Source organism: Felis catus, chromosome X (genome assembly GCF_018350175.1).
Source record: "Felis catus isolate Fca126 chromosome X, F.catus_Fca126_mat1.0, whole genome shotgun sequence".
NCBI lineage: Eukaryota > Metazoa > Chordata > Mammalia > Carnivora > Felidae > Felis > Felis catus.
The window spans coordinates 98740264-98812352 of NC_058386.1; the positions used below are offsets into that span (position 1 = coordinate 98740264).

Here is a 72089-nt window from a genome sequence, read left to right on the forward strand (position 1 = left end):
ATTCTTTGTACAGCAGATAAAAAAACAGATAAGCCAAAACAAGGAAGCAAAAATCACACGTCTTGCTCATATAAATTTTAAGACCATAAGCCCATAGAAAAATGAGCAAAGGACATGGATGGATAAATCATGGATACATATGGTTTTTATACATATGGACAAATGACTTTTGAGCATATGAACATATGCTCAAACTCAATGCAAATTAATATATTGAAGTAATGGTAATCATTTATTAAGTGCTCATTATAGGTTGGGCACTGTTTTAAGCACTTGCATAGATTATCTTAATTCCTTCTTGCAATAAACCTATGATGTGACTACTATTATTATCCATATTTTGCAAATTAGGAAACCAAAACATACAGAGGTTTAGCAACTTCCCCAAGGATGCACAGCCAGTAATGTGCAGAGCTTGAATTAAGAAAATAAAAATCAGGGGCACCTGGGTGGCTCAGTCAGTTGAGTGTCTGACTCTTGATTTTAGCTCAGGTCATGATCACACAGTGGTGAAATCGAGTCCCACATTGGACTCCATGCTGAGCTTGGAGCCTGCTTGGGATTCTCTCTCTCCCTCTCTCTTTACCTCTCCCCTGCTTGTGCTCTGTCTCAAAATACATAAATAAACATTAAAAAAAAAAGAAAAGAAAAATCACCCTTAATTCCTTACTCAGAAATAATCACTCTGCTATTTTGTATATAGCTCAGTTTCATTTTTTCAGGTTGGTAAGAAACTATAATTCTTTTTTTAAATGTTTATTTTTGAGAGGGGGGGACAGGATCTGAAGCAGGGTCTGTGCTGACAGCAGAGAGCCCAATGTGGGGCTCAAACTCACTAACTGTGAGATCATGACCCGAGCTGAAGTCAGACACTTAGCCAACTGAGCAACCTAGGTGCTCATATAATTCTTTTTAAGTTTATTTATTTATATTGAGAGAGAGAGAGAGAAAGGGATAGTGTGCATGTGCATGCCCCAGCAGGGCAAGGGCAGAGAGAGAGAGGGAGAGAGAGACTCCCAAGCAGGCTCTGCTCCATCGCAGAGCCCTCTCGGGGCTCAATCTCACGAACCATGACACCATGACCTGAGCAGAAATCAAGATTAGGATGCTTAACTGACTGAGCCACCCAGGCACCGCAGAAACTATAATTCTTAACTCTCCTCTTTGACTAGAGATTTCCACTCCCATACCCTTAAATAGAAAGTTGGCTATTGATTGCTGATAGATATTCTTTATCATGTTAAGAAAGTTTCCTGTTCCTCTATCATTAACAGTTTGTGGCTTAGGGTAAATTGTCTCTCTGGTCTTGAGTTTCATTTCTTGAAGGTGATAGTTACCATCCCACAGGGTTTTTGTGAATGTTCAATGTAATAATATACAATGAACATTATCAGAATTAAGGGTTATTAGTAAGATTTGTCAGGATTTCCTCACTTTCTAAGTATGCATTTATTTCAGAGGAAGTAGAATTCTAATTTTAGTCCTCTGGTCCACCTTAAACCAGTAAAAGCTTGCTGTATGTATAGAAGAAAGTACTAGAAATAAATGCCTATGGATCCCACCTCCTCCATTTTTATGATCTTAGTCATTTTCATGGGAATTTCCCTCCCAGGTTATCCCATGGCTGCCTTCTACCAAGGATCCTTCCTGATCACCCTAACTAAAGCTATCTCCACTCCCTTCCCATTGTCTCTCATATCCATACCCCAGTCTAGTTTTTTCATAGCTTAGAACTTTTCCCATTTAACCAATTTTTATCTTTGTTGTTATAATCTCTATCGCCATTAACCCCCATCACACCACCTCCCCACCACAAAGGCAGGGCTTGTGGTCTGTTTTCTTCACTATGTCCCCCAAATACCTAGAACAACACCTGGAGCATAGTAAATACTCAAACATTTATTAAATGACTACATTAGTCCCTACTTGTCCACGGTTTCAGCTACCCATGGTCAACTGCAATCCCAAAGCAGGTTGTCCTCCTCCTGGTATTGTCAGAAGGTCAATAGTAGCCTAATGCTATGTCACAATCCCTACATCGTTCACCTCACTTCATCTCATCAGGTAGGCATTATATCATCTCACATCATTACAAGAAGAAGGGTGAATACAGGATGTAAGATATTTTGAGAGAGACTACATTCACATAATTATTACTATATTGTTCTATTTTATTATTAGCTACTGTTAATCTCTTACTTTGCCTAATTTATACATTAAACTTTATCATAGGTATGTATAGGAAAAAACATAGTATATATAAAGTTTGGTACTATCTGTGGTTTCAGGCATCCACTTGGGGTCTTGGAATGTATCCTCCACAGATAAGGGGGGGACTATTGTATAAACAGCTTGTTTTCTCTACATTGGTTAATTGTACAAGGTACAAAACCAAATGTTACTAGGTTGTAGAATTACATTTATGAATTGGGTGAGCCCCCAATAGGTTAGTGAGATTAAAGTTGAGCCTGGCTGTCAAAAATAAATAAACGTTAAAAAAAATTTAAAAAAGGGGGGCACCTGGGTGGCTCAGTTGGTTGAGCATCCGATTTTGGCTCAGGTCGTGATCTCATGGTCTGTGAGTTCAAGCCCAGCGTCGGGCTCTGTGCTGACAGCTCAGAGCCTGGAGCCTGCTTGGGATTCTGTGTCTCCCTCTCTCTCTGCCCCTTCCCCACTCATGCTCTGTCTCTCTTTCTCTCTTTCTCTCTCTCTGTCAAAAATAAATAAACATTAAAAAAAATTTAAAGTTGAGCCTGGAATTTCTGTGAAGTGTTGGTAATTTCCCCAGATACCAGTATATCTCATATTGCTAGAGGGTATTACTATCCTTAAATTGAGGGGGCAGCTTTATAAGAAAAATGTCTTAATTTAACAGTTAAAAGTGTATATAAGATTGCAAGGGATTACATCAGTGTTAAAGTTTGTTCGCTTTAGGGGTGCCTGGGAGGCTCAGTCTGTTGGGCCTCTGACTCTCGATTTTGGCTTGGGTAATGATTGCATGGTCAAGAGATCAAGCCCCACGTCAGGCTCCATGCTGGGCATGAAGCCTGATTAGGATTCTATCTCTAAAAAATACAAATATATAAATAAATAAGTTTTGTTTGCTTTGTGGTCAGCTAACACTAAATTACAACTTGTGGAGGTTAGAGGTTACATGTAAGCCAACTTGCTGCCTCTTTATATAGTGTAAGTTAAAATCTTCCAAAACTTTCTTCCACTGCCTTGTCACAGGGTTTGAAATTCCCCATCTTGGCATCATTTCATAGGCCCTTTCAGAGATAAGTTCACTGTAAGTTAGAATGGTATCATAACCTATCTGAACCTATCATTAACCAAATATTATTCAAGGCAGGGTCTTGAAGAAATAGAACAGAAATTCTGAGAAGAGGCAAGGAGTAGAGGAATGAGGATGACATCTGGAGCATCAGGTGCGCCCAGAGAAGGGAGGTCTGTATGCAGAATGACAGTGGGTAATCCTGATTTTAGGTGCCTGGAGATAATGTTTGAGATGGAGAGGAGGACAGAGGTCACTGCCTGGAAATGAAGGGCATTTGAAAAAGAGACAAAGGAACTAGAGAAGCAACTGTCTCATTTTTATAGTTTTGCCTGAGGCTAACTTGTCTCTGGAGGTACTTGGTACTTTAAGACAGAAAATGAATAAGATGCTTTGAGGTTCCAACCAGTGAGGAGCTCACAATTTAGGAAGGCTCATGTAAAGCAGATTATGAAGTATGCTATTGTGACATATGGGAGAGGAAGTCATTAATGCCATCCAGATAAGGTAGCTAAGTAACCTTAACTGAATGTGGAAACAAGACCTTCTTGCCAAACTCATGGGCCACCTTTCTTTCTGTGATCAACTGCCCTTTCACCCACTTTAAAACTATAGCAATACTTGGGCACATGGGTCTCGGTTTTGAGCATCCGACTCTTGCTTTCCGCTCAGGTCATGATCCCACGGTTGTAGGATTGAGCCCTGCATTGAACCTTGCATTGAGCCCCGCACCGCGCTCTGCACTGAGCATGGAGCCTGCGTAGAATTCTCTCTCTCTCTCCCCCTCTGCCCCTCATCCCTACTCTCACGCTCTCTCTCTCTCTAAAGTAATTTAAAAAAAGCTATAGCCATACTAATATGAACTTCCGAAGGGCCCATGTAACCCCTCTCTGGCTTAAGAAATAAAGCAGTAGAAATGGAGTTGAAGCTCTGTGTATCTTTTTCTCAAGTAGTAACCAGTATTATGAATTTGGTGTTTCACTCCCATGTGCATTTTTCCTTTGTCTTCATTTTCTTGAATGAAACATGTGTTGTTAAATACACACTTTTATGCCAAAGTATGTAGTATTTTTTTTCATATTTTCAAACTTTACGTAAGTGGCATCACAGTATTTTTATTCTTCTGCAACTAGCTTTGTGCCTTAGTCCTTTCTGCACCACCACCACCTAATCATTACCTTCAGAGACGTATGTGGTTCAGGATCCAGTGATCTCTGGTCTCCTCCTCCCCAGCCCAGTCCTTGCTGATCTATTCAGTTTACCTACAACATTTTCAAGCCAGTGAATTAAAGTTGGTTTTACCTTAGGTGAGGGTCAGCTTCTCCTGTTGTTTTACGCCAAAATACAGACCTCGGCTCAGCTGAACCATATGGCATCCTGACAGTCCTAGATTATCACATTGGGAGCCACACTTTGAAAACCAGTGCTATAGAGCATCTTTTCCCCCTTGATATTTTAGCCTCCATTCAACAAAAAGCCTCTGATACAAACTTAGCAAAAGATGAAAGGATAGCATTCCTAGAAGGTAGAGTGGTGCAAAAACTGCTTTGTTAACAGTTTAAATGTACTTAATGACAAAGTATAAAATGAAAACAAGACTTTATTAACACCCTAGTGACTAATCATCTGACTATGACAAAGTTTCTTTTAATTTAACAGTCAATACAAAAATCCTCAAGCTAATAGTTATCGAATATGGTCTGACTGGACCCTTAACCACACACTTGGTCGGGTTAAAAGGGCGTCAACTAGTTAGTATAAGAGTCTACATTCTACTACACAGGTAGGAAGGCACAAGTATGCAAGCTGTCTTGGAAACTGCTTCAGTAGGTTTCTCAGGAGGGTTTTCTAAACCACTCTTGGTCTCTAAGTATTCTCATATTTTACAGCTGTAGTCTTACAGATATGACAAAAGTACTTCCCAAGAATCAAACGCTGCAAGTACATAGAGTACGGTGAATTCTTTATCTGTCACAAAAGTGGGGGACAAGTGAAATTCTAAGAAGAAAACACTAGTTTTAAAACCTTTATAAAGCTACTTATTTAGCTACCCAGAAAATGTTTTTAAATGAAGCTCTAAGCAATTCAGAGTATGTGTAAGCTATTCTTTAAATGATATATAACATACCTGGCTCACTGCTACTTGCAGTCTGCAAAGTTGAGTTTGCTTTAGGGTTCTCCTTCTACTTTTGGTTAATCTTTTTCTTCCTCTTCATTTTTTTCTTCTTCGTGCCTGGGTTCTTCTCCCGTGTCATAGTCATCATCATTCTGTGTCCTACGAAGTATCAGGCTGATCTTTGGACTGGATGCTCATGGAAAAAGAACCCCAACTGAAGGTCTTCAGGAATTTTAGCTGTAATAAACCTACTCAGCATTCCTAACTGGGCATTTCAGGACTCTAAAAGTAATTGAAGAATGAGTCTTTAGAAATTGTTTTGTACATGATCCTAGAAGCTCCTTTTTTTGTGCTATCCTGTTGTATAATGCATTCTGAGTGACATTCCTCTTCCTGCAAAGTATTTGTCATCCAATGCAGCCTGTAACCTATGGTCCATAAGAAAAGAAGGGATCAGAATTATCTGGGTATGACCTCATTATATATGTTTTAGTCAGCACCTCTTTTGAGAAATATTCACTGGACTCAGAGAAATTCTATGAAAGTCATAGGCTCACCAGCATTGAAGAGCTTGAGCAAAATATCTTTCAGGTGCTATAAAATAGGATCATTGGGTTTCTGACCACATTTCTGAGCAACTCTGCATTCTTCAAAACTTTCATGCCAAAATAAAGAATTTTTTAGGGTAGACTTTACCTTTAGACGTTTTCTAAAGTTTTGTCTTCTTTTTTAATTTCCTTAACTGTCTCCTTAACATCCAGTTCCGCTTATTTTCATCTTCTGTAGGCTCATAAGGTGATTTGTATCTCTTATCAAACAGAGGTTGATAGGGACAGGTATATTTTCTCTCAGTACCATGAATTGCTTTATGACATTTAGATTTTATTTTTGTCTGTTCTATCTGGAGTATTCTGAAAGCAGTAAGTCACTGCTTAATGACATTAAGCAAGTCTTAAAAGAAGTTTACACATGCTCAAACTGAATCTATCACATTTTTCTTGGGAAGCTACCTCAGCCTGAGGAATTTGCCTCCTCTCCACAGTTTTTTTCTTCCGTGCAGTCTTCAACAACAAGGTGGCCATCCACGTTTGTTGCACCTTGTGATGCCAGTGCCACAGCCTCCCTGGCAGAAAAGAGCCTCCTGAGCATAGCTTGAGGGTCTTTTGCTTGCCTGTGTCAATGCCTTTATCCTCCTCCTCATCGTCTGTGAGGCTCAAGTGTTCTCCATCCCCTAATTAAGACGGGAGGCTCAGGAGGGTGTCAGTGGGGAAAGATGATGGGCAGTCCCTCAGCACCATATTGTATCGTTCTGGTGTCATGTGGCCTACTCCTTCCTCTTGGGTTTATGAACTGTCTCCACAGCATGAGGGTTAATGTCGTCAGCATTCCCGGGACATCACCATTTTCCTCTCCTCCCCCTCTATCCCTCACAGCAGTCTCTCCTGGTTGGGCAAATGGAGCTGGTTTTATGTCGCTTTCATCAGACATGTTGGGGGGAGCCAGGTGCCTCCTCACTAGCTATGACTGGGAAGCAGGGACACAGGTGAGAACAAACGAGGATGTGGTGGTGGCAGTGCTTCTGGGGTGAGGACGATGGGCTGTGGTTGGCATGGTGGCCACCACTGCTGGAGAACCTTGCCTAGTGGATTCCCTGTCAGCCTTGAGCTGGTATTTAAATCTGACCAGTAATAGACACGTGAAAAGTTGCTCAACATCGTTCATCATCAGGGAAATACAAATCAAAACCACCGTGAGATACAACCTCACACCTGTCCGAATGGCTAAAATTAACAACTCAAGAAACAACAGATGTTGTCAAGGATGTGGAGAAAGGGGGAACCCTTTTGCACTGCTGATGGGAATGCAAACTGGTGCAGCCACTCTGGAAAACAGTATGGAATTTCCTGAAAAAATTAAAAATAGAACTACCCTGAAACCCAGCAATTGCACTACTAGGAATTTGTCCAAAGGATACAAAAATGCTGATTTGAAGGGGCACATGCACCCCAATGTTTATGGAAGCATTATCAACAATAGCCAAATTATGGAAAGGGCCCAAATGTCCATAAACTGATGAATAGATAAAGAAGATGTGATGTGTATACACAATGGAATATTATTTGGCAATCAAAAAGAATGAAATTTTGGGGGTGCCTAAGTGTCTCAGGGTGCTTGATTTCAGCTTGGGTGATGATCTCGAGGTTCATGTATTTGAGCCCCGTGTTGAGCTCTGCACTGGTCGTGCAGAGCCTGCTTGGGATTCTCTCTCTCCCTCTCTCTCTGCCCCTCTCGTGTTCTCTCCCTCTTTCTCTTTCAAAATAAATAAATAAACTTAAAAAAAAAGAATGAAATCATGCCATTTACAACAACCTGGATGGAAATAGAATGTGTTATATAGTAAGCGTAATAAATCAGTCAGAGAAAGACAAATGCCATATGATTCCACTCATATGTGGAATTTAAGAAACACAACAGATGAATATAGGGGAAGGGAAGGAAAAATAAGATAAAAACAGAGAGGGAAGCAAACCATAAGAGACTCTTAAATAAAGAGAACAAACTAAGGGTTGCTGGAGGGGAGGTGGTGGGGGGATGGGCTAAATGGGTGATGGGCATTAAGGAGGGCACTCGTTGGGATGAGCACTGGGTGTTATATGTAAGTGATGAATCACTAAATTCTACTCCTGAAATCATCATTACACTATATGTTAACTAACTTGGATTTCAATTAAAAAAATATATGGTCAAGGTCAGGGCAAGTTGAGGAAGAGCTCAGGAAAGGTCAAAGTGCTGTTCCCTCCAGCAAGTTTCTCCTGCTGACCCTGGAGGCCTCTAGGTCTAAACTCATTTTCTATGAAGTGGTAATTGACAGGTGGTCTCTTTGTCACCCCACCTGCCACATTGCCTTCAGTTTGCTTCTGTGAGGAGGGCTCATTGCTTCCCTCTCCATGCAGACCTCAGGAAGAAAGACTAGTTTACGATTACCAATATGTCATATGCAAATGATTTAAGATAAGTAGCTTTTTTAAAAATGCAATTAAAAACATTTAAATTCAAGTTAGTTAACATATAGTGTAATGATAAATTCTAGAATAGAATTTAGTGATTCATCACTTATGTGTAACACCCAGTGCTCATCCCAACAAGTGCCCTCCTTAATGCTCATCACCCATTTAGCCCATCCCCCCACCCAACACTCTTCCAGCAACCCTCAGTTTGTTCTCTGTATTTAAGAGTCTCTTATGGTTTGTCTCCCTCTCTGTTTTTATCTTATTTTTGTTTCCCTTCTCCTATGTTCATCTCTTTTGTTCTGTTAAGTCCATCCATTCCAGTGTGTCATTCATAGCCATGTTTCCTTCTTGACTTTCTGCTTATATGATCTGTCCCTTGCTGTAAGTGGAGTGTTGAAGTCCCCTACTATTATGGTATTATTATCAAAGAGTTTCTTTATATTTGTGATTGATTCATATATTTGGGTGTTTTATGTTGGGGGCATAAATATTTATAATTTTTAGGTCTTCTTGGTGGAAAGATCCCTTAATTATGATATAATGCCCTTCTTTATCTCTTTTTACAGTCTTTTAAAATCTAGTTTGTCTGATATAACTATGGCTAATCCAGCTTTCTTTTGACAACCATTGGCATGATAGATGTTTCTCCATATCTTTACTTTCAATATGCAGGTGTCTTTAGGTCTAAAATGAGTTTCTTGTGAACAGTCTATAGATGAGTCTTGTTTTCTTATCTATTCTGCTACCCTGTGTCTTTTGATTGTAGCATTTAGTCTGTTGACATTTAGAGTGAGTACTGAAAGATATGAATTTAGTGCCATTGCATTGCCTGTAGAGGTGGTGTTTCTGGTGATATTCTCTGGTCCTTTCTAGTCTTTCTTGCTTTTGGTCTTTTTTGTTTTGTTTTGCCTTTTCTCCAGTCAAAGAATCTGGCTTAAAATTTCTTTGTAGGGCTGGTTTAGTAGTCATGAACTCCTTTAGTTTTTGTTTATCTGGGAAAGTCTTTATCTCTCCTTGTATTTTGTATGACAACCTTGCTGGAAAAAGAATTCTTGACTGCGTATTTTTCTAATTCAGCACATTGAATATTTCCTGCCACTCCTTTCTGGCCTGCCAAGATTCTGTGGATAGGTCTGCTGTGAACCTGATCTGTTTTCCCTTATAGGTTAAAGACTTTTTTCCCTTGATACTTTCATAATTCTTTCCTTATCTGTGTATTTTGTGAATTGGACTATGATATGCCCTGATGATGGTTGAATCTAATGAGAGTTTCCTGGATTAGGAATGTTTTCTGCTATAATTTGCTTACATAAACCTTCTGCCCTTTTTTCTCCCTCTTCATATTCTGGGATTCCTATGATTGGGTTGTTACTCCTTTTTAATAAGTCACTGAGTTCTCTAAGTGTTGTATCATGCTCTTTTGCCTTTGTTTTCCTCTTTTTCTGCTTCGTTATTCTCTATAATTTTATCTTCTATATCACTGATTTGCTGCTCTGCTTCATCCATCTTTGCCATTGTGGCATTTATTTGAGATTGCATCTTGTTTATAGCATTTTTAATTTTGGCCTGACTAGATTTTCTTTTATTTCCATAGAAAGAGATTCTGTGGTGTCTTCTATGATTTTTTCAATCCCTGCTATTCTTTTTTTTTTCAATTTTTTAATGTTTATTTATTTTTGAGAGAAAGGGACAGAGTGTGAGTAAGAGAGGGCAGAGAAAGAGGGAGACACAGAATCTGAAGTAGGCTTTAGGCTCTGAGCCATCAGCACAGGGCCCGATGCAGGGCTCGAACTCATGAACCATGATATCATGACCTGAGCTGAAGTCGGATGCTCAACCGACTGAGCCACCCAGGTGCCCCATCCCCAGCTAGTATTCTTATCGTGGTTCTAAACTGTAGTTCAGATGTCTTACTTATATCTGTGTTGGTTAATTCCCTGGCTGTCATTTCTTCCTGTTCTTTCTTTTGGGGTGAGTTCCTTCTTTTTGTCATTTTGGAAGAAAAAAAATTATGAAATAAAAAATTAAAATTATTAGAATCACAACAAAAAATCAAATAAAGGAAGCTAGATCCTAGGTGTGTTTTGTTCTGCTTGTTGAAAGAACCTTGATAGAAAAGAGAAAAAAGGAAAGGAAAGAAAAGAAAAGTAAGAAAAAATTTAAAAATTAAAAAATATTTATATAATAGAATAGAACAAAATAAAATGAAATAGAATAAAAAATTTAAAAATAAAAAAGTAAGAAAATAAAAACAAAAATTTCTCTTTCTGCATCCAAGAAATAGAAACTAAGAAAAAAGAAATCAATTTAAGCAAAAACAGAAGCCAAGAAAATGAAAAATAAATGAACCAGCAAACAGAACGAACCTTAATGAAGTTAGATACAATTTCCCCTAGAACTGAAACTTTGATGCACACTATAGTCTATACACTAAGCGGGTGGACAGATTTGTGCTTGCTTTCTGAGGGATGTGCTTGGAGGGTACAGTTGGGCGGGGCTTGGTGTAATGACTCCATTCTCCACTAGGTGGCACTGCTTAGCTTAGTGGGGTGGATCAGTGTGTGTGTGTGCACATGTGCGTGTGTGGGAGATGTGGAAATGGCTTCACCCAGACCCCTTGTCTCTGGCGCAGGAACTTTGCACTCTCACCAACCTGTGACCAAGCACCCATCCTTTGTTTCAGTCCTCCATCCACTCCTCACCTCTACCCTGTCCATGTCCAACCTGTCTGCTTGTCAGGGGGCACCTCTCTCCAGAGTTTTATCTCAGATGGGGTTGTGTTTCAAAACCCCACAATTCAGGGGTGCCTGGGTGGCTCAGTCAGTTAAGTGTCCAACACTTGGTTTTGGCTCAGGTCATGATCTCGCAGTTCGTGAGTTCAAGCCTCTCACATTGGGCTCTTTGCTGACAGCGCAGAGCCTGCTTGGGACTGTCTCTCTCCCTCTCTTTCTGCCCCTCCCCCATGCTCTTTCTCTCCCTCTTTCAAAATAAGTAAATAAAATTTGAAAAACCCCCACACTTCAGAGACCCCCTGCCCCCACAGCTTGGATACATGCCAACTCTGTGGGGGGAGGGTCTCACTCATCAGTGGCTGGGTGCCAGCTTGCCCCAGAAAACATTTGTGTGATTGTGCAGTGGCAGAGGTTCAGAGATTATGACAAATCACAACACACAGCCAGTGCCAGGTTTCATCGCACTCTGGTGTCTTTGTCCCAATACCAGCAAATGTGACTGCTCTCCAGGGTCCACTGGGACCTTGCATGTGGGGAGGCCATATGGTCTCTACCAAATGTACTCCAAGCAGGGGAACTGCTTCTACCCTTGTAGCACATGGACCCTCAGACCATGCTGCCTGCTCCTGCGGATTTGCCCTGACTCCTTACCAGAGAACTGCCAGGTATTGAGCTCCAAAACTTCAGACTCTGTGCTCCATTGCTTATAGAATCCTGGTAGTATTGAAACTCTCTCTTTTCTCCCCATCAGTGCTTTTGGGGAACGGATTTCTTGTTCAGTCCCCTGTGAGTGTTTTTACTCTTTCTCTCCAGGTACTTTTGGGCAGAGTGCTCTCCTTACATGATCCTGGTGTGTCGCGCTCTCCCCCTTTCTCTTTCTGTCTCTGTGCTCTCGCTGCGAAAATGGCTTCCTACCCCCTGCAGCTTTTCTCTCCCCCACTTCACCTCTCCATACCATGTACCTGCCGAGTTCTGTGGCTCAAGTGATGCAGATTGTTGTGTCAATCCTCAGATCAATTTCCTAGGTGTTCAAAATGGTTTGATGCTGATCTAGCTTTGTTTTTGAGACAAGCTCAGGGTCTCCATGCTGCTCTGCTGTCTTAACTCCCAAGTCTCTAATGTACCCAAAGTTTAAGAACCAGGGTTGTAGATGCTTATGTTTGAACTCATTGTACTTCACAGATGAGTAAAATGAGGCTCAGAAGGATTAAGAAACTGAGCAGAGCTGCTGATTTTTAGTAGTGCTGTTTTTACTGTCCTAAGAGAGTCTGTCCAGCTAATCAGTCTGAGTAAATGAGGTCTGTGCAGCTGCAGTTTTATTTTAAAATGAACTCTTTTTGGGGTGCCTGGATGGCTCAGTCGGTTAAGCCTCTGACTCTTGATTTCAGTTCAGGTCATGATCTCATGGTTTGTGAGTTCTAGCCCCATGTCAGGCTCTGTGCTGACAGTGCCAAGCCTGCTTGGGATTCTCTCTCTCTCCCTCTCTCTCTGCCCCTCCTCCACGCTCTCTCTCTCTCTTTCAAAAATAAATGAACTTTAAAGCAAAATGGACTCTTTCTCCAGGGCACCTGGGTGGCTCAGTTGGTTAAGTGTCTTTCAGCTCAGGTCATGATCTCATAGTTCGTGGGTTGGAGCCCTACATCGGACTCTCTGCTGTCAGTACAGAGCCCACTTAGAATCCTCTGCATCCCTCTCTTTTTCTGCCCACTCCTGCCCATGCATGCTCGTTCTCTCTCTCAAAAACAAATAAACATTGGGGCACCAGGGTGGCTCAGTCAGTTAAGTGTCTCTTCGGCTCAGGTTATGTTCTCTCAGTTCTTGGGTTTGAGCCCTGTATCGGGCTCTGTGCTGACAGCTCAGAGCCTGGAGCCTGCTTCAGATTCTGTGTCTCCCTCCCTCTCTGCCATCTCCAGCTAGTGCTCTGTCTCTCTCTCAAGAATAAACATTAAAAAAATTAAAAAAAACATTAAAAAATCTATTAAATAAAATTAATAACATTAACTCTTTTCCCAATATGAGGCTCAAGCTCATGACCCCGAGATCAAGAGTCACATGCACTACCAACTGAGCCAGCCAGGCTCCCCAAATAAGATAGGTAGCTTTAACAAACACAATAGGTATAGATTCCACCAAGGGAAAGGAGTGTTTTCTCCCACTAACAAACTCCAATGATACTTCGTTTTTTTTTTTTAACCTTTTGGTTCCAGATCAGGAAGACTACATGGTTTTATGCAAAATGCCCTGGAGATTAATGCTCAAATATTAATGTAAATATTTTAGGTTGTAAGAGACCTTAGAAATCATGCAATCCAGTGGTTCTCCAAACTTGAGTGTGCATGGGAATCACCTGAAGGGCTTATTGGACCACAGATTGCTGGGCCCCACTGCCAAGGTCAGGCTTCCAGGGTCTGGGGTGACCTGAGAATTTGCATTTCTGATAAGTTCCCATGGGAGGCTGCTGATGCTGGCCAAAACATGCACTTTGAGAACCAGGGTTCTAACCAACTTCCTCATTTCACAGGTGGGTCAACTGAGGCAGAATCCCAGCTGGGTTCCAAAGTTGGTTTTAATACTTATCCGTTGTTATGACTTGGCAATCTCATTTAGCTTTTCTGTGCCTGTTTTCTCATCTACAAAATTAGGGTAACAACCCCTGTGATGCCTACCCCGTGGAGTTGTCTAATTTACAGGGTGGTTGCTGTTGGGTAGTTATTCAGGCATTTAGTTACAGCCCTCTAATTTGGTTGTGGAGCAGTCATGTGGTTATTAGGTCTATGAACTTAAACATATCCCCCCTAGCTACTAACAGTTTACACCCCTCCTTCCCTTTTGTCTAGGACTTAGAGAGGCAGATGCTGTCAAATTGAGGTTGGACATACCCCAATGTATTTTCTCATTTTGCATTTGCCTCTTATGCTTGTTAATATTTATAAGTATTTTAGTTTCCTTTTTTTTGTGTAGAAGGTTTCCAATATTTTCCTTTTGTATTTCTTCCATCTTTAAATTTATAAAATTCTGTACCATCTGATGACATGACCATTTAAGCAAACATTTTCTTCTCATTTTTGTGCTGCAAATTTTTTTTTACCATCTATACTTTTATCCATCTGAGTTATTTTGGCACATGATATGAAGTTTGGATCATGATTGGTTTGTTTTTTGTTTTTTTTTTTTGTCCCTAAGCAGCTAACCTCTGGCATCTTTTGTTGAGTAATCCCTTTCCTCTCCTTTGATGTGTGTCTGTGAATTCTTTAGTACTTTCTAGGAATGTAGAATAGGTGGGAGACAGATTTGTATCTAGGCCCATTTTTGTTATTTTTATTTTTTTAAGTTTTATTTATTTAAGTAATCTCTACACCCAATGTGGGGCTCGAACTCACAACCCCAAGATCATGCTCTTCCAACTGAGCCAGTCAGGTCCCTGAAGCCCATTTTTTTTAATGGGGAAGTTGAGGCACGATTTGTGTGTTTGAGTCCTGCTTCGAGCTCTGCACTGGTGGTGCAGAGCCTGCTTGGGAATCTCTCTCCCTCTCTGTCTCTCTCCCTTCCCCACTTGTGCGCTCTCTTCCTCTCTCTCTCAAAATAAATAGACTTTAAAAAATTGGGGAAGTTGAGGCCCAGAAAAGTTAACAGGTTTTCTTAATGTTGTGCTAGTTAATGGAGAAACCATGACTAAACCCAAGGTTGCTGAGATCTAATCTGAATTTGAGGTAGGTCTGCATTTTGTGTATCCAAATTTAGTGGTGGAAATTGACTAATAATGTTTTTTCATTTTCTGGCCCCTAGTTGGGCCAGGGGTGCCTAGGTGGCTCAATCAGTTAAGTGTCCAGCTCTTGGTTTTGGCTCAGGTCATGATCTCGCATGTTGTGGGATGGAGCCCTGAGTCAGACTCCATGCTGAATGGGATTCTCTCTCTCCCTCTCTCTCTGCCCCTCCCCTACTCACTTGCACGTGCTTTCTCTCTCTCAATAATTAATTAAAAAAATAAATTACTACTTGGGCCAAACACAATATGCTCTCAGCCCACATGTGACCATGGGTTGGTAAATTTTTAACTTTTTCAAAAAGTATTTTTAGCATTGGCATGGGACTTGTAGCCTGACTTCTGTTCTAACCATCCCAAACATAGATCATCTAGCTAGTATCAACAGAGAAGCATTTCCTTATTTTTTTCATTCCCTTTCTTCTTCCCCAAATAACCCAGCACAGCAATTTGTATTCCTGTTCTTGTAAGAGACCAGTTGAATTAGATTATCTGAATTCGTTTATGGCATTAATGACCATTTTTGGTAGTTTCCTGATTTTATTGACTTGAATTGTAATCTAGGGTTAGACTAATACATGGCAGGTTACCCTTCATTATGGTTCCTGGAGTGATGAAACTTCAAGGCCTGTAATCAATTTAACAAGATAAAAGAGATTCAAGTGTGCTGCATTTGAAGGGAAACCAGGGTAGTAATTGCATACTAGTGCCTCTTCCTTTCATTTACCTTTTACCTTAACTCACAAATCGCCCAGGGAGAGCTTGCAATCTTCATCCTTACCTGTAGCAGTTTTATAAAAAATATTTCCCATATTTTGACATCTTGCCTGAATTACTGTTGACTGACAAATGTGCTATTGATAATTTAGACACTGGGCCACTGATGCACTGTTTAATTAGGGAAGCGCTACCTGAGGGAGGACTGAGAAATTTTATAATGGGGAGAATTAAAAGATCATGCACTGAAGCAGCAGTGTGACTTGTTTTGGAAGATGAAGGTTATTGTAAAATTGTTTTCCCTGGTTATGCCACAGGGCCTTTCAGAAATGGTACACAATTTGGTGATGAGGTAGAGAAGAAAACCTTATCTTTTTCTCAACTCTACTACTTCCTCCTTAGTTCAAACTTTAACAATCTGTCACCTTGATTATTGAAATATCCTCATAACTGGTCTCCCCCGCTTCCATTATTGCTAGCTTTCAGTCTGTTCTTAATACAGCAGTCAGAGCAATCCTATTCATAAATCCAGTCATGTTCAAATCCCTCTTTCCAATACCTCCCATATCATGTTAGTTGAAACCCAGGTAATGCCTATAGCCTTATGGAGCCCTCTGTGATCCAAACTCTCATTACTTTGATGTTATATCCTCTCCCCAGTACTCTGTTCCAGCCACACTGGCTGTGCCTGTGACACACTGGGCATTGTCTTCCTTAGGACTTTAGCACTTGTTTCCTCTGCCTCCAGTCGTCTTCCCTCAGTGATCTGTATGCCTTGTTCCCTCACTTCATCTGGGGTGGGGGAGAGGGGAAAGTAGGTGATGGGCATTGAGGAGGGCACCTGTTGGGATGAGCACTGGGTGTTGTATGGAAACCAATCTGACAATAAATTATATTTAATATATAAAAAAGGTCATCTTCTTACCGGGGCCTTCCCTGATTCTTTGACTTTAACTTGAAACCCTCCTTCAGTACTCTTACATACTTTTCCTGCTCTTTTTTTTTCTTACCTGATCATATCACTTGCTAACCTACTCTATACTTTACTTATTTGTTTACGGTTTATAAAGGTGTCTCTGGGCAGGGCAGGAGCATCTTAGGCCCACAAGGTGAGATTCTCTTCATCAGATTAGGGAAAGTTTTCTTTGAGGTTTATTAAGTGCTTTTTCTACATGTATTAAGATAATAATTAGATTGTTCTTTTAATGTGGGAATTACATTGCTAGGGGTGTTTCAATTTTCTCTCTTCAAAGAACCAACGTCTGTCTTTGTTGATGTTTATATTTGATTTCTACTTCATTCCTGCTCTTCCTTATTTCCTTCCTTCTACATTCTTTGAGTTTAATTTTGTGTCCTTTTTCTAACTTCTTGAGATAGATACTAGATCTGCCTTGATTTATCAGCCTTTTATCTTTTCTAAGATATACACTTAAGGAGAAGGCCACTTTCATGGATTGTTACCTATGCAGTCACACAGGGTACCACACTCAGAAGCCCTCCCCACCCCCAACTTGGTTTATGCTGTTGCCATCTTAAAATTTTTTATTTTATCTTAGTACTGCTTCTAAAATGGAATCTTATGGGGCAATAGAGCATGCACATGAACTTGGTAATATGTGCCATACACATGTCTGAAATTCCTTGCTACCCTGTTTGTAGATGGTGTTTGTGATGCTCCATGTTTACAGGATTCTCACATGTAAATATGTCGTATGTTTATGCAGAACATAAAGATGAACAGTAAAAATTCATGCTAAGAGTTTAAAATTAAAAATTTTCTTTCTTAAAGATTCTTAAGATTATATTTAAATAGCAAATAGAAAATACCACAACAAGTTGAGAGCAAGAATGTGATGAAAAGGACAAAGCTTTATATAGTATCTTTAATGGGACTTCCCCTTACAGCCCAGCTTTTTGGACAAAGGGCCATGCAATTTCATTTTGCACTGGGCCTGGCAAATTATGTAGACAGCCCTGCTTAAATGTCTTTCCAAGCACAGCATCCCAAAAGTTTGACAGAGCATATTTTCACTATAATTCAGTTCAAAATATTTTTAAAATTTCACTGAGAGTTTTTTTCCTTTTATCCATGGAGTATTTACAAAATGAATTTCTTATCTCTCAAACATGTGGAGACTTTCTAGTTATTGTCTTATTATTTCTAGATTATCCTCAGTCTGTTGAGATCACATATTCTGTGATTTTATTCCTTTCAAACTTGTTGCTTTGGGGACGCCTGGGTGGCTCAGGCGTCCAGCTGTGGTTCGGTCAGGATCTCATGGTTCGTGAGTTCAGGCCCTCCATTGGGCTCTGCACAGTATGGAGCCTGCTTGGGATTCTCTCCCTCTCTCTCTCTGCCCCTCCCCTAATTGCTCTTTCTCTCTTTCTTTCAAAATAAATAAACTTAAAAAAACTTGTTGCTTTGTAATGCATGTAGTCAATTTTAGTAAATGTTCAATGATCACTTGAAATATATATATTCTGCAAAATTCAGTGCAGTGTTTTTTATATGTTAAGTCCAGTTTGTCAGTTGTGTTATTTATATCTTCTATAGCTTTATTGAATTTTTGTCTGGTAAGTTGTTGAGAGAAATATGTTGAAATCTCCCTGTGCTCTTATTGTATTTTCTATTTCTCCTTTTAGTCGTGTCAATTATTAAATAATTATTTTATAAATTTTGAGGTTTATTGTGTTTCCATTTTCATTTGTTTCAAGATATTCTTTGGTTTTTCTTTTGATTTCATCTTTGACCCATTGGTTTTTCAGGAGTCTCTTATTTAAAAAAATTTTTTTTAATGTTTATTTATTTTTGACAGAGAGAGAGAAAAACAGAGCATGAGTGGGGGAGGGGCAGAGAGAGAGGGAGACACAGAATCCTTAGCAAGCTCCAGGCTCTTGAGCTGTCAGCACAGAGCCCAATGCGGGGCTTGAACTCACAGACCGCGAGATCATGACCTGAGACAAAGTCGGTCCCTCAACCAACTGAGCCACCCAGGCACCCCTAAAAAATGTTTTTTAATGTTTATTTATTTTTGAAGGAGAGAGAGACAGAGTGTGAGTGGGGGAGGGGCAAAGAGAGAGGGAGACACAGAATCTGAAGCAGGCTCCAGGCTCTGAGCTGTCAGCATAGAGCCCGATGCGGTGCTCGAACTCACGAGTTACGAGATCATGACCTGAGCCAAAGTTGGACGCTCAACCAACTGAGCCACCCAGGTGCCTCTTCATAGAGAGAATCTTAAGCACGCTCCATGCTCAGCAGGGCTCGAACTCACAAACGGTGAGATCAGGACCTGAGCTGAAGTTGGATGCTCAACTGACTGAGCCACCCAGGTACCCCTAGAACATCAACTCTTGATCTCTAAGTTGGGAGTTTAAGCCCCATGTTGGGCATACAGCTTACTTTAAAAAAAATTCCATAGGCAGAAATGGTTGGATGAGGAATTCCAGAAAGAGCCATGACTAATAATAAAAGATAGTCAACATTGGAAGAGGTATGGTGTGCCCCTCTAGCAGTATAATGATGTTTGAGGGTATCACCTAGGTGCCCTCAAAACTCACTGATGCAGAAATGGAACTATGGTGAGACTTGAGGTCATATTTTTATCCCATGCTGGTGAAACAGACCATACTTGTTATCTAAGTGTAGTGTTTGGCGATATGAGCTTATTATATCATATCATGTTTCCTCACATTTTTACCTACAAGTGGCCCAAAGGAATATCCCCATATTCTAGAAAGGAATAATTCCAGAATAAAAATAATAAGCCATTGTCCTAACTGTTTTGTTATAGTGTAAAATGTTGCACGCATTTTTATCTGGACTTGAAACCAAAAATCGAGAAAAATGATGAGCATCAATTTGTGGAGAGACTAATTACTACCATATCATATTGTGTCCCATTCTTTTCCATGCCACATCCACCCATATGCCTATCTAGTCTGTTGGGAGGGATGAATACTGAAGTTAGAAGAAAACTCCAGTTCAGTTCTCCTTAGCGGCTCACAAAAGCCCAACTTCAGAGGATAGAAATAAATCAGTCTGTAGGTTCCCTGGATTTACTTTGTCTGAAGCAATTTATCCGAGTAAACTTTCCTCTTACTTCTGTAGTGCTTGATAATACTGTCAGAAAAGATGCTAAGTTTTAAGAAAATAATATTTTAAAGCTTCTAAGAAATAGGCTTAAGAAAATAAATTATGGTGTAATAATTTCTTGTTTAAACCCAAATCCAACTACTTTATCACCTAACATTATTACCACTTCATTTTTGTTGTTGTTGTTGTTGTGTGTGTATGTGTTTAAGTAGGCTTCACACCCAGCATGGAGCCCAACACAGGGCTTGAACTCATGACCTTGAGATCAAGACCTGATCTGAGTTCGAGTCGAATAACTCAACCAACTAAGCCATCCAGGTACTCCTATTTCCACATTTTTTTATGCTTTTAAATTAGTTGGTAAGTGAAGAGAGTGGGTCGCCACACATTTGGTGTAATGATATTGCTGGGAAGGTGTCATCTTGATGTACACAAAGCCTCCTTACTGATGCTGAAATGGAACTGTGATATGAGATTAGGGAAATTCCTACAGCTTGTATATATTCCTGCAGCATATTAAACATTTATGTCCAGATCTGAATTTGTTTCAAACCTCCTTTGTTGCTCTCTCTTTGGCTCTGCCAACTGAATGGGTAAGGGATTCAGCCTCCTGTGCTAGGGCTTTTCCTAAGGGAAAGAGCTGGTATACTTCATTTTTTATATAAACAGGCTGATTTCCTGTTTCTCTAAGACTCCATTTTGTGTACTGAAAGAAAAACAAAAGAAAGATGCAGCTGATTAAGTCCATTCCCCAAGGGTATTGTACTGGGCCAAAGATATACTGTATGTGATTGCTTTCGTTGATATTTGGTGTGCTTATAAAAAATAACAATTGCAAGCATTTATTAGGTTTTAATGTTGTAACAGTTGCAAGTACCTTACATTTCATTTTTAATCTTTCTGATAGCCTATGAAGAAGGTGTTATTATTTCCATTTTATAAAGATGAGGAAACTGAGCCTCAGAGAGTTGAAGTGGCTTGCCCAAGGCACACAGTCAGTCAGTGTTGGAGCTGGAATTTTAGCACAGGCAGGCAGACTATAGATTCCATGCTCTTAGCGAGGAATTGGCAAATTTTTCTGTAAGGCGATAGATAATAAATCTATTTAGGCTTCGTAGGCCATATAGTCTCTTTTGCAAGTACTCACCTCTGCTGTTGTAGAATAAAAGCAGTCATAAACAATATATAAATTAATGGAAAAGGCTGTGTCCAATAAAGCTTTATTTACAAAAACAAATGGAGGGATGTAGACTGTGGGCTATTCATTTGTTGAACTCTGCTCTTAACCACTATGAAATATTGTCACAATGTTAAGGATTAATGATTCATGAATAACCAAGGTGTTTTCCTTATTCTTCTATGGGAGATAGACAATGCTCTTAGTCTTATAGAATGAAAAGTCAAAAGGATACTTAATATTTGTAACCTTTTGTTTATAAAACATTTCCATATAGGTGGCCCAGTTAGTTAAGTGTGACTCGGTTTTGGCTCAGGTCATGATCTTGCAGTTCATGGGTTTGAGCCCCACATCAGCTCCGCACTGACAGTGCAGAGCTTACTTGGGATTCTCTCTCTCCCTCTCTCCCTGCCCCTCCCCTGCTTGCATTCTCTCTCTCAAAATAAATGAATAAACTTAAAAAAATTTAAAGTATTTCCATATTTATATCTACATATACATTTATTTATATAAATGTACATATTTAGATGTGCAGGTATACATGAACATAGACATGCAGGTACACACAGGGGTATGTGTGCATGTGTTTGGGATATATATACACACACCTCCCTATATTATATATATATGTATATATATATTATATATATTATATATGTATATATAATATATACATATATTATATATTATATATATAAATAATAATAAATAATAAATAATTAATAAATATATAATATATATAATATATATGTGTGTATATATATATACACATACATATTAAAATGTTCATTGTGGTTATTTCTTGAGTTAGGGAATATTTTGAATTTTCTTTTGTAAAAGTGATGACTTTTCTAATTTTTATGTAATGCATATTTATTACTGACTGGAATCAGAGCAAATTAAAATTATAAAAACATATTTATTGGGATATTTTCCACGTGGGAGGCACAGAAATGGAGAAAAGACATAGCATTGGGTAGAAGCTAAAACCAGGAAAAAGAGGCTGCTCAGGCACATACCAAGGTTTAACAGATCTGACAATATGAGTTTATTTTTCAGCTCCATAAGTATTCTTATTTTTTAATATTTATTTTTGAGAGAGAGAGCACGAGCAGGGGAGGGGCAGAGAGAGAGAGGGAGACACAGAATCTGAAGTAGGCTCCAGTCTCTGAGCTGTCAGCACAGAGCCTGATGTAGGGCTTGAACTCACAAGTGCGAGATCATGACCTGAGCCGAAGTCGGAGGCTTAACAGAGTGAACCATCCAGGTGCCCCCTGCCATAAGTATTCTTACTGACTGATCTGTGAAAATGAATCTGGACTTTTTAAATGGATTACCTTTTCTAGTTATGATATTAAAATTTGTCAGAAAGCATTAAAGATACATTAGAAGGAGAAAAAAATTGATTTCTAATTCCAATGTGCTTACACAATGAACTTATGCAGGACAAATGGCTTCCCCATTGTCTAACTCCTGTAGTATGGGTGGCTTCTCCAGGGCCTAGCTTCTATGGTACAAGGGATCCAGCAGCTCCCAGCTGCCCTAAGGTCTTCCTGGTAATGCTCTCTTAGGTGATTTTGCAGCGGAGTGCTTCTGTTAAAACACTTCCCATGAACTCCCATGACAATGAATTTCTGACAAGTTCCAAAGAACAAATTTCTGGCAAGTTTTACTGGTGTGGCATCACAGCAACCTCTTTGCCATCCAGTCAGCCATGGCTATGTCCTCTTCCCCAATGTTTATATCCCAGCCCTATTGGAGGAGGGTTGTGGGACTGAGGAGGAACTCTTCCTTGGGAATTCAATCTCTGCATTGGGGGTAGTGATTGCTCCTTATATATGTTATTTCTGTACAGTGAAACCTTGGATTGCAAGTAACTTGTTTTGCAAGTTTTTAGCAAGATGAACAACGATTTCTAATAAATTTTAACTTGATAAATGAGCAGTGTCTTGCAATATGAGTATTATATGATGCTGAATGTCATGGGATCACAACTGAGTCAATGGTATACAAGTACTTTGGATTACAAGCCTGTTTCTGGAATGAATTATGTTCACAGACCAAAGTTTTACTGTATTTATTATTTCTTTTGTTTCTTTTATTTTTTTTAATGTTTATTTTTGAAAGAGAGAGTCTGAGTGGGGGAGGGGCAGAGAGGGAGGGAGAATCTAAAGCAGGTTCTGCACTGTCAGTACAGAGCCTGATGTGGGGTTCAAACTCACAAGCCCTGAGATCATGACCTAAGCCAAAGTTGGACACTCAACTGACTGAGCCACCCATGCACCACTATTATTATTATTTTTAATGTTTATTTATTTTGAGAGCGAGCAAGAGCATGCATGTGTGCAAGCAGTGGAGGGGAAGAGAGAGGGAGAGAGAGAATCCCAAGCAGGCCCCACTCTGTCAGCACAGAGCTTGAACTTACGCACTGTGAGATGACCTGAGCTGAAATCAAGAATCAGATGCTTAACTGATTTGAACCACTCAGGTGCCCCTGCTATTTCTGTATTTAGAATGGTCTCTACTTCTTCCTAGCCAATCCCTTCTTACTATAATTTTCTGTTGTAACTAAATTTTTTTCTTTAATTTTAGAGAGAGAGAGTGTGTGCAAGGCTGGGGGAGGGACAGAGGGAGAGAGAATCTTAACCAGGCTCCGTGCTCAGTGCAGAACCCTGCACGGGGCTTGATCCTACAGTCCTGGGATCATGATCTAAACCAAAATCAAGAGTCAGATGTTCAACCGAGCCACCCAGGCACCCCATATAATTAGTAGTTTTTATATTAAACTTTCCCTGTTAAAATTACCATGTCATTTATTTCACCTGATTGGACCCAGACTGATACACCAGCACACTGAACCTGGCTGCTTAGGATATCTGAGGACCAAGCAGACAGAGTCTTCTTAATCAACCAAGAGGGAGCCAACTAAATTGGGAAAGTGAATATTGACCTTTCTGACAGTTACCGAAGGACTGAATCAGGAGCAGATTTATTATCTAAAACCAAATGCTGTTGCTCTTATTTTCTGAGTTGGATGAAACTGCTCTTGGTCTCTCTCAATTTTACATTGCCTAATTGGTATGGACTTTATGTCTTCAAGTTAGTTTCATGCATATGGTTAAATTATCTTTTTCTAGGATGGCGGTGTTCTGTAGTGGCAAGTATAGATTTGGAGCAAGGCAGATCTGTTTGAATCCTGACTTTATCACTGACTCGCTATATGAACTTATGTAAATAAATTAGTCTTTCTGAGTCAGTTCAGATTCCCCCTTTGTAAAATGGGGGAAATGGTACCTACCTAATGTGTTACTTATGGTTTCTCTATTTTTATTTTTTTCAAGTTCCAAAAAAACTTTATTACATACAGAGGGGAGGGGTTCAGTCCTTCTTGGATACCCTTTTCCTCATAGCTGCCAGGATGTTGCTTACCTCCTCTCTCTTCCTTTGGCACGGATGTGTGTCCCTACCCTTTTCTTGATGAAGTTGAGAGTGCACTTGTCCTTGGAGACCTTGGGCAGCTCCATGGCTCACTGCTGGTATGGGGTGAAGCCGCACACCTCTCTGATCATGTCCCACATGAACTTGGTGTGCCTTGTGAGGCACTTGCTCATGTTCTTGGTCACCTTGTGGCCCTTGTTGAGGCCCATGGCCACAAGGCAGCTCACAGCTGTGGCTGATTGTCCTCAATAGCTCCTGCCTGTTACTGGAGGTTTAATACCAATGAGTGTAGGGGCACCTGGGTGGCTCAGTTGGTTAAGTGTCCGACTCTTGATTTTGGCTCAGGTTATGATCTCACAGTTCATGGGCTCATTCCCCGCCTTGGGCTCTGTGCTGACAGCTTGGAGCCTGGAGCCTGCTTCAGATTCTGTGTCTCCCTCTCTCTCTGTCCCTCCCCTGTTCACGCTTGTCTCTCTCTCTCTGCTGCACACCCACTTGTGCTCTCTCTGTCTCAAAGATAAACATTAAAAAATTAAACCAATGAGTGTAAAGGCCATATGGTGCTTCATACATAGTAATTGCTAAATTTCAGCTAGTAATTTTTGCTATTATTAGTGTGTACAGGAAATTATTCTTCAAGTAGATGTAGAGGAAACAAGAGTTATGATCTTAAAGCTGGACCCACATGTATGTTAGGAGCAGATTGTAACATAAAGGTATGAAAGACTCTTTGTCTCCCTAGCCCCCTTTTCTTTCAGGAAGATGCATATCTATAGTCTATAAGTAGACAGTGAAGAACCAGGATGAAGTCCAGGAGCAGATGTTGGAAGCAACATTGGTCCCGTTAGGTCCTGACTGAGCTTAGCATGCTTAGGTGCGAGTGAGAGGGGCTGGCTCTCGCTTAAAGAATGGTGTCTCCAAATTAGGTAACAATCATATTATACCAATAGTTAGGACCCCTGCTGTAAGTAGGTTTTCTCTTGATTTAGCTTCCCATCATGCCTAAGGAATAAAGAGAAGGCTTATTTGATATGCACACCAGGATGTATGCATGTGTTGGGTGGTGCTGAGTGTCTTTTAGTGGGACTCCTACTGTGATTGACTCCTTACAAATAAAATGTGCATGTAGCTTGGTTCCCTTTTCATGTCTCTGTAAAACAAGACAGATTCCAGTTCTTCTAGCCTGAGACCATGTCCCGGATGAGCTTCTGGTGTGTCACATCTGCCTCTCTGTGTGTCTATTTGCCTCTGTACTTGTCAGTGACATTCATCAGTGGAGGGAAATAGCTTTTGCAGTTGCAGATCTGTTGTTGAGTTTGGCCAGGCCTGGCTAAGTAGGTTATGCCTGGCTCAGGCTGGTCTTCTATGGAAGTAGAGTAGGTGGTATTCTTTGGATTAAGTTATCAAGGACCCATGTTAACATTTATTGCCTACTTTGTGCAAGATTCTGTACTAAATGTTAATAAATTATCTCCTTCCCAACCTCAGAAGACTATGAAGTAGGTGCTATTATTATCTAATTTTATAGATGAGAAAACTGAGGCTTAAGTGATTTATCCAAAGTTACACAGCTAAAAAGTGGCGTTCATTCATTCAATGAGGATTTTTTTGAGCAACCTCTATGAATTGAGTACTGTTCTAAATGGTAGGGATATACCAGAAAACAAGAGAGACAAATACCCCTGACCTCATGGATCTTATATTTCTAATGGTAAAAAACAAAAATTGAAATATATGTTATATATTGATAAGTGCTAAGAAGATACCTAACACAGAGAAGGGTATAAGGAGTATGTATATAAGATTGCAGTTTATTATTTATTTATTAAAAACATTTTTTTTAATGTTTATTTATTTTTGAGAGAGAGAATGTGAGTGAGGCAGGAGCAGAGAGAGAGGGAGACACAGAATCTGAAGCAGGCTCAGGCTTTGAGCTGTCAGCACATAGCCCGATGCGGGGCTCAAACTCACGAACCGGGAGATCGTGACCCAAGCTGAAGTCGGATGCTTACCGACTGAGCCACCCAGGCGCCCCATGATTGCAGTTTAGAGAAAGTGGTCAGAAAAGATGTCACTGACAAGGTGACATTCGAGCAGAGCTGTGAGGGACGTGAGAGAGTGAGCCATGAGAATATCTGCAAGGAGGAGAATTCCAGGCAAAGGGAACAGAAGTGTCAAAGGCCTTGATGCAGGAATATTCCTGGCATGGTGTAGGAACAACAAAGAGGTTAATAGGACTGGAACACAGTGAGCAGAAGGGATAGTAGGAGATGAGATAAGAGAAGTAACAAGGATCCAGGTTGTATAGGACCTTATAGCCATTGTAAAGATTTGACTTTTACTCTGAGACTAGAGAGTTTGGGCACAAGAGTGATATATATATAGACTTTTCTTTTAATAGGATCCATCTATTATATTGAGAATAAACTGGGGTTAAACAGGTATAGCAAGGAGGAAGAATACATTAAGTGATTTGTCAAAAGATTAATCTTTTTTTAAATGAACACTTTTTATTTAAAAAATTTTAATGTTTATTTTTAAGAGAGAGCGCGAGTGAGCAGGGGAGAGGCAGAGAGAGAGGTAGACACAGAATCCAAAGTGGGCTCCAGGCTCTGAGCTGTCAGCACAGAGCCATATGTGGGGCTCAAACCCACAAACTGAGATCATAATCTGAACCAAAATCAAGAGTCAGATGCTTAACCAACTGAGTCACCTAGGCGCCCCACAAAAAATTAAATCTTTGAGTTCAACTCAATAAACACTGAATACAGGAGTGCCTGGGTAACTCAGTCAGAAGAGCATATGCCTCTTGATCTTGCAGTTGTGAGTTCAAGCCCCATGTTGGGTGTAGGTATTACTAAAAAAATTAAGGAGCATCTGCGTGGCTCAGTTGGTTAAGTGTCTGACTCTTGATTTCAGCTCAGGTCATGATCTCACGGTTTGTGAGATTGAGCCCCATGTCGAGTTCTGCACTGACAGTGCAGAGCATGATTGAGATTCTCTCTCTCCCTCTCTCTCTGCTCCTCCCTGACTCATGCATGCACAGGTGCACTCTTTCTCTCTACTTCAAAATAAATAAACTTTTGGTGCCTGGGTGGCTCAGTCGGTTAAGCGTCTGACTCTTGATTTCAGCTCAGGTCATGATCTCACAGTTTGTGAGATAGAGCCCCACATTAGGCTTTGTGCTGGCAGCACAAGGCTGCTTGGGATTCTCTCTCTAACCCTCCCTGCCCTACCCCCCACCCCCAAATAAGTTAAGAAACTTAAAAAAATAAATTTAAAAAAATTAAACACTGAATAAAGGGCTGGATCTAGTATTTGTGGAGTCTGAGACTTTATACAATTTGGGGGGCCATCTTAAAGAATTCAAAAATAGGTATATATGTGAGTTATTTATTTTTAAAATTAAATTAAAAATCTTTTTAGAGCGAGTGCATGAGCGAGTGAGAGGGGCAGAGGGAGAGAGAGAAATCTTAAGCAGGTTCCGTGCTCAGTGCGGAGCCTGATGTGGGGCTTGATCCCATGACCCTGGGATCATGACCTGAGCCGAAATCAAGAATTGGACACTCAACTGACTAAGCCACCCAGGCACTCCACATTTTTTAAATTAAAAAAAAGGAAGAGGGGCATCTGGGTGGCTCATTCGGTTGAGCATCTGACTCTTGATTTCAGCTCAGGTCTCTTGGTTTGTGAGATTGAGCCCTGAATTGGGCTCTGCATTGACAGTGACAGTGCAGAGCCTGCTTGGGATTCTCTTTCTCCCTCTCTCACTGCCCCTCCCCTGGTTGTACTCTCTCTATTTCAAAATAAAAATAAACATTAAAAAAAAGAAGGGACTGGGAAAGGGTCTATGCAAGTAAGGGACTCTAAAGCATTAAGCTTCATTAACTTCACAAGTATGTCTGCCTCTGAGTGAATTACTGTGTATCCGACTGTATGCTAGGCCCTGGGAGCAGAGGGATGGATAAATCACAGTGATTAAATTGAACACCTGGACTATTGGAAAGCCTTCTCTCTGACTTTCCATATCTCCTTTTCTTCAATCAACCCAGCATACAACTGGAGATTTATTTTCCTAAATCACTGCTGTATCACTATGGTACTCCTCTTCTAAAAGCCTCTCATTGACTTTCCATTGCTTGAAGCAGTTCTCATATTCTATCAGGCATCAGAATCACTTGATGAGGTCTGTGTGTGTGTGTGTGTGTGGCGGGGGGGGGGGGGATGCTTGTTCAAAATACAGGTTCCCTGGCCCCAGCCCTAAACCTGCTGAATCAGAGTCATTGGACTCCGGGCCTGTAATTCATTTTAAACACTCTCTCCAGGTGATTCTGATGTGGGTGGCTACACTTTAGTAGTAGCTAATGTGCTGAGGCCAAAGCTCCTTAATATGGGATATCATCCATAGTCTTGACCTACTTGTATCCTTCTTATTCTTCAACATAGACCATCCATTCTAGCCATTGTTTCTCAAGCATGCTTGACACATTTCTGACTCTTTAGAATCTTTGATCACTTTGCTCCACCTGGCTGAAATGCCCTTTCTTTCCTTACTGCCTCTCCAAATATTAGCCATTTCTTAAGTCCTAATTCAGGTTTAGTCTCTTTCTTGGTGCCTTCTCTGACCCAACAGCCCATAGCCTTCACACTCCCAGAATACTCACCAGCAACCTTGTCATGTTTATTGCATTATTATACTTCTTAGGTCTGTTAGCTCAACTAGGCCATAAATTCCCTCAATGTAGGGTCCATTCCTTTACCTTTTTGTATCTCCCAAGGGCCTTTCCCAGTACTGAGCAGGCAGAAAAACAAAAGGAGGAGGCAGGAAAGAGTGTTTATGCTCATAATGGAGCATATTTCTTGTCCTTTATATTCTCATTTAGTAGAGCATAACAAATTCCTAAACAACTACTTTTCAATGAACAACGCAGATTTGGTTCATAAATACAGGTTCCAAAAATACATTGAAGATAAAACCTCTTTGGCTCAGATTCTCCTGTTGCAGGAAGGTATTCAGTGATATACTACTGGATACTGGCTGCTATTTTAGTAAATATTTCAGGAATCAATTTATTCTGTGCTGTGATTTTTAAATTTTTATCCAAGGTTGTTGTATTTCATGTTTTGTTGCTCTTGAAGGAGTTTATCTGCATGCTGAAACTGTGTACTTCTAGGCTATTGGAAAAGAAACTCTATCACCAAAGTATATCTAGAGGTTGCATTGAGGTTTACTAATGATTATGACATTATACTTATCAAGGTTTAAGACAAGAGGATGGTTCCAGAGTCACTCTCCCATTAGCGTGTTCACACAAGAATGAGTATAATGTCTACATTTTTTAAAGGAGGGCAAACAGGCACAGGTTAATAAGACATGGTCAGATGGGGCATCTGGGTGGCTCAGTCAGTTAAGCCTCCGACTCTTGGTTTTGGTCATGATCTCATGGTTTGTGAGATTGAGTCCTGCATCAGGCTCTGTGCTACAGCATGGAGCCTGCATGGGATTCTCTCTCTCCCTCTCTCTCTGCCCCTTCCCCCCTCAAAATAAGTAAATAAACATTAAACAAAAGAAAAGAAAAGAAAAAGCCATGGTCAGGCAGTGAGATTGTAATCTTGCTGAAAATTGAGTTTATGGAGCCTTGTTTTTTCTATTTTTATTGTTTAGTATATTGAGTTTCAAACTGTTTTCCAGAGTCTTAGGGTTCTACAGAGTTACTCTGATGGCCACTGAGAGCTAGGGTCTGGTGGTTAGGGCTGATATTGTTGTAAGAAACAGAGAAGTATTCAAATTCCATTTGGCTTCTGCCTTCGTCCCAAAGGGTAGAACTCTGCATGGTAAGAATGAATCCAATGTCAAGATAAAAGTTGAGCTTGTGACCTCAAGTCTTTTGGCACAGTTTATATCCTAGGGGACTGATCACAGATGGGATTATAGCACTGCTGTTTAGGAATCTTTAAGGAATCATGAAAATGGACTTACTTCCCAGTAAGGAAACTGGGAGAGGAACAGATACTGTTCTGATTTTCAAAATGGAAGAAGGTAGAGTCTGTGAACTATATAGACTCATAAACTCAACTTTATTTTTTAATAAGTGAACTCAACACCTAACATGGGGCTTGAACTCACAACCCTGAGATCAAGAGTCACATGCTCTACCCACTGAGCCAGCCAGGTGCCCCAAGACTGATAAGCTCAACTTTTATTATTTCTGTTTTCAATGTCATAGACTTCCACTATTTATTTCCTTCCCTTTGCTTGCTTTGAGTTTGTTTTTAGTTTCTTTTTTTAATGTTTTATTATTTGTTTTTGAGAGAGAGTGTGTGAGCCGAGGAGGGGCAGAGAGAGAGAGAGAGAGGGAAATAAAGGATCTGAGGCGTGTTTTGTGCTGTCAGCAGAGAGCCCCATCCATGCTGGGCTCAAACTCACAAACTGTGAGATCATGACCTGGGCTGAAGTCGGACACTTAATTGACTGAGCCATCCAGGTGCCCCTGTTTTTAGTTTAAGTCAGGCCTTTAGGTTATTGAGACTTTTTCTCTTTTCTTTTTGTTTTTTTTTTTCTGAATTTTAATTTATTTATTATTATTTTTTAAATTTTTGACAGAGAGTGAGAACAAGAGAGCATGAGTAGGGGAAGGGCAGAGGGATAGAGACTGTTAAGCAGGCTCCATGCCCAGAGCAGAGCCCAGTCTCACGACTGACCCTGAGATCATGACCTGAGCCAAAATCAAGAGTCAGACAGCTTAACCCACTAAGCCACCCAGGTGTCCCTTCTCTTTTCTAATATAAGCATTTAATCCTATAAATTTCTTTTTAGCACTTCTTTAGCTATATCCTTCAACGTCTGATATGTTTATTTTTATTTTCAATCAATTCAGTGTATTATTTTAATTTCTTTAAGACTTATTCTTTGCCTTAAGGATTATTTAGATTTTGATTTGTTTCCAAGGGTTTGGAGATTTTCCTGTTATCTGTTATTGATTTTGTTTATTGGTATATGTTCCATGTGCATGTGAAAAGAATATGTATTCTGCTGTCGTTGACTGGTGTGTTCTATAAATGCCATTTAGACCCTGTCAGTTGATGGTGTTGTTGAATGCTATATGCTTGTTGATTTTCTGCCTAGTTCTGTCAGTTTTTGAAACAAGAGTTTTGAAGTCTTCAATTATAATTTTTTGTCTGTTTCTCCTTTCATTCTATCAGTATTTGCTTCATATATTGTGCAGCTCTGTTGTTCGGGGCATAAACAATGGGGATGTGTTATGTCATCTTAATAGACTGACACTTTCATTATATAATGTCCTCTCCCTCTTTATCTCTGATAATTTTCATTGCTCTGGTCTACTTTATTTGATATTAATATAGCCACACTTGCTTTTCTTTGTTTAATATATGAATAATATAACTTTTTCTAGCCTTTTACTTCCAACATGTGTATATTCTGATATTTGAAGTTTCTTTTATAAGCATATCATTGTGTCATATTTGGAAACTATTCTGCTACTTTGTCTTTTAATTTGTGTATTTAGACTGTATACATTTAATGTAATTATTTATATGTTAGGGCTTAAGTGTAACATTCTTTGTTTTTTGTTCTCTCTGTTCTTCACTTTTGTGTTTATTTTTCCTTCATTCTTTTGATTTCCTCATACCTTCTTTAGAATTCCATTTTGATTTATCTATATTTTTTTACAACTTTATTGAGACATAATTCACATACCAAACAATTTGGCCACTTAAAGTACACAATTCGATGGTTTTAATATATTGAATTGTGTAATCATCACCACAATCTTTATCACCCAAAAAGAAACCCTGCAACCCTCTAAGCAACCACAAATCTACCTTTCTCTCTCTCTCTCTCTCTCTCTCTCTCTCTCTCTCTCTCTCTCAATTTTGGACATTTTGTGAATGGAATATTATATTATGTGGTCTTTTGTGACTGCCTTTACTTAGCATGTTTTCAAGGGTCATCTGTGTTGTAACATGTATCGGTACTTCATTCTTCTTATGGTTGACTAACATTCCATCAGACAGAGATACAATATTTGTTTATCCCTTCGTCATTTGATGGACATTTGAGTAGATTCTGCCATTTGGCTATTACAAATAATGCTGCTATGAACTTTTGTGCACAAGTTTTTGTGTGGATGTGTTTTCACTTCTCTTGGGCATATATCTAGGAGGAGTAGAATTGCTTGGTCAAATGGTAACTTTATGCTTAACTTTTTGAGGAATTTCCCGATTGTTTTCCAAAGTGACTACACAGTTTGATATTCCCACCAGCAGTGTATAAGGGTTATGGCTTTATATCCTCACCAAACTAACTCTAATTATCCTTTTCCTTTTTGTATAACCATCCCGGTAGGTATGAAGTGGTATCTCATTGTGATTTTTATTTATATTTCCCTGATAATGAATGACATTGAACATTGCTTCATGTGTTTATTGTCCATATCTTTGGGGAAATGTCTGTTTAGATAATTTGCTGGTTTTAAAAATTGGGTTGTCATTTTATTATTGTGTTTTAATCATTCTTTATATACTCTAGGTATGAGTCCCTTATTAGGTATATGATTTACAAAAATTTTCTCCATTTCTGTGAGTTGTCTCCACTTTCTTGATAGAATCCTAAGAAACAAAAGTTTCTTAAAATTTTTTATGACATTTAAGTTACTTGTTTTTCTTATGTTGCTTGCATTTTTGGCGTCATATCTAAGATTCCACTGACAAATCCATATTCTATTTTCTGAGAGTTTTATAGTTTTGACTCTTTAAAAAAATGTTTATAAGTTAATTTATTTTGAGAGAGAGAGAATGAGAGAGAGTGTGTGTGAGCAGGAGTTGGGGGGCAGAGAGAAAGGGAAGGAGAGAATCCCAAGCAGGCTCCTCACTGTCAGCACAGAGCCTGATGTGGGGCTCAGTCTCACGACCCTGAGATCATGACCTGAGCTGAAATTAAGAGTCAGCCACTTAACCACCTGAGCTACCCAGGCGGCCCTATGGTTTTGACTCTTATATTTGGGTTTTTATTCATTTTGAATTTTTGTATGTTGTGTGATATACAGATCCAACCTCATTCTTTTATATGTGGCTATCAAGTTGTCCAAGCACCATTTATTGAAAAAACTGTTCTTTCCCACCGAATTGTATTGGTGTGTCTATTGAAAATCAACTGACCATATACATGGGCTTTTTTCTAGGCTCTCAGTTATATTCCACTCATCTACATGTCTATTCTTATGCCAGTACCATGCTGTCTAGATTACTGTTGTTTTGTAGTAGATTTTGAACTCAGGAAATTTTAAGTCCAACTTTTGTTCTTTTCTAAGATTATTTTGGCTTTGTGACTTCCTTGAGTTTCCATAGGAATTTTAGGATCGGTTTGTTAATTTCTAGAACATAGCCAGTTGGTATTTTGATATAGATTAAATGGAATCTTTAGGTCAATTTGGGGAGTACTACTATCTTAACAATATTATGTCTTCCAATCTGTGATGGCTAATTTTATGCATCAATTTGGCTAGACCACAGTACCCAGATATTTGGTCAAATATTAGCGTGGATGTTGCTGGGAAGATATTTTTTAGATGCTCTCCATAATGTGGATGGACTTCATCTAATCAGTTGGAAGGTTTAAGAGAAAAAAGACTGACCTCCGCACAAGAAAGGATTCTGTCTGCTGACTGCCTTCAAACTCAAGCATCCCTTCTTCCCTGGGTGCCCAGCTAGTTTTGCATTTCTTTCATTAAAATTATTCCTAAATGTTGTGTTCTTTTTGATGCTATTTTAAATGGAATTGTTTTCTTAATTTCATTTTCATATTGGTCATTGAAAATGTATAGAAAGACAATTGATTCTTATATATTTGTCTTCTATTTTGCAGCCTTGCTTAACTCATTTATTAATTTTTACAGTTTTTCAAAAATGGATACTTTTGGGAGGTACCTGGGTGGCTCAGTTGGTGACGTGTTGGACTCTTGATCTCAGCTCAGGTCTACTTAAAAAAATTGGTTCTTGTATATGCTAACTAATTTGGATGTAAATTAAAAAATAAAATTAATTTAAAAAATGGGTTCTTTTGGGGCGTCTGGCTCAGTCACTCAGTAGAGCATGTGACTCTTGATCACAGGGTTGTGAGTTTAAGCCCCACCCATGTTGGGTGTGGAGCCTACTCAAAAAAATGGATTCTTTAGGATTTTCTACATACCAGATGATGTCTTGTGTGAATAGAGATAGTTTTACCTCATCCTTCCCAATCTAGATATCTTTTATTTCATTTTCTCGACTAGGTGTCCTGGTTAGAAACTCCAGTAAAAATTTTGAATAGAAGTGGTGAGAGCAGACATTCTTGTCTTGTTACTAGTCTTAGAGGGAAAACACCCATCTCTTACCATTAAGTAGGATGTTAGCTATAGGTGTTTTGTAGATGCTTTTTATCAGACTGATGGTTCCCTTCTATTCCTAGTTTGAGTATTACTGATATGAAAAGGTGCTGGAGTTTCTCAGATGTTTTATCTGCATCTATTGAGATGATCCGTGTGTTTTTTGTTTTTTAATTCTGTTCACATGGTGTATTATATTTATTGATTTTTTTTCCAAGTTAATATACCCTCGTGTTCATGGGATAAATCCCAGCTAGTCATGGTGTATAATTCTTTCTATATGTTGATGGATTTGGTTTGCTAGTATTTTGTTGAAGATTTTTGAGTCTGTATTCTTAAGAGATACTGGTATGTAGCTTTTTTTTCCACATCATGTCGTCGTCTGATTTTAGCACCAGTGTAACAAGGGACTCAGAATGAGTTGGAAATGTTCCCTCTTCTTTTTTGGGGGAAAATTTTTCAAGAATCAACATTAATTCTTTAAGTATTTGGCAAAATTTACCTGTAAAGTCACCTGATCCTGGGCTTTTTCTTTGTTGGGAAGTGTTTGATTACTGATTCAGTTTCTTGTTAAAAGTCTACTCATATTTTTGTTTGTTGTTGAATCAGTTTTGCTCATTTGTGTTCCCTAGCAATGTATCCATTTCATTCGTTATCTAATTTATTGGCCTGCAATTTTTTTATAATTGTTTATAATTGTTTTTATTTCTATAATGTCTATTAGCTTCATAATTGTTTTTATCTCCGCAATGTCTCTTAGCTTGGGCTGTTATAGCAAAGTACCATAGACTGGGTGGCGTATACACAACAGACATTTATTTCTCACAGTTCTTGAGGCTAGAAGGCTGAGATAAGGAGGCCAAACATAGTTGAATTCTGGAGAGGCCCTCTTCTTGGTTGTAGACTGCTGTCTTCTCATGGTGATCTCACATGGCAGAAGTGGGCAGCGAAGCTCTCTGAGGTCTCTTTTATAGGGACACTAATTCCACTCATGAGAGCTCCCAATGACCCCACCTCCAAATATCATCATGTTGGGGATTAGGTTTCTGAATAGGAATTTGGAGGGGAACACAAACATTTAGTCTCTAGCAGCTACCTTTTTTATTTCTGATTCTAGTAATTTGAGTCTTATGTCTTTTTTTTCTTGATCAGTCTAGCTAAAGGTTTGTCAATTTTGTTGATCTTGTCAGAGAACCAAATCTTGGTTTCATTGATTTTTCTTTATTGTTTTTCTATTTTCTATTTTACCTTTGATCTAATCTTTATTATTTTTTTAACCTCTGTTTGCTTTAGGTTTAGTTTGCTCTTCTTTTCCCAGTGCCTTGAGGTGGAAGGTTAGCTTATTGATCTGAGATCTTTCTTTCTTTCTTTCTTTTTTTTTTTTTTTTAAAAAGGCATTTATAGCTATAAAATCCTGTTAAGCACTGTTTTTACTGGATCCTGTAAGGTTTGGTATTTGTGTTATCATTTTCATTTATCTCAAAGTACTTTCAAATTTCCCTTATGATTTCTTATTTAACCTATTGATTATTTAGGAGTGTGGTGTTTAATTGTACGTGTTTGTGAACATACCAAATTTCCTTCTGTTACTGATTTACAGTTTTGTTCTATTGTGGTTGAAGAACATACTTTGTATGATTTCTGTCCTCCTAAAGGTACTGAGACTTGTTTTATGGCCTACCAAATGATTTACTGTGGAGAGCATTCCATGTGCACTTGAGAAGAATGTATATCTTGCTGTTCTTGGGAGGCATGTTCTATATATGTCCATTAGGTATAGATATTTTATAGTGTTATTCAGTTCTTCTATTTCCTTGTTAATATTTTGTCTTGTTGTATCCATTATTGAATATGGATTTTTTGCTCTCTAAGTATTATTGTAGAATCGATTGTTTATTAATTTCTGTCAGATTTTGCTTCATGTAATTTGGTGCTCTATAATTGAATGTGTAGGTTTATACTTGTTATATAATCCTGATGGATTGTCCCTTTTATCATTGTAAAATATCCCTCTTTATCTCTAAAAGCACTTTTTTGTTTTAAAGTGCATTTTGTTTGATATTAGTATAGCCATTCCAGCTTTCTTACTATTGCTGTCTGCAGGATAGATTTTTCCCCATCCTTTTACTTTCAATCTATTTATATCTATTTTTAAGTAAAAAAACTTTTATGTTTTAATTTTTTATATTTGAGAGAGAGAGAGAGAGACAGGGACAGAGTGCGAGCAGGGCAGGGGCATAAAGACAGAGACAGAATCTGAAGCAGACTGCAGGCTCAGAGCTGTCAGCACAGAGCCCGATGCGGGCCTCGAACTCATGAGCAGCGAGATCATGACCTGAGCCAAAGTCGGTTGCTTAGCTGCCACCCAGGCACCCCGTCTGTTTATATGTTTGAATAGTAAGTGTGTGTCCTGTAGATGGCATACAGGTAGAGCTTGATTTTTATCCATTTTGATAAATTCTGCCTTTTAATTACGTTGTCACTAATATTATTTTGTTTATACTATTTTTCCTTTTTTGTTTTCTATATGTCCCATGCCTTTTTGTTACTCTTTCTCATGTACTGCTTTCTTTTGCTTTAAGTGAATATTTTCTAATGTACAATTTTAATTTCTTTAACTTTTCCATTATAGTTTTGAATTATTTCCTTTGTTGTTCCTTCATGGTCCCTTAGGCTTACCATATACATCTTATCAAAATTTGCTTCAGATTTATGCTAATTTAGTTCCAGTGAGACACAGAAAGGTTACTCCTGTGTACCTCTGTTCCCTTTTTCCTCTTTTTGTGATGTTATTGATACATGTATTATATATGTTAAAGGCACAATAACATAGTGCTATAATTACTACTTCATACAATTTTATATATTTTAAAGAAACAGGAGCAAGAGGAACGTGTATATATATGTTTAGCTTTTGTTATATTGACCTTATTTCCCATTTCTGGTTTCTTCATTTATTTCTGTTGATCCACATTACCATGTAGTACAGCTCTGATCCCTACCACCTCCCCTGCGTTATTGGCAAACCTATTACATTTCTATATATTGTAGGCCCTTCAGTGCAATTATACATATATTTTTAATTGTTTTTTTAAGTTGGTCAAGAGACAAAAGGAAAGAAATATGCATTTATACTGTCTTTTATAATGACATATAATTAACTTTACAAGTAGTTTTTGCTTTTTTTTTTTTGCTTTTTTATTTGAAATACTGTCTGGGTCACTTGCTTTCAGCCTAGTATTTCTTATAAGGTAGGTCCGCTAAGCAACAAATTCTCTCATATTGTGTTGATCAAGGAATGTCTTTATTTCACATTTATTATTCAGAGATAGCTTTGAGGGATATAGGATTCTTGGTTGATAGTTTTTTGTTATTATTTTGGCACTTCGAATATGTTTCTCTCCTGCCTTCTGTCCTCCATTGTTTCTGATGACAAGTCAGCTATTCATTTTATTGGGATTTCTTTATAAACGATTCTGTTGTTGCTTTCATGATTTTCTCCATGTCTTTTGGCTTTCAGCATTTTTATTATAATGTATCTTTCTGTGGATCTGGTTGCTTTTATTGTATTTGAAATTCATTGAGCTGTTTAGATGTATAAAGTTTTTCATCACATTTGAAAATATTCAGCAATTATATCTTTGAATATTTTTTCTGCACCTTAATCTCTTCCCTTCTGGCACTTCTGTTACATGCACATTGTGTACTTTGCAGGTCCCATATTTCTCTGAAGCTATTTTTTTAATGTAATCTTTATACCCAATGTGGGGCTCAAACTCACAATCCTGGGATTGAATCACATGCTCTACCAAGCTAGCCAGGCACCCCGACACCGCAGCTTTTATTTTCTTTTTTCCTCTGTGTTAATTTGATTTTTGATTATATAATATCTATTTTCATACTTGCTATTTCTTTCTTTTCTTTTCTTTTCTTTCTTTCTTTCTTTCTTTCTTTCTTTCTTTCTTTCTTTCTTTCTTTCTTTCTTTCTTTCCTAATTCTTTTGGCAATTCAAATTAACTGTGGAGCCCCTCTAGTAAATTTTTCTTTTAAGTTATGATACTTTAGGCTTTCGAATTTCCATTTGGTTCTTTTTTTATAGTTTTAACCTTTTTAAAAAAAAGTTTTTATTTATTTATTTTGAGGGACAGACAGCACGAGCTGGGGAGGGGCAGAGAGAGAAGGAGAGAGAGAGAATCCCAAGCAGGCTCCACACTGTCAGCACAGAGCCCCACGTGGGGCTTAAACTCACCAACCGTGAGATCATGACCTGAGCCGAAATTAAGAGTCTGAAGTTAATTTAACCGAGTGAGCTACCCAGGCGACTCTATAGTTTCTGTCCTCTTATTGATGGTCCCTACTTAATGAGACATTGTCACCATACCTTTACTTATTTAAGCATGATATTTTATACTGCTTCGAATATGTTTCTCTTGGCCACTTTGAAATCTTTGTCCGTTAAATATGATGTCTGTCCACTCTCAGCCAATTTCTGTTGCCCCCCATATATGGGTCAGACTTTGCTGTTTCTTTGCATGTCTTATAATTTTTTGTTGGAAATGGGACATTTTAGGTAACATGTTGTAGCAACTCTGGTTATAGGTCCACATTCCATCCCACCTGTGTGTATGTGGGGGTGTTTGTTATACTTCTTTGTTTGTTTCTGGTAACTGGATCATTTATTTTAACTGGATCATTTTTAATGAAATGTATTTCCTCTCTATTGTATGCACTTCTGATAGGCACTTCTTGGAGGACACAGCATTGGGCATGTGCACAGTCACCTTAGAATGATAGTTGTTTGGCAGGGCTCTCTTTGTCTCTTTCCCTGAGCACGCCCACCTATTAAGCGCCACTAATTGCTGGCTGATTGTTCTATTATTTTCAACAATGTCCTGGAAAATAAATTGCCACACAGACTGATTCATTTAAAATCAGATCCTTTGTGAGGACAGTTTTTTGTTTTTTTTTTAACTCTTTTTTCTAGTCTTGTCCCTTCAACCTTTTTCTCTTTCCTTCCTCCCTTCTTCCCTCTGTTTTTGCCTCCCTTCCTCCTTCTAATTTTTTCCTCCAGCTTTACTGAGATATAATTGACATATAACAGTGTGTGAGTTTAAGGTGTACAACATGATGAATTGATACATGTGTATTTATTAGAAAATTGTAACTACAGCAGGGTTCGTTAACACTTCTATCACTTCAAATTATCATATTTTGGTGTGGTGAGAACATTTAAGATTTATTCGCTTAGCAACTTTCAAATATATAATGTAGTATTGTTCACTATAGTCACCATGCTGTACATTAGATCTCCAGAACTTATTCATCTTAAAATTGGAAGTTTGTACCCTTCAACCAACACATTCCCATTTCTCCTACTGCTAGGACCCCGGCAAGAACCATTCTACTCTGTTGTATAAGTTTGGCTTTTTAGATTTCACATATAAGTGATATCATTCAGTATTTGTCTTTCTCTGACTTACTTCAATTTGTATAATGCTTTCAAGGTCCAAATGTTGTTGCAAATGGCAGGCCTTTCTCCTTTCTGATAGCTGAATAATATTCCATTGTGTGTGTCTGTGTGTCACATCTTATTCCGTTCATCCTTAGACATGTAGGCAGTTTCAATGTTGTGATTATTGTGAATAATGGTGCAATGAACATGGGAGTCCAGATATCTGAGATCCTAATTTCATTTCCTTTGGATATGCACCCAGAAGTGAGATTGCTGTGTCATGTGGTAGTTCTATTTTTAATTTTTTGAACAACCTCTGTATTTATTCCATAGTGTCTGTACCAATTTATTTACATTCCTACCAACAGTGCATGAAGGTTCTATTTTCTCCACATTCTTACTAACACTTATTATCTCCTGTCTTTTTGATAATAGCCATTCTAACAGGTGGTTTTCATTTGCATTTCCCTGATGACTAGTGATGTTGAGCCCCTTTTCACGTGCCTATTGGTCATTTGTATATCTTCTTTGGCAAAATGTCTATTCAGTTTCTCTGGTCATTTTTAATTGTATTTTTAAGTTCCTTTTTGCTATTGGGTCCTTATATGGAGGAGTTCCTTATATGAGTTCCTTATAGGAGTTCCTTATATGTTTTGTATATTAATGCCTTGTCAGATAGATGGTTAGATAGATAGATATTTTCAACTATTTCATAGGTTGCCTTTTCATTTTACTGATTGATTATTATTATTATTTATTTTTTTTTGCAGTGCAGGGCTTTTTAGTTTAAATCCTGCTTGATGATTTTTTTGCTTTTGTTGCCTGTGCTTTTGGCATCGCATCCAAAAAATCATTGCCAAGACCAATGTTAAGGAGCTTTCTTCCTATGTCTTTTTCTAGGGGTTATAATGTTTCAGATGTTATATTTATGTCCTTAAAATATTTTGAGTTTGGGGTGCCTGAATTGAACAGTTAGTTGAGTATCCAGTTCTTGGTTTCGGCTCAGGTCATGATCTTGCAGTTCATGAGATGGAGCCCCACATCTTTCTCTCCCTCCCTCTCTGCCCCTCCCCCACTCATGCTACCTCTCTCTCAAAATAAATAAACTAAAAAAAATATTTTGAGTTAATTTTTGTTAGTGGTATAAGACTGGAGCTCATTCTTTTGCATGTGATTATCCAGTTTTCCAAACACCATTTGTTAAAGAGACTATCATTTTCCCCTTGTCTATTCTTGGCTCCCTTGTCACATATTTGTTAACCGTATATGAGTGGGTTTATTTTGGGGATTTTAACTGTGTTCCATTGGTGTATGTGCCTGTTTTTATGCCAGTACCATACTATTTTGATTACTATAGCTTTGTAATATAGTTTGGAATCAGGAATGTGATGTCTCCAGCTTTGTTCTTTCTCAAGATTACTTTGGCTATTCAGGGTATTTTGTGGTTCCATATGAGTTTTAGGACTGTTTGTTCTACTTCTGTGAAAAATGGCATTGGAATATTGGTAGAGATTGCATTGAATCTACAAATGACTTTGGGTAGTATGGAAATTTTAATAATATCCTTCCAAGGGGCACTTGGGTGGCTCAGTCAACTGGTTGAGCGTCTGACTTCGGCTCAGGTCATGATCTCGCGGTCTGTGAGTTCAAGCCCTGCGTCGGGCTCTGTGCTGACAGCTCAGAGCCTGGAGCCCACTTCGGATTCTGTGTCTTCCTCTCTCTGCCCCTCCCCTGCTCATGCTCTGTCTCTCTCTCTCTGTCAAAAATAAATAAACATAAAAAAATTAAAAAAATAATATCCTTCCAACTATGAACATGGGATATCTTTCCAATTATTTACATTTTCTTCAATTTCTTAAATCAATGTCTTACTGTTTTCACAGTATAAATCTTCACTTCTTTGGTTAAATTTATTCCTAAGTTTCTTGTTCTTTTGATAATATAAATGTGATTTTTTAAAATTTCTTTTTCAGACAGTTCATTATTAGTGTAGAGAAACTTGAGGAAAAGGAAGGTCTATTGTATTACCAAAGTTTTTACTTTTCCCGTTATACTTTATTTCTTCCTAATGTTTTAAGATTCCTTCTCTTATTATTTACTTCCTGTTTCATTAATTGCCTTTAGCCATTCTTTTAGGGTAGGTCTTCTGGTGACAAATTCTCTTAATTTCCCTTCATCTAAGATAGTCTTGATTTCTCCTTTTTCCATAAAGAATATTTTCACTGCATATGGAATTCTGGGTTGATATTTCTTTGCTTAGCATTTAAAAATAGTGTGCCACTTCCTTCTGGCCTCAAGGTAGAGTCACAAGTAGGAGTTGTGTAGAGAAGGTTGTACTTCTCCTGAACCTGTATTGGAAATCTGCTGTAATTTGCATTAGTTTCCCCTGGAAATAAAGTGTCATTTATCTCTTGCTACTTTCTAGATTTTCTTTGCTTCTAATTTTCAGCAGTTTGATTATAATGTATTGTGACATGAATTTCTTTGGGTCTATCCTGTTTAAGGTTTGCTCACCTTCTTGCATTTGTAGGTTTATGTCTTTTGGCAAATTTGGGGGATTTTCAGCCATTATTTATTTTTACTTATTTGTTTGTTTTATAGTTAGCTTTATACCTAACATGTGGCTTGAACTCATGACCCCAAGATCAAGAGTCGCATACTCTACCGACTCAGCCAGCCAGGGACCCCTCAGCCATTATTTCTTTGAGTACTACTTTAGTGTCATTCTTTCTTATAACCTGATAGGAATCTGATGGCATGGATGTTAGATCTTTTGTTACAGAACGTCAGGTCCCTAAGTATCTTTTCTCCATCTATTTTTTTCTGTTTTTCAGAAAGAGTAATTTCTCTTCTTTCTTCCTTCTTTTTATTTCTTTCTTTCTCTTCTTTATTTCTTTCCTTCTTTCCTTTCTTCTTCTTCTTCCTCTTCCTCTTCCTCTTCATTTCTAGTTGGTTTTAATAAATGGCAGTACCATATCACATACTACACCAGTTCAGGGTGAGAATTTTTTAATAAACCTTTTCTAATATTAAAACTGCTTCCTTTCATATCATTCTAAGTTCTACCCAAATTGAAGGAAGAGTAGCTGGATGGGCCCTAAGTTTCCTGGGGGAAATCCACATTGACATGTTCTCTCTTTGTAAGGTGATAAAACAGGAAGAACAATTTCTAGCCCCCAAAGAAAGGACTAAGAAGCAATAAATATGTTGCTCCATCCTTATGAGGCCTGCCTGAGCTTAAAAAGGAACTATACCCTTAACACACAAGTGTTTTTCATCATGACAGTGGCTCCTATTGTTTCTTGCAGCAGAGAGCCCTGGGCTGCTCCTTGAGCCTCTACCCTCTCTCTAACACCAGCAGTAGTGAGCTAGGGCATGGATGGCCTCAGTCATCTTGTTCATGTCATACTTCTTGATCATAGTGCCCTGGTTGTGAAAAGCCTCCAGCAGCTCATGTGATGACCTCTCTGGCGTCAGCATCCTCCAGTGCTTCTCCCTGCACTCAGTAATCATCCACTTCATGGCCAGGAAGTGGCGACGCCAGTCAGCCAGTGGCACAGGGACCTGGTAGAAATGGCCACCTCTGAGGATGGGTACCAGCCCAACCACAGGCTCACAGTTCTCCAGTGCTTGGTGGAAGATGTTGTAGGGGTTGCGTTTGATGGCTGCCTGTTCTGCAGAAGCATGGTACTTCTCAAAATGCTTCCTTTCACAGCTTCCAGAGTCTGCATCATGAAGGATGTGGCCAGTACTTTGTTTCTGCCTTTCATCATCATGTTGGAGGATTTGCTGATCACTGGGTCTTCAAACACAGAGCTTGTTTTCATCGCTGGGGCAGCTTTGATAAGCTGAGTCTTCCTGAGTTCCTACTCATACTTCTCAGAGTGGGCAATTTCTACTGTCCTATGTTTACATCTACTCATTCTTTCCCTTATCAACTCTGTTCTGCGGTTGGCCCCTTCTAGCAATTTTTCATTTTGGTTTATATTTTCAGTTCTAAAATTTGATTTTTCTTTATGTCTTTTATTTCTTTGCTTGGACATTATATTTATTTGATGGGAACTCTGGGACTTTCTATATTTTCATTTTCTTCAAGCTTTTACATAATTTTTCATAGAAGCACCATGATGACTAAAATCCTTGTCACATAATTCTGATATTTGTAACTTCTTGTTTTCATCTGATGATTTTCTTTTCCTCATTCATATTGAGATTTTCCTGATTCTTAGTATGATGAATGATTATTTTTAGTGTGTCCTGGCAATTGGGGCTATTATGTTATGAGACTGTGGATCTTATTAAACATTCATAGGACTCTGTAGTCACCACACAAGAATTGGAAGTGGTATATTGCTTCATTACTGCCAATTAGGGATGCAAGTCCATGTTTTCTACTAGGCCACCTTTGACATTCCATGGGGAAGAGCCTCTTGTTATTTTGGGGCAGAGACAAAATTTCAAGTCTTTACTAGGCCTCTGCTGATATCATCTTGGTTGGGAGGAGAAAGAATGCCTCATTACTGCACCTGACATGGCCTCCACTATCACCATGGAATGGGGGGCCTCCTTACCACTGGGTCAAAATGAAAGTTCTGGCTATCTACTCTGCCTTTTTTGCACCACCCTGATATAGGGGAAGAGATGACTAGTTATGACTTTGTAAAGGTAGAAGTCTAGGTTTCCTACCTGTCTTATTCTGTCATGGGTTGAGGTGCAACCACAATTTTTATCCCATAGTGTTTGGCTGGAGTAAGGTGGTTATTGTCTAAAAGTTTTCTGTCTTACTGGACTGCCTTTATCCTGGTCCTTTGGCTAGAGAGAACAAGTTTTACTTAAAGCATGTTTAGACTGCATTCATGGGTGTGTCCTGGTTACAAGCTTCTAATGTACCCAATCCAGGATATTAGGCAAAAGGGAAATCCAGGGAATTTAACACTATGCCATACCTTGAGTCTCAAGGTCCTTACCTGGTCTTTCTTCTCTCCACCTTTCAGAGTCACCTTATGTGTTTATATATAATATTCAGGGTTGTTAATTATACTTAGTGAAAGGAATATGGAGAAGTACATTTCCTCTTCCATGTTATCATAGAACCAGAAGTCCAGGGAATACTTAGATATAGTCATTTTAGGTACTGGCGATAGTTTGATGCAGCTATTTTGATATAACATTAGAACAATCATGTTAAAACACAAGAATACTTTTATTGCTAGGTAATAAATATTCTTGTTACTAGGTAATAGGCATTCCTGCCTCTCCCTTCATCTATCCCTGACCTCCTTGGAAGTGGGAGCTCCTTTATCTCTTTGAAGGAAAGCGGAACTTCCTAGGATTAATGGACTCTCTAATGCTGGTAGGAGGTTGCAGAAGAGGCTTTGTGTTGGATCTCAACCCCTGACTCCTCCTGAGGTCGTACCCATTAATGGATTTTATGATTACCTCTGGAGAAAAGATATGGCACTTTATACCAAGGTGAAATAGAAACAGAAATTAGAAGCCTATAGCATCTGAGTCATCCTTGCAACAAATGAAGACTTAGCTCTTGTACTTTATCCTAAAGTAGTTTTTGTTAGAGTGGAAATAGATACAGTGATTAGCTTTGAGGTCAATAATAGTAAACTGTAGTCCAAGGCTACAAAAGTTACTGAAATGTAACTTGCAGACTTTATGACCACAGCAAGGTAACCTAGGGGTATATGGTTTGCTACTTTCCTGGAAATGCAATCACTTTTTTTTATTGTTCATAGAATTTTCTCCCCTTCTTTTTCAACATGAAATGATGGCTTTTTCCATGAGCATCTTAACTCCTGTTGCTCAGGATTCTCTGTTGCAAAAGGGACAGAAAAGTAGGGATAGGACTACCTACAATTGTACATATTGACTGAGCCTATTGAGTAAATATTGATATATTAAGACATAGAATCCATATCCCCTTTATTTTTTTAACTTTTTAAAGTAAACTCTACACCCGATGTGGGATCAAACTCACAACCCCAAAATCAAGAGTCGCTTACTCTACCAATTGCCCCAGCCAGGTGCCCCAGTCTATAACCCTTTTGGATAATACTGTCAAAGGAATCAGACTATATGACTTCAACTGCTAGCTTCTCTGTTTACTACCTGTGAGCCTTTGGCAAGTTATATAACCTTTCAGCGTCCTGGTTTCTTCAGTGGTAAAGTAAACATCGTAGCACCTGCCTTTTAGAGTTACTCTGAGATTTAGATACAATAAGAACTGTAACACTTAGAAAACCTAGTCCATTGTAAACATTCAACACATATTAGCTAAAATAATAATCATTTTTGAGGAGAATATTTCTGGTTGTGTGGATGGGTCCTAACTGCTGACAATATTTAATTTCTTCTTCTTCTTTTTTTATTTTTCCCTTTCTGACTTCTAAGTAAAGTGTGGAGTTGGGTAGTCCTTGAGCTTTCAGGGACTTCATAGTAGTACAAGTGCCTCAAGTAAATTTTTGGGTCATTTTTATTGCGAGAACTCATGGGATTATAAGATATTTATCCAGAAGTTCTGATCATTTGACACTTGTGGGTAGTTTTAGAAATCTAAACCAGCACTTAAAAAAAATCAGACAAATTAACTTTTTTTATTAGTAACATTTCATTTTTTAAAAACATTTATTTATTTTTGAGACAGAGAGAGACAGAGCATGAATGGAGGAGGGTCAGAGAGAGAGGGAGACACAGAATCTGAAACAGGCTCCAGGCTCTGAGCTGTCAGCACAGAGCCCGACGCAGGGCTTGAACTCACGGACCAGGAGATCATGACCTGAGCCAAAGTTGGATGCTCACCCGACTGAGCCACCCAGGCACCCCAGTAACTTGTTTCATTTTTTAAAAATATAATTTACTGTCAAATTGGCTAACATACAGTGTGTAAAGTATGCTCTTGGTTTTTGGGGTAGATTCCCATGGTTCATTGCTTATATACAACACCCAGTGCTCATCCCAACAAGTGACAAATTAACTTTTGAAAATGTGGCTGAAATGAAGTGGTCATTCCTCCTCTCATTTCAGTGTGGTCTGGGACTCTTGTGAGAACATAGACTGAGAACAAATTCTCATATCTTAGGCTAATATGCCTATACTTAACACTCAGGCATTTAAATAAAAATTTGAAAAGAAAAACAAAACAAAACAAAAAATAGTCAGGCAATGTCTTACTATTCAGGATCTCCCTTCAGGGAATACGGATATGTGTTTACTGTTACCAATAAGTTACTATTAATAAATAGTATCTAGAGTGACTTTTTATCTTTTTAAGTTTATGTCCAAATAAAGTATTAGTAGTTTGACCTTTTTTAGCCTCCTAAGGGATTATGATATTTGGTTATCTGAAGAATAATGCCAAAAGATAGTATTTAGCTACAGTTAGAAAAAAATCATTTATCTTAAATTTCTAGGAGAATACATAATAATCTATATGTTTAAAAAGTTGGAGTGGGGAGAGATGGAACAGATCAGAGAAAATATGTTGTAGTTTGCTAAATTTTAACTTGAAACCTAGTTATTTCTCATGCCAAATTAAAAAAAATATATATATATATTTAATTTTAGAGAGAGAGACAGAGAGCGAGCATGAGTGGGGGAGGGGCAGAGAGAGAGAGAGAGAGAGAGAGAGAGAGAGAGAGAGAGAGAGGGAGAGAGAGAATCCCAAGCATGGAGTCTGATGCAGGGCTCAATCCTATAACTCTAGGATCATGACCTGAGTGAAAATCAAGAGTCAGACGCTCAACTGACTGAGCCACCCAGGCGTCCCTCTTATGCCGAATTGTTAGTCACTGATTAACATCTAAGGATTGTATAAAGTGTTTGCTTTTAGTTATTAATTCACTAAAATTTACTGAAGGCCTACGATGTGTCAGGTATTTTGCTATGCTCTGGCTGTAAATTGAAAATAAGATGGACGAGGCTTCTGTCCTCATAGCACTTCAATTTAGTGAGAAGACAAACAAGATTAAAAGGCAAACAAATAAATGAGGAAGGTTAATTCCAGGATAAGTGTTCCGAAATAAACAGTATGCTGTGATAAAGAATAAATAGGGGGGACCTGTTAGTAGGATTTGGGAAGGCCTCCATGAAAGAGAAACTATTAAACTGAGATTTGAGGATAAGAATAAGCCAGTTATTTAATGATTTGAGAGAAAGGGGTTCTAGGAATTGAAATGCATGGCAGGAAGGAATTTTGTATATTCTTACAATGGAGATATCAATAATACTTGAGTAAAGAGGATACTGATAATGTTAATTCTTCTTTAAATGTTTGGTAGACTTTACTAGTGAAGACATCTGGTCCTGGACTTTCTTTATTGAGAGGTTTTTGATTGTTGGTTTGATCTTATCACAGGTCTATTCAGATGTTCTATTTCATATTAAGTCAGTCTGGTAGTTTGGTGATTTATTGATGTAAAATCGCTCATAGTATTCATTTATAATTTATTTTATTTCTCTAAGGTTTGGAATAATATTGCCTCTAGTATTTCTGATTTTCATTATTTAGATTTTCTCAGTCTAGGTAAAATTTTGTCAATTTTGTTGATCTGTTAAACCAACTTTTGGTTTTATGATCCTCTGATTTTCTGTTCTGTATTTCATTAATCTGTGTTCCTTATTATTTCTTCTGCTAGCTTTGAATTCAGTTTATTTTTCTTTTTCTAATTCCTTAATGCATAAAGTTAGGTTATTGGTTTGAGAGATATCTCCTGTTTTAATGGATACGTTTAGAGGAATGCATTTTTCTCTGAAGACTGCTTTCACAGCCTCCTATAAGTTTGGGTATGCTGTGTTACCATTTTCATTTGTATCAAAGTATTTTCTGATTTCTTTTATAATCTTTTTCTTTTACTCATTGATTGTTTAAGAGTGTGTTGTTTAATTTCCACATTCCACATTTGTGAATTTTCCAGTTTTCCTTGTTATTGATTTCTAGAGTTATTTATATCAGAGAAGATAGTTTGTGTGACTTCTATCTTTTTAAATTTATTGAGACTTGTTTTGTAACCTAAAATATGGTCTGTCCTGAAGAATATTCCATGTGCAATTTAGAAGGATGTGTATTCTGCTATTGATGGGTGGAGTGTTCTGTATGTTTATTAGGTGTATGTGGTTTATATTGTTGTTTAAATCTTCTATTTCATTATTGATATTGGATCTAGATGTCTATCCATTAGTAGAAGTAGAGTATTGAAGTCTACAACTATTATTGTAGAACTATCTATTTTTCTCTTCAGTTCTGTCAATGATTATTTCACATGTTTTGAGTCTCTTTTGTTTGTATGTATGTCTATGATTGTTATATCTTCTTGATGAATTGACCCTTTTATCAATATATGATATTCTTTTTGGTCTCATAACAACTTTTGACTTAAAGTCTATTTTGTCTGCTATTAGATTAGCTACTCAAGCTCTCTTTTGTTTACTGTTTGCATGGAATATGTTTTTTCCATTCTTTTATTATTTTTTTAAATGTTTATTTATTTTTGAGAGAGAGACAGAGTACGAGCAGGGGAGGGGCAGAGAAGGAAACACAGACTTTGACGCAGTCTCCAGGCTCTGAGCTGTCAACTCAGACGCTGGGCTCAAACTCACAAACTGTGAGATCATGACCTGAGCTGAAGCTGGATGCTTAACTGACTGAGCCACCCAGGTGCCCCATCCATTCTTTTATTAAAAAAAATTTTTTTTTCAACGTTTATTTATTTTTGGGACAGAGAGAGACAGAGCATGAACGGGGAAGGGGCAGAGAGAGAGGGAGACACAGAATCGGAAACAGAGCCTGGAGCCTGGGCTGATGGCCCAGAGCCTGACGCGGGGCTCGAACTCACGGACCGCGAGATCGTGACCTGAGCTGAAGTTGGACGCTTAACCGACTGCGCTACCCAGGCGCCCCCATTCTTTTATTTTAAACATATTTCTGTCTTTAGATCTAAAGTGAGCCTGTTGTAGATAGCTTACAAATGAATCTTTTTTTTTTAAGTTTATTTATTTATTTTGAGAGAGAGAGCGAGAGTAAGCTTGAGCGAGTGGGGAAGTGCCAGAGAAAGAGGGAGAGAGATTATTCCAAACTGTCAGCACAGAGCCCAACGTGAAGCTAGATCCCACGAAATGTGAGATCATGATCTGAGCAGAAATCAAGAGTCAGATGCTCAACTGACAGGCACCCACGTGCCCCTAGATGAATAATTTTTTGAATCCATACCGCCAATCATCTAAGAAGTGAATTTAACTCATTTATATTTAAACTGATTATTGATAAGGAAAAACAATTCTAAAAAAAAGTGTTTTTAAATTTTTTTTTAAATAAAAGACTTAATTCTGCCATTTTGCTATTTTCTATATTGCTTATATCATTTTTGTTCCTCAGTTTCTTCAGTAGTCACCTTTTAAAAAAATATTTATTTATTGGGGTGCCTGGGTGGCTCAGTTGTTTAAGTGTCCAACTTCAGTTCAGATCATGATCTCACAGGTTGTGGGTTCAAGCCCCACATCAGGCTCTGTGCTGACAGTTCAGAGCCTGGAGCCTGCTTTGGATTCTGTGTCTCCCTTTCTCTGCCCTTTCCCCACTCGCACTCTGTGTGTGTCTCTGTCTGTCTGTCTCTCTCTCATAAACAAACAAACAAACATTAAAAACATTTAAAAAAATGTTTATTTATTTTAGAGAGTGAGCATAAGTGGGGGAGGAGCAGAGAGAGAGGGAGACACAGAAACTGAAGCAGGCTCCAGGCTGTGAGCTGTCAGCACAGAGCCCGATGTGGGGCTCAAACCCACAAACCCTGAGATCATGACCTGAGCCAAAGTTGGATGCTTACCCAACTGAGCCACCCAGGCACCCCCCTGCCTTTTTTTTCTGAGAGAGAGAGAAAAAGAGAGAGAGAGAGAGAGAGAGAGAGAGAGAGAGAGAGAGAGTGTTTGCATGCATGTGTGAACAGGGAAGGAGCAGAGGGAAAGGGAGAGGTAGAATCTTAAACCCGTTCCACACCCAGTGCAGAGCCCAATATGGGCCTTGATCTCACAACTGTGAGATCATGACCTGAGCCGAAATCAAGAGATGGGTGCTTAACTGACTGAGCCATGCAGGCGCCCCAGTACTGCTTTCTTTTGTGTTTTTTTTTTGTACCATTTGATTCCCTTCTTGTTTCATTTTTTATATGTAGTTATTTTTTTTTATTGGTTATCCTGGGATTTGCAAAGTAGACAGTTGAGTATAAAACTATGGAGGAAGTCAGGGCTGGAGAAATAAACTTGAGGATAATTGGTATATAGATGGTATTTAAAGCCTGGGACTAGATGAGGTCTTTTAGGAAGAGAATATAGCAGAGTAGAGCAGAAAATTCAGGTTCAACCTCTGAGAACTTGAAAGTCTGTCCTCCCTATTGGTGGATACGTTTGTATCTATCTTTTAAGTCCCATGAATAGGTAGCATAACTGTCATTTGTATAGCTCAGTGGGTCTCATTTCTGAACACATTAAGACAAGACCTGTTTTACTGTATTAGCTGAGTGTTAGAACAAGGTGAATCCTACTTTTGCAGTTTTAATGTTCTCTTTCAACTTCTCCTTTTCCTGTCATATCTCAATTTATTATTTACCCATTGGAAAATCATTCAGAATCATTCAAATTCATTTTGTGTTCAGAGCTACCATTGACCTTCTTAAGTTTTTCTTTGGATATCATCTCTGTCTAGAACCACATATGTCTTGTTATTGGCCACAGCTTGCACTCCTGACTTGACTTGACCAGCATTCTCTCCAAAGCATATCTTTTTTTCTTTAAGATGTTAATTTTTTCTTAACTAATCTCTATACTCAACATGAGGCTTGAACTTCTAACCAACCCCGAGATCAAGAGTTTCATGCTCCACCATCTAGCCAGGCAGGTGCCCCTCAAAAGCGAATCTTTAATCCTAAGGGTTGAAGGACTAGGGATGATTCTTATGGAGGAGAAACTCTGCATTCACATTTTGTTGGGGAAGGCCAGGATTTTATCTTTATATCTGAATGATACTGCATTCCGACCCTTAAAACATAGCTCTCTGTAGGAGGGAGATGGGTTAAGAATAACCATGGCATGCCTACACTTAAAGTTTAAAAAATATGTAATAATAGAAGTTAATTGAACATAGTTTACCACTTGCTTTTTGCCTGTTGTCTGATTCCTGTTATTTGCTATATGCAGCCTGTTTTATCTTTGTCTCCTCCATCAGTTTGTCACCTGGAAAACTGATCTCTCACTCTTTGACTCTTGATATATGAGAATTGGAACATTGACAAGTTGATACTCTGAAATTCCCATTAGAAAAAGCAGAACTATGAAGGTGGGAAGCAGTCCCTGACAATGAAGTAGAAGCATTTTCCAGCATACTTGCAATATGGCAAGCAATGTGGGTAATATGACCCCTAAACTTTGAATGAGGCCCTTCAAGAAAACTGAGTTTTCTTCAGACTTTTCTCCCCACCTTGCCTTCAATTTTTGCCTGATTTACAGAAGCTGTAAAACATATTGACCAAACTATAAAACTGAGTTCCTAATCACCTCACTATGACAACCCCGTCATTGCCTAGACATATGCTGCATGTAGTCCTTGTGAGAACCCAAGTGTCTGTTCAAGGAGCCCACACAAGTCTTCTGTGGGGTTTTAACAGCGTTTAAGAGAAGTTCCAGGTTCTTCTCATGGTTGGAGGGGCTTAGGCTCCTAGTTTACTAGGGAAAGGGTGGTAAGTGAGTGATGGTACACTCCCAGGGCTTCTTAGCCTGGGTTTCATTGATGGTCTGTGGGGAGTCTATAAACCTCCATCAACTGAATGCAAAATTTAGTGTGTATGTATACTTTTCTCCAGAGGAAAGGGAGAGGACTCATAGCATTTATTAGGTTTTCAGAAAATTACACAGCCTTCTTTGTACCATTGAGAGTTCTTGCCTTAACTGGTCTGTTAGGTAAATCCAGGTTTTGTTGTATCTAATTTTTTAAAAATAACTTTTTTTAAAGTTTTTAAAAATTTACTTTTTATTTTGAGAGAGAGAGAGAAGAGAGAGCATGAGTGGGGGAGGGGCAGAGAGAGAGGGAGAGAAAGAATCCCAAGCAGGCTCTGTGCTGTCTGCATGGAGCCTGACGTGGGGCTCAAACCCACGAACTGTGAGATCATGACCTGAGCCGAAACCAAGATGCTTGGTTAACCAGATGCTTAACCTACTGGGCCACACAGGTGTCCATGTTGTATCTGGTTTTCGAACTTCATTTAACAAATGTGAAAATAAGTGGGTTAAAATGGGGATTTTTTAAGAGAAAGACAAGTATCCTTAATTAGCATTAAAACTCATAACCTGCTTGCTACTCTATCAGTCTGGTGAACTGATGATTACACCGTAGCGCTTCTTAACTGCCAGCCCATAAAATCAGCCATGTTAAATGGCATACAGTGTCCACTGGAAAGGGTGTTGCCCTGAGCTAAATGGTGGCTGGAGATACGCACTGCCATTGAGGGATTGGTGTAGCAATGGCTCCAGACCAAATTATGAGGTGGGAATCAAAAATGAATGTTGCAGTGGTTTACTGCCAGATACTGTGCTATATATTATCAGAAACTAAACTTAATTTTCAAAACCACCCTGTGAGGTAAATATTGTCATCCTAATTCTATTAGACCAGTAGAATGACTTGCTCAAGGTCTTTTAATCAATAAAGTGTCAGAGCTGCAACTGAATTCTCAAATTTCTGTCATTGCCTTTGATCTTATGAGAGCCTGGAATCACGAGTAGGGAGAGCATCCCAAGGAATGTTTGAGCCAGATTCTGGCCTTTAAACCTGACGAGTATTCACTTACCACACCTTTAAGAGAGATGGGCAATCTGTGTTTCAGGATGACTCAGTAGCTCCAGCAAGTACAAGTCCTATTGTTTGGGAGGCCACTGTTCTGTCTCCTTGAGCAGCTCTAAGTCTTGATTCTGTTTGCATGTTCTCTAAATAACACTGGCATTAGCCCACACTGAAACCACCTCCTCAGGATTTTGAAGTACTGTACAAACAGAGAGAGCATTGTCTAAAGCCATATGAAAGGACTGGAATTTGTCTGGTGAACAAAAATTTTGTAATCATAACACCTTTTACTCCCACGGCAAGCAGAACTTTTTCCTTGCGAAGGAAGCAAGCAAACATTTCATTTTCAGAATAATGATGATCTTTAAAGGGACACTGCCAGCAGTTTCACTCTTGATTTCCTTCTTTTCACATTTAATGCCATCAGAGGAGAAAAGCAGACTTCTAGATGCATATTCTTCAAAGTAGCGAAAGGAGAATTTGTGTTCCTATTACTTGAGTGGATCCATGTGAGCTTTATGGACAAGTTAACAAGTAAAGTATTTCAAAGTGTGGACTGTAGCACCCCCGATAGCAGGATGTCCCGAGTACGTATATATATACTGCGGACTCCTAGACTCCATCCTAGACCCCCTGACTCCTAATCTTTTGCACAGGGGATGAGGCCCAGGAAAATGCAATTTAGTCACCCCTTTGGAGATTCTTATGCACACTAAAGTCTAAAAACCACTGCAATTAGAGATATTTGGCTACAATGAATCCAGTAACTACATTCCTTGAAAGAAAGCCAAGTTAGATGCAGCTTTGCTATGATGAATTCATATATGAAAAAGAGTTGAAAAACATCTGTGGATAGGAGCTGTTGGGGAGGAAATATTTTTCTCCTACCCTTCTTGGTTTTTCGGCTGGTGTAATAATCAAATTAACATATGACATGTTAATAAGAGACAAACAAATTAACTTATGTATATAGAAGGACCTCAGAAAGATAGACCCAAGGACAAGCCAGGTAATTGAGGCTTATGTGCCATCTTGAGCTAAGGAATGGGACAGAGGCTTGGGGCTTCAAAGAGTGGGAGATTGATCCACAAGCAGATAAGAAGAGCAGATGTTTGGTAATTAGATGTTTGTCCTGTCCTCCAGATAGGTCATTCAGATACAAAAGTTATCTCGTGGTAATAAGCTTTCTTCCTGGACTAGGCCCTTTATCTGAATTCTTTTAGGTAGTTTAGGGAAAGGCAGAAGTTTTTCTTGGATCTGCTGGGTCTTAATAACCTTCAGCTCAAAATAGTCCACATGCCATAAAGTAGCACATTTGGGGGAGAGTTGTTCTGAACCCCTTCAAAGCTTTACTGTGTTTAAGAGCTTGAAAGACTGGTAGGCATATTCTGTGATACTCCAGAGGTCAGAACTCATGTCATATCTTAAAGTAAAAAGGGGCAGACTTGGAAAGGCTGCCATAGGCAACTAGACTGGCATAACTGGGCTGAGGCAGGCACAGACTCAGTTGGAGAGTTTAGGAGGAAGTTCATAGTGCAGTAGGAAGAACAGTTACTCCCAAATGTGGAAACAGTCAGTATGTGAGTCTAGACCAGTAATTTACTCTGAGTGAGGGTATGACTGTGTGTATGTATCTATGAGATGGGATGAGGCATTGCAATGGAGAATTAAGGAGTAGACTTTGACAAAAGCCTGCTTACATCATCAGGATTTGGTTCACTAATCAAAAAATCAGGTGTGGAGGGCCTGGGTTGGCTTAGTTAAGCATCTGACTTCGGCTCAGGACATGACCTTGCAGTTTGCAAGTTCGAGCCCCTCATTGGACTCTCTGCTATCAGTGTGGAGCCCGCTTCAGATCCTCTCTCTCTGCCCCTCCTCTGCTTGTGCGTGCTCTCTCTCTGTGTCTGCCCCCCTCAAAAATAAACATTAAACATAAAATAAAGAATTAAAAAATCAGTTACACCAGGAAATCTTTTTTTTTTTTCAACGTTTTTATTTATTTTTGGGACAGAGAGAGACAGAGCATGAACGGGGGAGGGGCAGAGAGAGAGGGAGACACAGAATCGGAAACAGGCTCCAGGCTCCGAGCCATCAGCCCAGAGCCCGACGCGGGGCTCGAACTCACGGACCGCGAGATCGTGACCTGGCTGAAGTCTGACGCTTAACCGACTGCGCCACCCAGGCGCCCCTAAATCTGTATCTTCTTTAAGATTTCCAGCCAGGTCACGATCTCGCGGTCCGTGAGTTCCAGCCCCGCGTCGGGCTCTGGGCTGATGGCTCGGAGCCTGGAGCCTGTTTCCGATTCTGTGTCTCCCTCTCTCTCTGCCCCTCCCCCGTTCATGCTCTGTCTCTCTCTGTCCCAAAAATAAATAAAAACGTTGAAAAAAAAAAAAAAAAGAAGATACAGATTTGAATAATTCATTTTAAACTAAGACATCCATTTAAGAGCTGTACTACTATTTATTCTCTATCAAATGAAATATCTCAAGATATAGTGATATTAGCCACACTTCCTCTAGTCTTCTGTCTGAAGGTAGGAACTCTCAAATTTCCTGACATCCTGAACCTCATAGCTGGAATTACTCATTTAGTGATTGAGTTGAGTGGAGGGTGAAAAAGCCCCCCCCCCCCACCTTTTTTTAGTGCAGAGCCAAACTTCTGTGGATTTTTAGTTGACAATTCTAGCTAGGGAATATACTCTACCTTCTTTTTATTGCTTCACCCTAGAGAGGAAACAGTGTATCAATGGAGAAATCCAATTACAACTTCCTTTGCCATTTTTGTAATAAAAAGGACAGATTTCTCCCTAATTTATCTATGGAGACACACACATATAGGAGTAAACAAACAAGTGAGTGAACAAGCAGTGTTTTTAAATTAAGGGGATTTACAATGGAACAGAATAGAAAACCCAGAAAAAACCCCACATATATAGTCAATTAATCTTTGACAAAGCAGGAAGGAATATCCAATTGGAAAAGGACAGTCTCTTCAACAAATGGTGTTTGGGAAACTGGATAGCAACATGCAAGAGAAAGAAACTGGACTACTTTCTTATACCATACACAAAAATAAATTCAACATGGATTAAAGATGTAAATGCGAGGGGCACCTGGGTGGCTCAGTCAGTTGAGTGTCTGACTTTAGCTCAGGTCATGATCTCGTGGTTCATGAGTTTGAGCCCCACATTGGGCTTGCTGTTGTTAGCCTATCAGTGCAGAGCCCTCTTTGAATCCTCTGTCCCCGTCTCTCTCTGCCCCTCCCCTGCTTACGTTCTTTCTCTCAAAAAATAAATAAAACATTAAAAAAATTATTAAATTTAATTTATTAAATTCTAATTTATTAAATTCTACATGTGAGACCTAAAACCATAAAAATCGTAGAAAAGAACATAGGCAGTAATGTCTTTGACATTAGCTGTAGCAAATTATTTCTAGCTATGTTTCCTGAGGCAAGGGAAACAAAAGCAAAAATCAACTATTGTGACTACATAAAAATAAAAATCTTCAGCACAATGAAGGAAACAATCAACAAAACTAAAAGACAACCTACTGAGTGGGACAAAATATTTGCAAATGACATATCTGATAAAGGGTTAGTATCCAAAATATATAAAGAACTTATCAAACTCAACACCCAAAAAACTAATAATCCAATTAAAAAATGGGAAGAAGACATGAACAGACATTTCTACAAAGAAGACATACAGATGGCCAACACCACATTAAAAAGATGTTTATCATCATTTACCATCCTGGGAATGCAGATCAAAACTACAATGAATCACCTCACACCTGTCAGGATGGCTAAAATCGGGGTCCCTGGGTGGCTCAGTCGTTTAAGCAGCCACCTTTGGCTTAGGTCATGACTTCGTGGTTTGAGTTTGAGCCCTGCATTGGGCTCTGTGCTGACAGCCCAGAGCCTGGAGTCTGCTTCGGATTCTGTGTCTCCCTCTCTCTCTGACCATTCCCAGCTCACACTCACACGCTCTCTCTCTCAAAAATAAATAAACATTAAAAAAATAATAAAATAAAAAAACCCTCTTAAAAAAGTAATGGCTAAAGTCAACAACACAAGAAACAACAGGTGTTGGTGGGGATGTGGAGAAAAAGGAACCCTATTTCACTGTTGGTGGGAACACAAACTGGTGCAGCCACTCTGGAAAACAGTATAGAGGTTCCTCAAAAAAAAAAAAAAAACAAAAACAAAAAAAACAACTACCTTACAACCCAGGAATTACGCTATTAGTTATTTACCCAAGGAATACAAAAATACTAATTCAAAAGGATACATGCCCCCCTATGTTTGTAGTAGCATTATTTACAATTGCCAAGATATGGAAGCAGCCCAAGTGTCCATTGATTGATAAATGGATAAAGAAGATGTGGCATATATATACAATGGAATATTATTCAGCCATAAAAAGAATGAAATCTTGCCATTTGCAAGATGTGGATGGAGCTAGAGAGTATAATGTTAAGCAAAATAAGTCAGAGAAAGACAAAAACAATATGATCTCATTCATATGTCGAATTTAAGAAACAAATTAAACAAGCAAAGAAAAAAAATGAGCTCTCTTGGTCAAGAAACAGACTCTTAATTATGGCGAAGAAACTGATGGTTACCTGAGGGGAGGAGGATGAAAGGATGGGTTAATTAGGTGATGGGGATTAAAAAGTAGATGTGTCCCGATGAGCACCACGTGTTGTTTGGAAGTAGTGAATCACTATATTGTACATGTGAAACTAATATAACATTATATGTTAACTAACTGGAATTAAAATAAAAATAAAAAAAATTAAGGGTATTTAATTAGGAAACCACCAGATGTTACTCATTTTCCCTTAATGAAAATGTAACTCTGTGAACAGAGCTCAGTGACCTTGGTCTACTTTGTTAAAAACAATAATCATAATTTATTAGTATCCTCTGTTTTGGGAAAAAGAACATTTGGGTTTCTCATAATACAGAATTTGAACTCATGTCTCTTTGATTCCAGATCCCAGTGAGTCTGGATTGAAGATCTAGCACTGGAGGGAACTGAAAAGGCATGAATGTTGAGGGTAGATAAGTAATAATTAAGCCTAGGTATATTAAATTCTCCCTTTCCTTCTTTCTTTTTTAATGTTTATTTTTGAGAGAGAGAGAATGTACACAGGCACTGGGAAAGCGGGGAGGCGGGAGGGGCAGAAAGAGAGGGAGACAGAGGATCCCAAGCGGGCTCTGTGCTGACAGCAGAAAGCCTGGTGTGGGCTTGAAGTGATGAACCGTGGGATCATGACCTGAGCGAAGTCAGACGGTCAACTGGTTAAGTGAGCCACCCAGGCGCCCCTGGGCTAATGTTCTTATTAAAGATACCCTACAGAGTTCCCTCACCACCTCTGTCATGTGAGGATACAATGAGAAGTATGCGATGCAGAAGAGGACTCTCACCGACCTTACTGGCGCCCTGATCTCAGACTTCTAGCCTCTAGAACTGTGTTAAATAAATTCCAATGGTTTATAAGCTACCCAGTCTGTGATATTTTGTTATGGCAGGCTGAATGTTCTAAGACCGTTTCTTACAAATTCTATTTTTCTTTGGAATTAAAAATGGTCTTATATGTGGTTTAGTTTTCTAAGTAAATCATAAGCTAACTAGAGTTGTAAACTCAATACAAGAAGGCACAGGAGTTATTGGTCAATTCTATTTTTTTTTCCCCTTGGGGATCAACCTCCTAGAGTTCCCTATCATGCTATTTCAGTCTGGACTGGTTGCTTTTTACTTCTGCTATACAGCTGTCATCTTAGAGTTTTCCTCATGATCATAAAAAACACTTGATTTCTCTACTGGCTCTGTTTTCTGGATCCCATGGTACCATCTTTTTTAGGTTATTCCCCTCTTCTGGAGCTCATCCTTTATTTTTTGAGACGTTTCATGTTCAAATATCTTTAGTCTTTCTTTACACTTGATTGATATGCATGAATTATAGCATTTGAGGTAAAAAAAATTCATCTTCCCTCAGAAATTTGAAGGCATTTGTCCTCTTTTACTTCTAGTGTTGCTGTTGAGAAGCTCAATGTTATTCTTTTGTAATCCATTGTATGTTTCATGTTCTTTCTCTGTGACCACTTTTATTTTATTTATTTGTTTATTTTTGAGAGAGAGAGGGTGCATGCCCTTGCGTGAGTGGGGGAGGGGCAGAGATAGAGGGAGAGAGATTATATCACAAACAGGCTCTGTAGCACAGAGCCAGAGGCAGAGCTTGAACCCATGAAACTATGAGCTCATGTCCTGAGCTGATTCAAGAATTCAATGCTTAACCAACTGAGCCACTCAGGAACTCCTGTCTTTGACAGATTTTAGAATCTTCTCTCCATTCTAGGTGTTTCAAACTTTCACAATGATGTGCCTTGTTGTGATCACTGATTGTGTTAGGTCTTTTAAGTCTGTGAAGACATGACCCTTAAATGTACAAATTTTCTTGATTTCTTTTTCTTCTCTTTTCTTCTTTTCTTCCTTCCTTCCTTCCTTCCTTCCTTCCTTCCTTCCTTTTCTTTCTTTCTTTCTTTCTTTCTTTCTTTCTTTCTTTCTTTCTTTCTTTCTTTCTTTCTTTCTTTCTTTCTTTCGAGAAAGCACAAAGATGGGGAAGAGGGACAGACAGAGAGGGAGAGAGAGAATCCCAAACAGGCTCCATGCCCAGTGCAGAGAGCCTGACACAGGGCTCGATATCACGACCCGGGTATCACAACCTGAGCTGAAATCAAGAGTCAGATGCTAACTGACTGAGCCACTCAGGCTCCTCTTGATTTCTTTAATATCCTTTTTAATTCCCTGTCTTCCTTGAAAGTACTGTTAATGTTTTGGAATGATCCTATATTTTATTATTTCTCTCCTACTGTCTTTTTGTTTAATTTTTAGGAAAAATTTTCATCTTTCTCCCAGCCTGTATTTTTTATATCATATATATGTATATATACATACATACTCATATGTACGTATTTACATATACACATATACTTATATATACATATATGTAACTTCTAAGACTTTTTTCTTATTGCCTGAATTTTCCTGTTCTTACAGCATCCTTTTTCTTGTTTCATAGATGCAACATCTCTCTAAAAATATTAATTATAGTTCTAAAAAATGTTTTCTTCTTTCTGTATTATCAGCTTCTTACAAAATTCTTTTGTTTGTTTGGATCTGTGTTTCATGTTAGAGGATGTCCTCAAATATATGTTGGTTCATGACTATACATTCCTATTTAAGAGTGAGGCATTTATGAGGCACCTGTCTGGCTCGTTTGGAGGAGCATGAAACTCTTGATCTCGGGGTCATGAGTTCAAGCCCCATGTTGTGCATAGATATTACTTAAATAAATAAAACTTTAAAAAAAAAGAGTGAGACATTTAAAGGTAATTGAGAAGTACTTCTGACCATGACGGAATAACTGGAATAGACTCTTGCCATAAACAACTAAAAACTTGTACAAAATTTATGAAATGACTGTTCTTTAGACTTTGGACTACAAGCAGTACAGGTCTGTGATCTCTGACAGAGCAGAAAAAAATCAGGTGATCTTGATGATCCAAGCTTTTTGCCTAGAGGCACTTTCCAGACATCAGCACAGGGAAAGGGTACCTAAGCAAAGTATGGAAATCTCTCTGAGTTGAGAAGCTAAAGATTGTGGTCTGAAGAGTCTGAGGCAGCTGGAATTTATAGTGCAGGGTACTTTGAAATTGAGCACGGTTGGAAAATGTATGCTTTGGCCATCACTGTATGCTACAAATTAGTGTTTGTTTTTTGTTTTGTTTTTGTTTTTGTTTTTGTTTTTGTTTTTGTTTTTGTTTTTGTTTATGCCTATGCCGCCAAAGTGCCTGTTGGTAAATGTCTGCCAGGATGCTGCTGGCAATATCCCCTGTCCATAAGTGTAGTTTGACCTAGAGAAATGGGACAGAAGAGAGTCCAGAAATAGACCTACATATATATTTTCAATCAATTTCTTTTTTTCTTTTTTTCTTTTCTTTCTTTCTTTTTTTTAAGTAAGCTCTGCACCCAATGTGGGGCTCTAATTCACAACCCTGAGATCAAGAGTCACATGTTCTACTGACTGAGCCAGCCAGGCACCACATGTTCAATCAATTTTTGACAAAGCAGCCAAGGTAATTAACTAGAGAAAGGATAGCTATTACAGTAAATGGTTCCAGAACAACTGGATAACCATGTGGAGGAAAAAAACCAGAATGTTGGCCATTACCTCATATGTCACACAAAACCTGCTCTAAATTGATTATGGAACTAACATAAAAAACTAAAACTGTAACATTTCTAAAAGAATCTGTGGGAGGAAATTTTTGCAGCTTTGCACTAAATATAAAAGAAAAAAAACTTCTTTTCCTCAAAAAGAAAATTGGAAGGCGAGTCACAGGCAGGGAGAAATTATGTGCAAAACATACATCTGATAAAGGGGTTTTGTCCATAACATATGAAGAACTCTTACATCTTAATAAGACAAGTGATACAATATAAATGGGAAAAAAAAAGATTTAAACAGACACTTCACAAAGGCATATATGCATAGCCAGTAAATACATTAAAAGAGGTTTAACATCATCAGTCAACAGAAAGATAAAAACAAAAAACACAGTGAGATACCACTCTAAAGCTACTAGAATGGCTAAATTTTAAGTGACTGACAATCAGAGTTGGGGGAGGCTGTGGAATCGTTAGGACTTTATACACTGCTGAGGGTTGTGTAAAATGGTACAACTACTTTCAAAACAAGTTGGGCATTTTTTAATAAAGGTCACCATACTCTGGGGTGCCTGGCTGGCTCAGTTAGTAGAGTATATGACTCTTGATCTCAGGGTTGTAAGTTTGAGCCCCATGTTAGGCATAGAGTTTACTTGAAAAAAATAAATAAAACCCAGAATAAATTAAAGATAAAGTCAACATACTCTTTACTATGTTACCCAGGATTTTGGACTTTTACATCTATATTCTAAATAAAATAAAACCTATGTCCACCAAATAACTTTCACATGAATATTCATAGTAGCTTTATTTATTAAAATCCCATAATGAAAATCAGCCAAAATATGTATCAACACTTAACTGGAAAAAAAATGTGGTATATTAATAAAATGGAATTTTACTCTGTAATAAAAGGAAGAAATTGACACATGAAACGTGAGTTAATTTCAAAACATTACATTGAGCAAAAGAAACCAGACACCAAAGAATACATATTATATGATTCCATTTAGATGAAATATTACAATAAGCAAAATTAATCTACAGTAACAGAAAGTAGATCAATGGTTGTCAGAGACCAGTGATAGGGTAGGGATTGACTGAAAATAGGCTAGAGGGAAATTTTTGTCATATGAAAATGTTCTTTATCTTGAGTATGGTATATACTAGTGTACGTATTTGTCAAAACTCATTTAACTATATACCTAAGTGGATGCATTTAGAGCTATACTCCAATAAAGTTGACTTTAAAAGAAAGTAATGCTAATTTGAAGTTATTTATAGGTAAGTGGAATTTGTCTTTTTGTGTACCTCACTTTTGGGTGACAAGTTGATTTTTTTCTTGGGGGACGACCAAATGTCAGTAGCTGTTTCCAAAACAATATAGATTTTATCAAGTCAACTATTTTTTTGTGCAGTAATGTATTATTGTTTTATATATTTTCTTTTTAAAAAATTTTTTTTAACATTTATTTATTTTTGAGAGACAGAGCACGAGCAGGGGAGGGACAGAATCCGAAGCAGGCTCCAGGCTCCGAGCTGTCAGCACAGAGCCTGATGCGGGGCTCGAACTAACAAACTGTGAGTTCATGACCTGAGCCGAAGTCGGAGGCTCAACCAACTGAGCCACCCAGGCGCCCCAGTTTTATATATTTTCTAATTACAGTTGATCCTTGAACCACATGGTTTTATCTGCACAGGTCCACTTATATGTAGATTTTTAAAAATAAATATACAGTACTGTAAATGTATTTTCCTTATGATTTTCTTAATAACATTTTGTTTTCCATAAATTACTTTTTTTCTAGATTACTTTATTGTAAGAATACAGTGTATAATACATATAATGTACAAAATAGGTGTTAACTGTTTATGTGAACAGTAAGGCTTCCAGTTAACAGGAGACAGTAGTTAAGGTTTTGGGGAATCAAATTATATATGGATTTTCAATTACATGGGGGGTTGGCACCCCTAACGCTTACGTTGTTCAAGGGTCAACTGTATATTTTATAATTATAAGCACAAGTGGTATACAACAGATTCAGGAACTAAAATAGTTGACTCTTAAGCATATAATTCAACTGGTGGAAACTAAAGCATGAGGAATCCTGCAGTGTAGTCTATGTGCTATGAACATTAGGCATTCTACAGGCATTAGTGTGTTTTGTAGACGACTGAGAGCTTCACTTAACCTCACTAGTTAATTAGAGTTTGGTTAAGAGCTAAAAAATCTAGGTAGCCATGGAGAAGTCTGAAACAGAGTCCAGCAGGAGATCAGTGTTGCAAGATTTTTGCCACTGGGATTTGAGTGGACTGAGATAAGTGACTGGTGTTGGGGAATAGAATTAAATATAAAATCTCTGCCAATCCAGTAAAATCTCTCCATAAAATGTAGAAAATAATGAAACAGTATTATTCTTTTTTTTTTTTTAATTTTTTTTTCAACGTTTATTTATTTTTTGGGGACAGAGAGAGACAGAGCATGAACGGGGGAGGGGCAGAGAGAGAGGGAGACACAGAACCGGAAACAGGCTCCAGGCTCTGAGCCATCAGCCCAGAGCCCGACGCGGGGCTTGAACTCACGGACCACGAGATTGTGACCTGAGCTGAAGTCGGACGCTTAACCGACTGCGCCACCCAGGCGCCCCAAAACAGTATTATTCTTAAAGGAAGATAAAAACAGATTCTTAAAGGAAGATAAAAACAGATGCATCACAAGTAATCTCTTAAAGAGATTGTAGAGACAAAAAAGATATCTCACCCTATTTACATAACCAGGCAAGTACAATCCATTATATACATGTTAGTTGTCTTTAACCAAAAGGAAAATAAAATTTCCCCTATCTTTTGGCAAGCAGGAAGTTACAGCTTAAAGCTAAATTGCCACAGACAAGGAAGCGAGCCACCACCCTTCTTAATTTCCTTTTTCAAAGAGATGGGTCTTTGGTCCCCAAGAATGGTATTTCTGGGATGCGTAACTGGAAGGAAGCTTATTTACTATTTAAATAGATGTACATACATCTCAAAGAGGCAGATAGCATTTATAATCTCAAGTTTTCTGAAGGAAATGCTAAAAAAAGAGGGATAAAAGTTCTTTTTTTGCATTATGAAAAATTTTAAATATTTTAGATTTGTACATAATCTTATAATTTCCCTTTTGTTCCTATTTTTTAGTAAATCTGTAGTTTTCTAATTCTCGACATAGCCATTTCTACCTTTCTCTAGCAACAGTCTAAATATCTAGCAAGTCCATAGTATAATACAGGACAAAGCATTACTAGTATTACAATAGGATGAATTCTAAAGGCTAGTATAGTATTTGCCTTGGAAAAAATGTTTAAGTATACTATATCAGTGGTAATTGATTAGAGCAGATTCTTGATTAACACAAGAGTGCACAAATATTCTCCTTCGTCATTAATTTTACAAACTGTTGTGATGTCTTTATAGTTTGTACTTTCAAATAATTAATTACTTGAAAAAATTAGCTGAAGTATTAATTTGTAGTATTTTATTTATTTATTTTATTTTTATTTTTTATTTTTTATATGAAATTCATTGACAAATTGGTTTCCATACAACACCCAGTGCTCATCCCAAAAGGTGCCCTCCTCAATACCCATCACCCACCCTCTCCTCCCTCCCACCCCCCATCAACCCTCAGTTTGTTCTCAGTTTTTAACAGTCTCTTATGCTTTGGCTCTCTCACACTCTAACCTCTTTTTTTTTTTTTCCTTCCCTTCCCCCATGGGTTCCTGTTAAGTTTCTCAGGATCCACATAAGAGTGAAACCATATGGTATCTGTCTTTCTCTGTATGGTTTATTTCACTTAGCATCACACTCTCCAGTTCCATCCACGTTGCTACAAAGGGCCCTATTTCATTTTTTCTCATTGCCACGTAGAATTCCATTGTGTATATAAACCACAATTTCTTTATCCATTCATCAGTTGATGGACATTTAGGCTCTTTCCATAATTTGGCTATTGTTGAGAGTGCTGCTATGAACATTGGGGTACAAGTGGCCCTATGCATCAGTACTCCTGTATCCCTTGGATAAATTCCTAGCAGTGCTATTGCTGGGTCATAGGGTAGGTCTATTTTTAATTTTCTGAGGAACCTCCACACTGCTTTCCAGAGCGGCTGCACCAATTTGCATTCCCACCAACAGTGCAAGAGGGTTCCCGTTTCTCCACATCCTCTCCAGCATCTATAGTCTCGTGATTTGTTCTTTTGGCCACTCTGACTGGCGTGAGGTGATACCTGAGTGTGGTTTTGATTTGTATTTCCCTGATGAGGAGCGACGCTGAACATCTTTTCATGTGCCTGTTGGCCATCCGGATGTCTTCTTTAGAGAAGTGTCTATTCATGTTTTCTGCCTATTTCTTCACTGGGTTATTTGTTTTTCGGGTGTGGAGTTTGGTGAGCTCTTTATAGATTTTGGATACTAGCCCTTTGTCCGATATGTCATTTGCGAATATCTTTTCCCATTCCGTTGGTTGCCTTTTAGTTTTGTTGGTTGTTTCCTTTGCTGTGCAGAAGCTTTTTATCTTCATAAGGTCCCAGTAATTCACTTTTGCTTTTAATTCCCTTGCCTTTGGGGATGTGTCGAGTAAGAGATTGCTACGGCTGAGGTCAGAGAGGTCTTTTCCTGCTTTCTCCTCTAAGGTTTTGATGGTTTCCTGTCTCACATTTAGGTCCTTTATCCATTTTGAGTTTATTTTTGTGAATGGTGTGAGAAAGTGGTCTAGTTTCAACCTTCTGCATGTTGCTGTCCAGTTCTCCCAGCACCATTTGTTAAAGAGGCTGTCTTTTTTCCATTGGATGTTCTTTCCTGCTTTGTCAAAGATGAGTTGGCCATACGTTTGTGGGTCTAGTTCTGGAGTTTCTATTCTATTCCATTGGTCTATGTGTCTGTTTTTGTGCCAATACCATGCTGTCTTGATGATTACAGCTTTGTAGTAGAGGCTAAAGTCTGGGATTGGGATGCCTCCTGCTTTGGTCTTCTTCAAAATTACTTTGGCTATTCGGGGCCTTTTGTGGTTCCATATGAATTTTAGGATTGCTTGTTCTAGTTTCAAGAAGAATGCTGGTGCAATTTTGATTGGGATTGCATTGAATGTGTAGATAGCTTTGGGTAGTATTGACATTTTGACAATATTTATTCCTCCAATCCATGAGCAGGGAATGTCTTTCCATTTCTTTAAATCTTCTTCAATTACCTTCATAAGCTTTCTATAGTTTTCAGCATACAGATCCTTTACATCTTTGGTTAGATTTATTCCTAGGTATTTTATGCTTCTTGGTGCAATTGTGAATGGGATCAGTTTCTTTATTTGTCTTTCTGTTGCTTCATTGTTAGTGTATAAGAATGCAACTGATTTCTGTACATTGATTTTGTATCCTGCAACTTTGCTGAATTCATGTATCAGTTCTAGCAGACTTTTGGTGGAGTCTATCGGATTTTCCATGGATAATATCATGTCATCTGCAAAAAGCGAAAGCTTGACTTCATCTTTGCCAATTTTGATGCCTTTGATTTCCTTTTGTTGTCTGATTGCTGATGCTAGAACTTCCAGCACTATGTTAAACAACAGTGGTGAGAGTGGGCATCCCTGTCGTGTTCCTGATCTCAGGGAAAAAGCTCTCAGTTTTTCCCCATTGAGGATGATGTTAGCTGTGGGCTTTTCATAAATGGCTTTTATGATCTTTAAGTATGTTCCTTCTATCCCGACTTTCTCAAGGGTTTTTATTAAGAAAGGGTGCTGGATTTTGTCAAAGGCCTTTTCTGCATCGATTGACAGGATCATATGGTTCTTCTCTTTTTTTTTGTTAATGTGATGTATCACGTTGATTGATTTGCGAATGTTGAACCAGCCCTGCATCCCAGGAATGAATCCCACTTGATCATGGTGAATAATTCTTTTTATATGCCGTTGAATTCGATTTGCTAGTATCTTATTGAGAATTTTTGCATCCATATTCATCAGGGATATTGGCCTGTAGTTCTCTTTTTTTTACTGGGTCTCTGTCTGGTTTAGGAATCAAAGTAATACTGGCTTCCTAGAATGAGTCTGGAAGTTTTCCTTCCCTTTCTATTTCTTGGAATAGCTTGAGAAGGATAGGTATTATCTCTGCTTTAAACGTCTGGTAGAACTCCCCTGGGAAGCCATCTGGTCCTGGACTCTTATTTGTTGGGAGATTTTTGATGACCGATTCAATTTCTTCGCTGGTTATGGGTCTGTTCAAGCTTTCTATTTCCTCCTGATTGAGTTTTGGAAGTGTGTGGGTGTTCAGGAATTTGTCCATTTCTTCCAGGTTGTCCAATTTGTTGGCATATAATTTTTCATAGTATTCCCTGATAATTGTTTGTATCTCTGAGGGATTGGTTGTAATAATTCCATTTTCATTCATGATTTTATCTATTTGGGTCATCTCCCTTTTCTTTTTGAGAAGCCTGGCTAGAGGTTTGTCAATTTTGTTTATTTTTTCAAAAAACCAACTCTTGGTTTCGTTGATCTGCTCTACAGTTTTTTTAGATTCTATATTGTTTATTTCTGCTCTGATCTTTATTATTTCTCTTCTTCTGCTGGGTTTAGGCTGCCTTTGCTGTTCTGCTTCTAGTTCCTTTAGGTGTGCTGTTAGATTTTGTATTTGGGATTTTTCTTGTTTCTTGAGATAGGCCTGGATTGCAATGTATTTTCCTCTCAGGACTGCCTTCGCTGCCTCCCAAAGCGTTTGGATTGTTGTATTTTCGTTTTCGTTTGTTTCCATATATTTTTAAATTTCTTCTCTAATTGCCTGGTTGACCCACTCATTCGTTAGTAGGGTGTTCTTTAACCTCCATACTTTTGGAGGTTTTCCAGACTTTTTTCTGTGGTTGATTTCAAGCTTCATAGCATTGTGGTCTGAAAGTATGCATGGTATAATTTCAATTCTTGTAAACTTATGAAGGGCTGTTTTGTGACCCAGTATATGATCTATCTTGGAGAATGTTCCATGTGCACTCGAGAAGAAAGTATATTCTGTTGCTTTGGGATGCAGAGGTCTAAATGTATCTGTCAAGTCCATCTGATCCAATGTCTCATTCAGGGCCCTTGTTTCTTTATTGACCGTGTGTCTAGATGATCTATCCATTTCTGTAAGTGGGGTGTTAAAGGCCCCTGCAATTACCACATTCTTATCAATAAGGTTGCTTATGTTTGTGAGTAATTGTTTTATATATTTGGGGGCTCCGGTATTCGGCGCATAGACATTTATAATTGTTAGCTCTTCCTGATGGGTAGACCCTATAACTATTATATAATGTCCTTCTTCATCTCTTGTTACAGCCTTTAATTTAAAGTCTAGTTTGTCTGATATAAGTATGGCTACTCCAGCTTTCTTTTGGCTTCCAGTCGCATGATAAATAGTTCTCCATCCCCTCACTCTCAATCTAAAGGTGTCCTCAGGTCTAAAATGAGTCTCTTGTAGACAGCAAATAGATGGGTCTTGTTTTTTTATCCATTCTGATACCCTATGTCTTTTGGTTGGCGCATTTAATCCATTTACATTCAGTGTTATTATAGAAAGATACGGGTTTAGAGTCATTGTGATGTCTGTATGTTTTATGCTTGTAGTGATGCCTCTGGTACTTTGTCTCACAGGGTCCCCCTTAGGATCTCTTGTAGGGCTGGTTTAGTGGTGACAAATTCCTTCAGTTTTTGTTTGGGAAAACCTTTATCTCTCCTTCTATTCTAAATGACAGACTTGCTGGATAAAGGATTCTCGGCTGCATATTTTTTCTGTCTAGCACCCTGAAAATCTCGTGCCAATTCTTTCTGGCCTGCCAAGTTTCAAAAGAGAGATCAGTCACGAGTCTTATAGGTCTCCCTTTATATGTGAGGGCACGTTTACCCCTTGCTGCTTTCAGAATTTTCTCTTTATCCTTGTATTTTGCCAGTTTCACTATGATATGTCGTGCAGAAGATCGATTCAAGTTACGTCTGAAGGGAGTTCTCTGTGCCTCTTGGATTTCAATGCCTTTTTCCTTCCCCAGATCAGGGAAGTTCTCAGCTATTATTTCTTCAAGTACCCCTTCAGCACCTTTCCCTCTCTCTTCCTCCTCTGGGATACCAATTATGCGTATGTTATTTCTTTTTAGTGTATCACTTAGTTCTTTAATTTTCCCCTCATACTCCTGGATTTTTTTATCTCTCTTTTTCTCAGCTTCCTCTTTTTCCATAACTTTATCTTCTAGTTCACCTATTCTCTCCTCTGCCTCTTCAAGCCGAGCTGTGGTGGTTTCCATTTTGTTATGCATTTCGTTTAAAGCGTTTTTCAGCTCCTCGTGACTGTTCCTTAGTCCCTTGCTCTCTGTAGCAAGAGATTCTCTGCTGTCCTGTATACTGTTTTCAAGCCCAGCGATTAATTTTATGACTATTATTCTAAATTCACTTTCTGTTATATTATTTAAATCCTTTTTGATCAGCTCATTAGCTGTTGTTATTTCCTGGAGATTCTTCTGAGGGGAATTCTTCCGCTTGGTCATTTTGGATAGTCCCTGGCGTGGTGACGACCTGCAGGGCCCTTCCCCTGTGCTGTGGTGTATAACTGGAGTTGGTGGGCGGGGCCGCAGTCAGACCTGATGTCTGCCCCCAGCCCACCGCTGGGGCCACAGTCAGACTGGTGTGTGCCTTCTCTTCCCCTCTCCTAGGGGCGGGATTCACTGTGGGGTGGCGTGGTCCGTCTGGGCTACTTGCACACTGCCAGGCTTGTGATGCTGGGGATCTGGCGTATTAGCTGGGGTGGGTAGGCAAGGTGCACGGGGGGCAGGAGGGGGAGGCTTAGCTCGCTTCTCCTTAGGTGATCCACTTCAGGAGGGGCCCTGTGGCAGCGGGAGGGAGTCAGATCTGCTGCCTGAGCTTTGGCTCCGCAGAAGCACAGAGTTGGGTGTTTGCGCGGAGCGAGCAAGTTCCCTGGCAGGAACTGGTTCCCTTTGGGATTTTGGCTGGGGGATGGGCGGGGGAGATGGCGCTGGGAGCGCCTTTGTTCCCCACCAAACTGAGCTCTGTCGTCCGGGGGCTCAGCAGCTCTCCCTCCCTTTGTCCTCCAGCCTTCCTGCTTTCCGAGCAGAGCTGGTAACTTATGACCTCCCAGACGCTAAGTCGCGCTTGTTGTGGGAACACAGTCCGTCAGGCCCCTCCGCTTTTGCCAGCCAGACTCGGGGGCTCTGCTTGGCCGACGAGCCGCCCCTCCGCCCCGGCTCCCTCCCGCCAGTCCGTGGAGCGCGCACCGCCTCGCCGCCCTTCCTACCCTCTTCCGTGGGCCTCTCGTCTGCGCTTGGCTCCAGCAACTCCGTTCTGCTAATCCTCTGGCGGTTTTCTGGGTTAGTTAGGCAGGTGTAGGTGGAATCTAAGTGATCAGCAGGACGCGCAGTGAGCCCAGTGTCCTCCTACGCTGCCATCTTGACTCTCATTTCCTAATTTGTGGTATTTTATGTAAATATGTAATATTACAAATATTAATTTGTAATAAATTCAAGCCTAATCAGTAATTTAACTGTGGAGCTTGATAATCTTATTTTTTAATTTAATTTTTTGTTAAAATGAAATTTCTCCTTTATTTACTTAAAAAAATTTTTTAATGTTTATTTATTTTTGAGAGAGAAAGAGAGAGACAGAGCATGAGTGGGGGAGGGGCAGAGAGAAAGGAAGACACAGAATCTGAAGCAGGCTCCAGGCTCTGAGTTGTCAGCACAGAGCCGGAGGCGGGGCTTGAACTCACGGACCGCAAGATCATGCCCTGAGCCAAAGTCAGATGCTCAACTGACTGAGCCACTCAAGTGCCCCCGAATTTTCTCCTTTAAATTATATAAACAAATAAA

General features: G+C 38.8%; 2 pseudogenes; both read right to left on the reverse strand.

The window, feature by feature from the left end:
• Positions 1–24261: 24261 nt before the first annotated feature.
• LOC101088912 lies at positions 24262–42727 on the reverse strand (annotated as a pseudogene).
• Positions 42728–43506: 779 nt separating this feature from the next.
• LOC101094084 lies at positions 43507–44081 on the reverse strand (annotated as a pseudogene).
• Between the last annotated feature and the right edge of the window lie 28008 nt (positions 44082–72089).